At 40.8% G+C, this 59678-nt stretch overlaps 1 protein-coding gene across 1 annotated transcript; it reads left to right on the top strand.

The window, feature by feature from the left end:
- Nucleotides 1-26954: 26954 nt before the first annotated feature.
- CGA (glycoprotein hormones, alpha polypeptide) lies at nucleotides 26955-40382 on the top strand. The gene is made up of 4 exons (XM_070496795.1): nucleotides 26955-27151; nucleotides 37959-38065; nucleotides 39105-39289; nucleotides 40036-40382. The coding sequence occupies exons 2-4, from the start codon at nucleotides 37966-37968 to the stop codon at nucleotides 40111-40113; spliced, it is 363 nt and encodes a 120-aa protein (XP_070352896.1). The 5' UTR covers nucleotides 26955-27151; nucleotides 37959-37965; the 3' UTR covers nucleotides 40114-40382.
- The last annotated feature ends 19296 nt before the right edge of the window (nucleotides 40383-59678 follow it).

Here is a 59678-nt window from a genome sequence, read left to right as displayed (position 1 = left end):
AATAAAACAAGCCCAAAACACAGAAACCAGGCAAGGAAGGAACAGGTCTTCAAAACGATAATCTTTTGTTTCTGGAATCCCCACCAGACTAAACCCAATCGCTGCAGCATGGAATGTATAGCAACTGAAAAGAATTAAGAACTAATAATCAATGGCAACACCTCCTTTCCCCCTTAACTGGTTCCATCCAGTAATGAGCTAAAAACACTCTTTGGGAAGGCTCAGTTGTGAACGTAGATACATGATGAGGTGACTTCACTTCAGCAGGTAAGAGGGGCCAGGGGAAAATTACTTCTTATTTTTGTTTCTCTGGCTGGTCTTCAGGTGGAATTGTCAAAAAACACCAAAATTTATTCTGAAGTGTAAATTTCCCTAGTAGAATCAGCAAATTGGAAAGAGCATTCCTGCTTATGTTAAGGACCAAGCACTGCAGTTTGGGGGGATTTCTTGGATGCCATGTTGTGAAATCATGAATATGTGTGTGTGTGTGTGTGTGTGTGTGTGTGTGTGTGTGTGTGTGTGTTTAGTTCACCACGAAGCCCGTGCACCTGTATTTCTATTGCTACAGAGAGCACTCCCACCAGGTGCTTTTCCCACAAACCTTAGCCTCTGCATAACTATTTCATTGCTTACTCAGAAAAGGTATTACGAAGAAAAGGTGGACTGAATTGTGTCCACTCAAATAATATGTTTAAACCCTAACCCCCAATGTCATGGTATTTGCAGTTGGGTCTTTTGGGAGGTAATTAGGGTTAGATGAGGTCGTCAGGGTCAGGCTCTCATGATGGGATAGTGCCCCTTTAAGAAGAGATGCTAGAGCTCGCCCTCTCTCTCTCTCTCTCTGCTGTGTGAGGCTGCATAAGGCCATGTGAGGACATAGCGAGAAGGTGGCTATCTGCAAGCCAGGAAGAGGATCCTCATCAGAACCCAAACATTCTGGCATCCTGATCTCAGACTTCCAGTCTCCAGAACTGTGAGAAAATAAATTTCTCCTGTTTAAGGCCCACAGTCTATGGTATTTTGTCATGGTAAGCCTGAGCAGACTAAGACAGAAGCATTGGACTTGCCAGCATGAGGATGTTTTCTGAATGTCAAGTGGTTATTGACTTTTCATCCAGAGGAATGCATTATGATGAAAATAAACTACTGCTTCTCACCACTTATCTATCATCCTGTCAGTGCTGGAGCTGGCTCTAGTCGTAAAATGCCAGCGGCAAGGAGACACCAGTTGTTACTTACTTCAGAGAGGATCACTTAGAGAGCAGAACTATGCACAAATGAGAGAGAGCCCCGGAAGTTATCTCAGGGATTAGGAAGGCTTGCATCTCCCTCGGCTAGGGCCATGCTTTTACAGTTTGTACAGGTCACAAACTTTCTCAGAGAGTCTGGTAGAAAAATAATCCTGTACCCCTAGTTATTGTCACATGCACATGGGTCAAGATATTTTGCTTGATGTGTATATCTAATTGAACAAGTGTAAACCTATAAAAGGGGAGAGATGATCTGAACCAGCTACCATAGTCAATGCCAGACTCTGTAGCTATGCTATCTCAGAAAGAGTGGTGTCAAGAACCCTCAGGATGATCAGACTGAATGATTACACTAATTCCAGATGATCAATGGCTTGAATTGGATGTGCAGGAGAGAAACTGCTCGAGGTATTTAAGCCATTCGTAAGCCAGGAAGACAAATTATCAGTCTCACTTTTTGGAGAAAGTCACCTTATCCCATAAATTATTGTGACTGTGCTGCATATACAGAATCAGGGGCTGTCTGCATGACAGTAATGGCTAGAAATTATATTTAAAGACTTGTAAGGCCAGCAACCCCTCCCTAAGTGCAAGTTCCCTCTATATAAACTTCTAGTATACTTAATTGTATTTCTGTATGCATTTCTGTATGCAAGCATGAAAATTTTATTTCCAAAATAGGTGAGTGATTATTTTGGGGGCAATTAAGGAATGAGAGAAAACTGGAAGTAGAACAGAGGAACATGAAAAAAGTATCGACGGCAGATTTAGGAGGATGGGATTCCAGAAACCTTGAGTTGCAGAAACAAAGATAAAAAAAAAATCCAAATGTTGGAACCAGCCTGCTACGTCTGTGAGAACAAAGGACAGCGAGATGCTTCCCAAGGGGCAGTGCATTGAGGACCCCCTTCAGGCCTACAGTGGGATCTGGGGGCAACAGTCCTGGGTAAAGAAAAGCAGAAAGCAGGTACGTAGGAAGCAGGCACATAAAAAGGGCAACTTGTAGGATATGTATTATCTCCAGAAAAGCCAAACAAGTTTACCAGCATTTCCTTGAGACTGTAAGTGAAGGAGATTCTGAAACATTTCTAGTAAGCAGGAAATGGTAAAGGGAAATTGATTCTATGGTGTCATTATTGCTCATTTAAAATGTTTCTAGACCCAGCCTCAACCCCAGTCCCTACCTAATAGGTCAAATGCGTGGTGAAAGGAGGACTGTATCTGACAGATGTTCTTATATATCTGTTCAGGTTCATAATCCCATATCTTTAATCCTTGCGGACCGATGTGTTTCAGAATTCAAAAAAAAAATTTTTTTAAACATTAATTTTAGAAAATTATATGTACACACACACATATGTTTTGCTGAGAAATATTGGAGTGCTTGATTATGAGTCACTTTCCCAAACTCTACCAGAGGCCATGTAGATACATATCTATACATATATCTATATACATATCTATGCATATATATGTATTATATTCTCTCTCTATATATGTATATACTTAATTTTATAAACATATTTTATGTATAGCCTCTGGTAGAGTTTGGGAAAGTAACTCATAATCAAGCACACCAATATTTCTCAGCAAAACATGAATAGTCATACAAAGTAGAAAAAGATTATAAATGATCTCCTCAGTTCTGGTTGGGACTTGTGCCAAGTGAGTCCAAGTTGGGTCAGATTTTGCTGCTAACCAAGTTATGAAAAAATTTTCAATTTTAAGAGATTTTTAGATTTCAGATACAGGGCTGTGGAATTATGAATGTACATTACTTTTTTTTTAAGCCGAAACTCAATTTTGGCTAAGAACTATGGAGTTGTGCCAAGTTATCCTTTTTCCATAATAACTGAGGTCATAGAATCTGAGTTGTACCAAGTATAGGGGCAGAGCGACTGACACGGCACTCTCCATGGGAGGTGACTGTGAAGACATTTTCTCACAGTGACCAGGCGGGCACAGAACCATCGGGACAATCTTGTCTTGTGATGCTGGTCCAAAGGACATGCTCAAATTTTCCACAATCTTATCAAATGTCCCTGTCTTGGATGAGGTTGAGGAGGTAAGCAATCTTATTAGCACACATGCTTGGGCCTCACAGATGGTGGGGGTCTATGGCGTTTCAATTCTGGGCTACTTAGCCTATTTCTCCTACGGTACTGACTCAGTCCATCAAACTCCAGTTTGCCCCAAAGAGTTAGGAGCACATTCTGCCCAGCTTTTGTGATGGAGTGTGCATTTTGTGGCCCACCAGTAGCATTCTCTCCCTCTCTTTTTCTTCAACAAGATCGCAGTTATGCTGCTGGAAAAGACGTTGCATTGGCTATTACTAAAAGCCAGGCTAGGAACGAGTGTGTCTTCAACTAGACTGCCTTTTATCACTTCAAAAACTGCAACTGAGCCTGCAAGTATTTTAGCCTGCACCTCTAACAAAGCAAAAGAAATCTAAACACCAACACAAACCACGGTAAACCCAGACATACAAGCAGGAGCATCTCAGGAAAAATGAATAGACTGAACAAAATAGAGAAGCTGAAAATAAGGAATACAGGGAATACGAGGAAAAGAAGAAAGGAGCCTCCCAGAGTAACTCCACATTGGAACATAACAGAAAATAAAGCGGGAAAAGCAGTGTGGGACCACGCAGGAACCAATAAGCATGTGCTAAAGTGTCCCCATTATTAATCTTTATGACCTCTGTGCCAAGTGGAGGGGGAATAATAATCATAACAGTAATAGCTAATATGCATAGAATGGTTTTTATGTGCCAGATATTGTCTAAGTGCTTTATGTGAATTGGCTTATTTACTTCTCACAGCAACCCTATGAAGAGGGTCCTGTTAACACGCAGACTTTATTAGATGGGGAGACTAGGCAAAGAGTAGTAAACTTGCCCAAATTTATACAGCTAGGAAAGAGCAGAGGTGGGATTTACCCACCTGAAGTCGCCACTCATTTACTCTGAAGTCGCCACTCAGACTTCACTCACCCACGACCATATACAGGTGACCAAATAAGTATGGGGATCAAACAAGAGAAAAAGTCAAAAGTAATCCCAAAAAAGTGGTGATAGTGTTAGTAAGATGGAGAACCAGCCTGGAGGAGAAGTGAGGCTGTAGAGTGGACAACCGAGTTGTGGCCTGGCATCTGAACTCCCCTGTTGTAGACACAGCCCTGCCACTTTGTTTTGGCGTCGTTCCTGGTCAGAATCCTCAGTCCACATAGCTCTCGCGCAGTGGGTTCCCTCGGGCCCTGGAACGTGGAGTCAGGTGATTCCGTCCTGGCCAAGCCTTCCATTCCCTTGGCTGTCGTGGTTGGTTTATGGATGGGTGACCGACCCCAAAGGAGCCCATGAGACACTAGGAGTGTTTTGCTGAAGTTTCTAAGAGTGACAGACGCTCTTGACTGGGCCCAAGTTAGAATTCAGAGATTAAGTTCCGAGTTGCTGCCACCGTCTGCTGTCGCGTGGAGCCTGCAACTGATAAAGCGAAGTAGGAGGGAGAGTTAGGCTGCGGAGGGATGCCGAGCCCCAGGGGCCGGAAAGAGCCCGAAAGCCAGTCACGTCCCAACTATCCCTGTTACTGAAAGCTCCAGTTGTACCAGCCAATAAATTTCCTTTTAAAATTAACCCTACTGGTATTAGGTTCTTCGGAACTTAAAAAAATGTACTAACAAATATACAATAAGAATTTGTAAGAGAAATAAAGTTTGGTTTGAACAAGTTGTGTTTGAGGTTATTAGTACAACAGCAACTAGAGATGTTCCGTAGACAATGGAAGTAGAAACTAAAATGCAAGGTCACGTGTGGAGACGCCCCCTCAGAGGCTCCTCCTTTCACGGTTGAAGTTGACGATAGTGAGGTTAACTGAACCACGGGGGTGAGTAAGCTCTGCAAACAAGGTGGTGCAGAGTGAGTGGAAAACCCAAGACGGCGCTCGGCGCAGTGCTTCACCGTGTTTTCATGATATAGGAGCTCACTCAATACGTGTTTTAGGTTATCAAAAATTTTCATGGTAAGTTTAAGTCGTTGCAAAGTATGTAATTTCCTGCATATTCTAGGTCTAACATTTTAAAATAAAAGTTACATCACTCTTTTATTTATTTATTTTTTAAAGATTTTATTTTTTTCCTTTTTATCCCCAAAGTCCCCCCGGTACACAGTTGTATATTCTTCGTTGTGGGTCCTTCTAGTTGTGGCATGTGGGACGCCACCTCAGCGTGGTTTGATGAGCAGTGCGATGTCCGCGCCCAGGATTCGAACCAACGAAACACTGGGCCGCCTGGAGCGGAGCGCATGAACTTAACCACTCGGCCACGGGGCCAGCCCCTTACATCACTCTTTTAAATGTATCACACGGAATCCAAATGCTATACCAATTTACCACCGATCATAAGCCATTAAAAAAATACATGAACAAACCGTTATCGCGGGAATTTTGCATTGTCACCTTTTCTTCTCAAGCTCGTTTCTCCTGTGCGTCCCCACCTAATTTTGTCCTAACGTAATGTATTTCAATGCTTGAAAACCTTCAAAAGCTAATCCTAATATACTTCTCTGCCACAAAAATACGTATAAAAAATTGAACTTAAAGTATTTTTATTTTTTGTGATTGTAGTGCTCTACACTAAAAATATTCTTCTGGGCTAGGTCTCGTTACAATTATTTTCAGTACCAATTCACCAAAACAACGTACACATATGATGATTTGATTAGTAATTATTAACATAAAACACTTTGGAGATGCACGTAGAGAGAGCTGTGATTCATGTGATTGTCACCTCTATACTAAGTATAGGGGTGATAATAATAATGACAATAATAATAGTACATGTGTATTGGCATTCATTTTGTGCCAGATATTGTCTGAGTCGTTTTTGTGTTAGTTTGTTTATTATTCATGGCAGTCTTATGATGTGGTGACTCTTACCACTCACATTTATGTGCATCTATGGATAGCTATTACTTATCATGACTTATCACTAGAAAGAGATGGGATTTCAGCATCAATTCTATTCTATTTTTTTGTTTTAATGATGTAAGCACTGAGAAATCTTTATTCTCATAAGTAATGGGAATGTGAGAAGTTTTATTGTGGCAATATTACTCAATTTTTAAAACTTCTCTCAAGCTATGTGCTAAAAATATTGCAACTGACAACTCTGTTAGGTGCTCTTTCAATTTTGTTGAGAGTACAGAATTAGAAACCACCTAACTTGCAAAGTATTTGTTACTCAGTCGTTAGTGTTCTTTCATGTCTGGGAAGTCCCCAAAGAGGCTTTACTAGGAGTTGTCAAATGAGTAGTGGTTACTCTCACCTGTTCACATAGGGGCCTCTTCATATACTCAGAAAGGACTGGGAAAATTGAGAAACTATTAATGTCAATTTTACCCTTGCAAATGTATTATTTTATCTTATACTTTTTTGGGGAGTTTAAATCCTTAGAGCTTTACATTTAGTTCATTCAATCTATGGAAAACGTCAAACATGTAAAATAGTTGGCCAAACCAGCTCTTTTGTCAAACTAATGAGCCAATCACACTTACTTTCCGTTAGAAGAAATATGGTTTCATTTTCAAATCTGATGTGTGAGTTAACATGCATCCTACCAATTACCATCTTCCTTCCTAGTTCTAATGCTAAGGTAGGTATTTAGATAAATCATGGAGCTTTGCCAGGAGTTTGCTACTGGATGAAGTAAGAGACTGCTGCTTTGTCTTACTGAGGCTCTTTTGTTTTGCTCTCAGAAGGACCTATCTTCAGGGCCAATGCATTTTGTGATAATATGTAAAGAATGGAAGAGATGAGATTGTTGAGCAAATGATTGCCATGACCTCTGCTGCCCTCCTCAACCATACATCTCAAACTGAAACATCCCCACAGAGGTTGCTAACACTTTGCTTCACTCTTAACAGATGTAGATTTAAGACAGGGGAGATGTTAAAGTCTACTGTGGGTTTATGATATCTTGATTAAAGATGGCTTTATGAAAACAGATATTTCAAATTCTCCCTACATTTTCACTCTGTGGTTTTACTCTCAGGGTAATACAGTATGGTAAGTTTGAGGATATATAAGAGACATGTCTTTATTTTGTAATGTGAGAAAATGCAATTATGAAAGGTAGGAAAAGGAGAATAGGCATGATGTCTTGACTATGGCATGTTCTCAGGCAGATCAAGTTTAGAAAAGAATGCCTGTGGAATTTGAGGATTTGGAGATGGATGGTCCTAAAACTATTCATGCCACTTTATCCCTTGAAAAGTCTTAGAGTACCCCAGGGGTGTACAGGCACCATTTGAAGACTATGCTTTAGTTATGGAAAGTTTAGGGCAGATGAATCCTCTGAATTAAATATCGGGAAACCTCCCACAAAGAATCACTTTCAACCAGGGGCTGTGGACGGGCTCCAATGTGGCATGGAAGCCCCCTAAAGCTGTGCTAAAATGTTGTGTGTTTATGCATGTTTGTATATGTGTGTGTGTGTTTGGGGGGATTTTCATAGTCTTCATCAGTAAGTGGCTATCACTAAAACATGTTTGACTCCATGTTATGGAGAGAATGTGCTAGGTCAAACTTCCTGTAACTAATGTCTTCTCTCTTACCAGTGAACTTTGGAAGATTGTTTTATATCTTGTATGCTTCCAAAAAGGTTTTAACGGCTTACAAAACTACATGTAAAAACAAAATAACATAGATTAGATATGTGAGGGAACCAGAGTAGATGGAACACAGGGTAGGAAAGTAACTTAAAGCTAAGAGCAAGATTAGGTCACAAATGCTTGCTGGGAGGGTCTGCGGCCCCTTGTTACGGTCAGACCCTGAATGTGGTCATGCACTTTCTAGATATAATCATCCAACTCACAATACCCGTGAGATGGATCATCCATTCCTTTCACGGAGACCAAATAGAAATCGTCCACTAGCTTGTTGTGAAGAGATTACTGTGGAGCATACTGGAAAACAGCCTCAATGATGCCTTTCCAGTTTATCTAACAGAGATCTTCACAGGACTGCTCCTCATCGGAGCCTTCCATGCCACAGTTACACTTGCTGAGTACTTACCATGTGGGAAGTACTCAACTAGGGTGTTTGTTTCCATGTCTTATGTCATATAATCATCACAAAAACAAGAACAGAATAAGGCTGAGGTGATGGGGTGTGATTCTGAGGCAGGCAGTGTGGCTTCTTGCCTCGCTCTGTCTCTCTCTTGGCTCGCTTACTCTGGGGGACGTTGAGGAGGTTGAGAGGACACTCAGGCAGGTTATGGAGAGACCCATTTAAGTGAGGGACTGAGGTATCCAGCCAACAGCCAGTAAGGAACTAAGTCTCCTGCCAACAACTGTGCGAGGGAGCTTGAAGTGGACTCTCCAGGCCCACTCGAGCCTTCAGGTGACTGCGGCCATGGCTGACTACGTTCTCATGAGAGACCCTGAGCCAAAGCACACTAGCCAAGCCATTCCCAGATTCCTTACCCACAGAAACTATGAGACCGGCGCCAGCTTGGTGGCATAGTGGGTAAGTTCACACACTCTGCTTTGGCGGCCCAGGGTTTGCAAGTTCAGATACCAGGTGCAGACCTAATACCACTTGTCAAGCCACGCTGTGGTGGCATCCTACATAAAATAGAGGAAGATTGGCACAGATGTTAGCTCAGTGGCAATCTTCCTCAAGCAAAAAGAGGAAGATTGGCAACAGATATTAGCTCAGGGCCAATCTCCCTCACCAAAAAAAAAGAAAAGAAACTGTGAGATAATAAATGCCTGTTATTTTAAACCACTAAATTTGGGAGTAATTTGTCATGCAGCAATAGAGAGCTAATAGAGGTGGTAAAGTTACCAACCTCTCTGATGCTTTGGTCAAGACCAAAGAAATATTTTAGAAAATCTATAGCTAGGGATCTTAACATTATGTGCACATGTTTGAAGCAATCTCTTTTGAAAATCTGATGATGGCCATGCATTTGCCTTCCCGAAAATGTGCACATGCACAACACTTAAATACAATTGCAAGGGATTTATAATCTTCCTGAGGCCCATCCAAGGATCCATGGACCCAAGGAATGCAGTTTAGAGTACTGCATCTCAAACTTTACTGTGCTTATGAATCTTGTTAAAATGCAGACTCTGATTTACTAAGTCTGAGTTAGGGCCCAGTTTCTGCAAATCTAACAAGTTCTCAGGTGATGCAGGCACTTCTGGTATACAGATCACACTGTGAGTAGCAAGAGAGAAGAAGGGATAGCCTGCACGTTATTTGAACCATCATTCATAAATATTGCTTTTCTCTCTGGAAGTTTTGATAGGGGCGGACCAGCAGTAAATGTGGGGTTATCCTCCGTGACATGTGTCTGGAAAGCAGCAATTATTTAATGTGTAGAGCCACGGGCCTTAGCATTTAACCATAAACTGGCTGGGATCACAATTTAGGGGTCTAATGGGACAGTCACCTCACCTCTGCACAGAGATGGCTGTGGAAGCATCTTTAGTCAGGGCAAGATTCCTCTCAAAAAGTAATATTTGGTGAGCTCTAGAACACCGACAAATGAGCTCTCAGAAGGTCGATCACTTCCACGATCATTTCATTCCGGGAGAACGTTAGAGCTGCTATAACTGAACATTGGCCGTCCTTGGCTGTAAAACTATTTCAGTAAAGGACCTAGAGGACATATAACTTTAAGAAATATAGTTTCCTGGTGAGCATATTAAGTTAAACTGTTTGCAAAATATTGATAAATGGATTTATGGAGTTTCTAATTATGAACCAATTCATGTAGTGTGATATGGAACAAAAATAATGATTTCAATTCTAGAATACTTGGTCTCTAGCCCTTTTGGAGGAAGTATTGTGACAGAAAGGTTGAGTCTCTCTTAAACAGCATCTTCCAATTTGTGTCAGATGTCTTATTATTAATTGTAGCTTTTTTGACTCCTGCAATCTTTATCAGACTGCTCGCTGGCAGAGTCCGTCTGTGGAGAGGCACGTGGGTGGTCAGCAATCCATTGATAGGAGGTAAGAAGAGCAACCTCGCCTTTGAGGCAGCAGGCTGAATTTTAGAAGACATCATGGAGCAAGAGGCCGCCACAAAGTCAAGAAGATTCCCGATGCCTTCACCCTTCCCAGGGCCTTAATTTTTACCATCTGACCCCAAGTGTAAACGGCTTCTGAGCAAACTACTTAAAGGAATGAAAAAACGGGAAAGCCATCACTTTATCCTAGTCCAAATACTCAATTTGAGAGACAGCAGGGAGAAATAAATAAGATATCATCTGTAATTATATCCAAGGTAGAAACACAGTCGAGGCTTTTTCTAGGCTTATTTTACTTGCTCCCTTTCAGCACACCCAGATTCTGTGTTTAAACACATTTGGAGCGATTTTTCCCTTTTAGATAAATATGGCCATATCTTAAAGACTGGCTCACTGGAAAGTTTAAGAAAAGCCTCCACAGGAAATCATCACCAATCCCTCAGGGGCTATTTAAAAATAAGTAAAAGGTAGAAAAATGTAAAAGAGAAGTTATATGTCCAAAACTCGGAGTGGGCCTTTATTAGGGAAATGTATGTGTTAAATTACTTAAGGGTGCAAGTGGTAAGTGTGGTTAATTCATCTTTCTTTCCATTTTTTTTGATCGGCCCTGAGCTAACATCTGTTGCCAAATCTCTTTTTTTTTTCCTTCTTCTCCCCAAAGCCCCTCAGTACTAGTTGTATATTCTAGTTGCATGTCCTTCTAGTTCTGCTATGTGGAACACCGCCTCATGAGCCTGACGAGCGGTGCTAGGTCTGTGCCCAGGATCTGAACCAGTGAAACCCTGGGCGGCCAAAGCAGAGCACGTGACCTTAACCACTTGGCCACGGGGCCGGCCTCCTATCTTTATTTCTGATGGATTTTTTTTTCCTTTGAAATCTGAAGAGATAGAAACTCTAAAATTTCTCTGACAGATTTCCCAACTAAATTTTGTTGTCTCTAGATTTTTTCACAGTTTGTCTCCTCTTTTCCTTCAGAACATTATTACAATCTGTAATTAGATATTTATTTATATTTGTTTAGTGTTTATCTCATTTATTCAGCCATAGGCACTGGGAAAGCAGAAACCATTATATATTTTGTTCACATATAAATTTTTGTTTACCTGTCACCACTGCCTGGGTGAACAGTGTCTGGTACATGGGAGACCTTCAATAAAGTGATTGAATAGAGAGGGTTACATCTTATATTGTTATATTATTATGTAATATATGTCATAAGATTTAATTTTTCTTAGCGTATATATATTAAAATTATCCAGGGGGCCAGCTCCGTGGCCGAGTGGCTAAGTTCCCATGCCCCACCTCCGCAGCCTGGGGTTCATAAGTTTGGATCCTGGGCGTGCACCTATGTACCACTCATCAAGCCATGCTGTGGTGGCATCCCACACAGAGGAACTAGATGACCCACAACTAGGATATACAACTATCTACTGGGGCTTTGGGGAGAAAAAAAGAGGAAGATTAGCAACAGATGTTAGCTCAGGGCCAATCTCCTGAGAGAAAGAGAAAGAAAGAAAGAGACAGAGAGAGAGAGGAAAAAAAAGAAAGAAAGAAAGAAAGAAAAAGAAAGGAGGGAGGGAGGGAAGGAAGGAAGGAAGGAAGGAAGAAAGAAAGAAACTGCAGCACTGTGTCTTTAAAAAAATAAATAAAATAGGGACCAGCCTGGTGGCACAGCGGTGCAGCAGTTAAGTGTGCCCGTTCTGCCTCAGTGGCCCGGGGTTCGCCTGTTCGGATCCCCGTGTGGACATGGCACCGCTTGGCACACCATGCTGTGGCAGGCATCCCACATACAAAGTAGAGGAAGATGGGCACGGATGTTAGCTCAGGGCCAGTCTTCCTCAACAAAAAGAGGAAGATTGGCGGCAGATGTTAGCTCAGGGTTAATCTTCCTCAAAAAGTAAATAAATAAATAAACAAAATAGAATAATCCAGAAAGTCAACATATTAGAATCCTTTAATTTACCAGCTAGTCATATTACTGTGAAGAATTCTTAGATGTTGAGGATACTCAAGGGAGTTTAATGGCCTAAACAAACGAAAATAACAACTCCACGACTGTTGACCCTCTAACGTAGCCTTGAACAGGAACATTATTTACGCGTGGTATTGGTCATAGGAAATCAATGTGAGGCAGAATCCGACTCAAGCTGGATAGATCTTAGCCAGCTCCCTGGCCATATTTGATTAGCGTATTAAGTTCCTATTGCTGCTGTAACAGTGCCACAAACTGACTGGCTTAAAACAACACAAATTTATTATCTCACAGTTCTGGAGGTCTGGAGACCAAAATCAGTTTCACTGGGATAAAACTGGTGCTGGCAAGCCTGCATTCCCTCTGGAGGCTCTAAGGGGAAACGCATTTCTTGCCTTTTCTAGCTTCTAGAGGCTGCCTACGTGTTTTGGTTTATGGCGCCTTCCTCTGTCTTCAAAGCCAGCAGCATAGAATCTTCTCGCCTCTCTGACCTCTGCTTCTATCCTTAGATTTCTCTCTTTCTTTCTGAACCTCTTGCCTCCCTATTATAAGAACTCTTGCAATTACATTGGGCTCACCCACATAATCCAGGTAATGTCTCTATCTCAAAATTTTTGACCCACAACTAGAATATACAACTATGTACTGGGGGGATTTAGGGAGAAAAGGCAAGGGAAAAAAAATTCTTAATGAAATCTGCAAAGTCCCTTTTACCATGTAAGGTAACAAATTCACAGGGTCTGGGGATTGAGAGGTAGACATCTTTGGGGGGTTGTTATTCAGTCTATCACAATTGATCCAGGAGTAAGAATCTGACCTAAGTCAGGCCAAAGTCCTTCTGGATTGTTTGCCCTAGAACTTGAGAAAAGTCCCCAGTAGTGATGGAAGCTCTGACATAAGAGCTTTAGGATCCATCAGCAGTCATATTTCTTGAGGTACGGAAGAGGCTGGTATAACAGAAAAAGAATGGAGTTAGGTAGGGGACGGCCTGTGGCCAAGTGCTTAAGTTCATGCGCTCTGCTTTGGTTTCTCAGGGTTTCGCTGGTTCAGATCCTGAGCACGGACAGGGCACTGCTCATCAAGCCGAACTGAGACGGCATCCCAATAGCACAACCAGAGGGACCTACAGCTAGAATATACAACTATGTACTGGGAGGCTTTGGGGAGAAGGAAAGAGAAAAAAAGAGGAAGATTGGCAATAGATGTTAGCTCAGGGACACTCTTAAAAAAAAAAAAAAAGACTGGAGTCCCCTAGAAGAGAGATACTAAAATGGAAAATAGAGGAGCTGAGGCCCAGGTATGCTTTTACCTCATGAGTCACTGTAGTCTCCAAAAATTTCTACCTTTTGCCTAAACTAGTTTAAAAGATGGTTTTCTAACATTGAGAACTAAAGAAGACCTAACTAATACCCTTAGCATTCAGTTAAGCTCTTCCTACGGGGGGACAACTCACTCTGGTTCTTCCAAGTCAAGGTCGTGGTGATCAAATTTACACACGTCCAACAAGTTCGTAGACAAGACAGTCCTCCTGAGGCACATTCCTGGGCCAGCGTGGTTGGTGATTCAGATAATCCAGGAAGATATCCAAGATCAGGACCTGGGGAGAGTGGAGCTGACAAAGGAGTAAGGTGACCGAGAACCACTCTCTTGGCCAGGAAAGCCTAGAAAAAATCTGAGGCTTCTGCCAGTCAGGTTATATAATAACAAGGTAGAGCTCTTCCCCTAAATGGGGTCCCAGTGGGAGAACGTGGACAAATCTTTCCTCATTGTCTCTGGCAAATTCTAAGACAATTCTCAAGGCCCAGCTCACAAGTCCCTTCTCCAGTGAAACCTTCCCTGGATGTCTCCTTCCCTCCCTCTCTTCTTCTCTATCACTTTCCACTCTTCTAGAACTAATTGTTCCAACCTGTGTGTTCCCACAGTATTTTGAGCATTCTTCTACTAGTGTCTGTAAAGCGTGGTATGTCATATTTGGTTGTTTTTCTTCATGCATCCCTAACTCCCTACCCTGAAGGTGAGTTCCTTGAGAACATGGCAGGCTTCAACGTGTGTCAGATACTCTGCTATGTAAAGAATATGCATTAAAAGACAGACTTTCCCCTAAAGGAGCTAACAGTCCAATGGGAGGCAGAGCAGTAATCCTCTCTGTGTGTGGTGAGGACCATGGCAGGGGCATGGAAAATACCGTGGGGGCACTCTTGGGGACGCCTCACTCAGAAGGAGTGTACAGGCCGGGGATGACTACCAGAAAGGTGATGCTTGGGCTGAATCTTAGAGGATAATAAGAGTTTTTGGATAGTCAAGGGAAAGGACATTCCAGGCAGAGTCACATGAAATGAAAGACTGTGGTAGATTCAGTGCACCATGAGCAGTGTGATACTGTCAGAATAAAAGTTTATGTAGGGGAGTGATGAGAAATGAGGTTAGGGAGCTTGACAAGGGCAAACTGAAAAGGTTTCAAGGGTCATGCTAGGGAGTTAAGGTTCTGTTTCCAAACGCGATTGCACATTGCCTGGTGTAGGATACTGATCATCACATCGACGATGGTTCTGACGCAGAGACTGCTCACAATCGATACAGAAGTCAAAAGGCGTGGTTACAGAAATGATGTTTGGCATTGGGATTGTTATGCTGACATCTTTGCTTCGGGAGAGAAAAATCAATATTGAAGAAGTAAATTTTCTGCATTTTTTAAATTCGAAGATCAAAGACATGAATATGACTGGGCAGCCATATATGAAAGGGATGATGAGTAAAATTGGAAAGCTCAGAAATGATCTACACTTAATACTTACTCAGGGCTCCTGTACATTCCTAATACACTTACTACTAATAGCAGGGATCTTAGCCTGGTGTCTACTGATGAGCTTTTCGGGGTTCTAAAAACATCTTGAAATTTTAGGCAAAATTTTGAGCATATGTGCATTTGTTTATTTTCCTCAGGATAAGGGTTTTGAATTTTTATTGGATTAAAAAAAGTCTTTGGCTTCAAAAAGGTTAAGATCCACTGGCTTCTAACACAGGCAACTAGGACAAAAGGACATAAAGCAACATTGTTTTAGACATGGCATTGTGGATAATAGTTGCAAAAATTTCTTTTGGGGAGAATGTAGAGTCAGCAGGTAGGCCAACGCCTAATCATCTAATAAACAATCTCCCAAACCCCAGAGCTTATCATAGTAACAATTTATTGCTTGCTCACCTTGAACATCAATGCAGTCAGTGGTGGGAGGTGGGGCTGAGCATTTCATTGTGTGGGAAAGGTCTTCTGTGCACAGTCCTTTAAAGATCAGCTCCTTCCATGCTGTGGCTCTGCTCTCTCCAGTGTGTCACCTCAAAGGTACCCTGGCATCATCCAGGTAGCAGACAGGGGGAAAGAGAGAGCACGTGGGGAAGGTGCAGCCCTCCTAACTGCCTTGGTGGGGCAGTGGCACATCCCTTCTCACATATCATTCACAAGAACTGGTCATATGGCCCCACTTCTAAGGGCAAGTGAGTGGGGAAATATAGTTTATCTGGGTGCATAGGAAGAGGAAATGTATCTGGTGAATATCTAGCCAGTTTCTGCCATGGGGAGTTTTAAAAACTGTTTGGATTCTTACTGCTGGTCATGGTTTTGGTCTAGTTCTAAATGGAAAAGATGTAATGAACTGGATATCCTTTCTCAAAGACCTTCCTATGATCGCGTGTAACGGCTTTTAAAAAATGTGTCCTTTGTTTAAAAAATGTTTTCGGTCAGGAGCACAACCTCAAGAATTCTCTGATTCATCAATGCCCTCTAACGTAGTCACCCACCCAATGACTCAGACTGTACGATAGGGGCCTCCCTAAAAAGATTTCTCCCTACGCTCCTTTCTACGCTGAAGATAGCTGATAGTCTTGCAAGGCTTAGTGTATTTTATTGTCAAATCAGATTCACTTCCTGCTTTTGCTCTGACAAGCTTCTTTCTAAAGAATTAGTCCAGGAGCTCCTTAACTCAAACTGCAGTCCCAGAGGGTGACACAAAGACCAAGTGAGGTAGATCGCCTAAGAACTGGAGCGTACGAGAATGGTTTACTTTGAAAGACATTTTCAAGTGACTACTTTAATCATATAGAATTTTTCTAATTAAAGAGCCAATTTAAATGCCAACTTTACGAACTGGATTTTGAGCTACATTTAATTTTAATTGTTTCTCTTCTCTAAAAATATGCATCAGAGCTTGTAATTTTAATTTCGCATTTTACACAGCAGTTAACTCTGCCACACAGTCAGCTCCAGTGGTTGCAAAAGTAGAAATAAGGCTTGCTGAAGGTACAGTTTCCCAGTTCTAAGCTTTTGAAAAATTTATCTGTTGAACTGTCTAGATTGAATTCTGCCCTTTACTGTATTTTACCAGTCTCACAAAAGCCAAGCAGACAGTGTGTCTATATGAATGTAACCATGGTCAAATTCTGACTTTGCGTAGTCTGTTTCTGGCTTCAAATAGTTTCTTCTCCATTAAAAACAGTCCTGCCTCTTTCTCTTGATTGCTAAGTTAATATTCTGACTTTGTCTTCATTTGTTTATCTTAAAAATGTATTGGAGATCTTCTCCTTAGCGGTGTGACCTTAGGAAAGTCACTGTGCATAATAGAGCCTCAGCCTTTCTGTCTTTGAAATAGGAATAGTCTCACAGGTTTGTTGAGAAGACTTCAAATCAGCTGATGAATAGGAAGGTGCTTTGAAATCTTTCAAGGGCTGTAGAAATACAAGCTACCGTTATCAAAATAACCACCAACCCCCCAAATGGGTGGAACACTAGGTGCTGCAGAAATTGGAGAAGGAAGAAAGTACAACTTGAGAGTGAGAGGTGAGAGTGGGGAGGTAGGACTTGTGCTGGGTCATGGTAGAAGAGGAGGATTTAAATATGTGTAGAGGAAAGGAGAGGATACTTCAGACAGAACTGTAAGATCTGTCTTGAAGAAAATGCACGCGGCTGGAAATGAACAACACGAGCTGGCTGGCTCTGAAGCAGGTTGTTGACCTGGCGTATTGAGGAATAAATTTAAAAGTAGATTAGGACTGAGTGGAGAGGGTCTTTTCATTGACAAGGACTTTGGAGCAATTTTTGATTAGGACATCAAAACTTTGGTGGGATGAGGTTGGTGTTTTCAGAAGACTCATCCGGCAAGAAGGGAGAGTGCCCAGATGCACAAAGATCAGTGAGAGGGCTGCCATGCCACTGCTGATGAGAAGAAATAAAAGTCTGAACTATAGAGCAGTGGGGTAAGAAAGAATGGTATATGAGAAAAATAGAAAACCATTACCGTCATCATGTGCCATGGCTGCCACTGCCAAACCCACAAAACCCATGGCATTACAAGAGACTAGCAGCGATTTGGCAGGACAGGTAAGGGGAACAGTCAAGAATGACTCTAGCTTTAGAGTTTCAGTGACTAGGAAAGTGACATCACCAACAAGCAAGATGGTACTTTTCCGGAGAGAGAAGTGCAGGCTTTCGTGTTGGATGTATTGAGTTTGAGGTGAAAGCTGGAGATCCAGGTGAAAAGCTCAGGACTCCATCACTGCCACTCCTTGCTTTGAATGTCATGCTCTTATAATATTGAACTGTTGTAGTCTCTTTCATGTACCATACTGTCAGACTTCCTTACCTTTTCTCTTGCTGTTACCTCTGAATGGAATGCCCTTCCCATTTATATTTTTATTATTTTTTAAAAGTCAGGTTTAGTGATGCATGATCTACATACAGTAAAAATGCATCCTTTCCATATGTGTGGTTTGAGTATTGATGAAAATATGCAGTCATGTAACCACCACTATACTCAAAATATAAAAAATTTCCAGGGCCGGCCTGGTGGTGTAGTGGTTAAGTGCTTTGTGCTCGAGGCCAGAGCTTCCAACCCTATTTCTGGGGTTGCATCTAGAATGTCTCTATGTCAATGGACATAAATAATTCTCAAAAGAAAACTAGTTTTTAAAAATACAGTATTTGGCTGGTAGGGAGAGATGGGTAGGGAGTAGGAGGAGCCACATACTCAAATAGTGACTGGATTGTCTCAATTCTCTAAACTCTAGGAGTCAGTTTCCATGCTGGTTTCTCTCCATCTCTTGATCAACAACTCTCGTGCTATATTTTATGATGTTCTTTTCCTTTGACAATTTTCAGGTATATTCATATTCTTTACATCTCACTCTTCTACTTCTTTCTTGTTCTTCTTTTTTTTCCTGGAACCCAGCTTTAATGTTTCACAGAGTGACTCACATTAAAACAACTCCTATGGAATCTGATCAGGTATAGAGATAAATGAAGTGGGGGGACCTTTAGTCCTGACTCCCATGGCGTCCCCAAATCCCAGAAAGTACATTTATTCTGGAGATGTGAGCGTTGGAAATGTATGGGTGTGGACAGGGGCTGGCGGGTGATGGCTGATTCATACTGCCTCCAAAATGCTGGAGAAACATGGAGGCACCTTTGTAAGAAGCAGAGTCTCGCACTGTCTGGACAATGACTGGGGCTTGATCAGCCCAAATGAGGCTTGGGCAGCATTTAGAGGCTGAGGTTAGACAGAATCCTTCAAAAACTCTCCAATTCAGCTAGAGCTCAGGGGGTATGGGTGGTTGGGTATGTAGGGAGAGGGTGTCAGGATAATGTTTGCGACAAGGTCTCCTACTTTCCCCTTAAACATATTTTTCATTGAATAGCAGCCAAGATTTTAGGCCAGGACAACTGGCAATGCCGCCCCCTGCTTCTTGTAGGAACCATGGGATCCCTGTGACCCGCACCAAAATCATCATCCAAAGGAAATCTCCTTTACTTAAAGTGGCTCGGATTCCCTCCCACCAAGTTCTTCACTGTCTCTAAAGCTGCCCATGGCCATTTGTACAGGCACAGAGGGAAAATGCACAGTTTTCGGAATGTAGCTCCCTTATCTCTCACAGCAAAATAGCTAAGCCCTCTAGGACAGAGATGCTTTAGACCAAAAAAAAAAAAAAAATTAGATCTAAAAAAAATGTGGATCTAATGTCTCCTAAGACTTCCCCTGCAAAATTAGGGTAGAGAATTCCTTTGGGCTTCATCTTCTCCCCTCTCCTACTGCACTATAAGCACAACTGAACCACTCTATCACTACAATTGCTTTTTTTTTGGTTCTTGCACAAAACCCATTTCTCCTGTGAAGCTTTTCATTGATAGCCTATAACCAAAAGCTTTCTGAAATGGAAGTGGGAGGAGATATGTGCAAAGCAAAAAGAAATGGGAAAATGTTAAACAAATGACTTTTCACCTGTGAGATTGGCCTCCCTCTCTTCGCAGCCTTGCTTGCCTGGTCTATTAACATTTCAGACTAGAAGAAGATTACGCATTATTGTACCAGCAATTTCTTTATCTCTCTGAGGGTTCAAGTGACAGAGATTGTTAGCCTGAGAAACAGGATGTTTGCATTACTGATTAGGCCATGCCATTTTGACTGAAATAGTAGAGAATATTCCTGACTGATTTGCGTGTGTCAAATTGGCCTGCGTCTGTCCATCAGTTCGGAGGAGATTTTGTTCCTGCCGCATGTGTTAGACATCACGTCGCAGGTTGTTCTTTCAGACTGTCAGTCACATACTTGCTGCTGCTGATTAAAAACCTTATCTCAACCAAGAAACTGTCTGCGGCCGGTTCTGTGTCTGTGACCGCTGTGGAGTTGTTTGGTGCTTTGGGCCGTCTTTCTCGTAGATTCCCGTGGCTGGGTGTTTCAGCCATTTGTGTGGAGTGGAGGCTCACAGAGCTGAACAAATGACTTCACCATTTTCAACTTAGTTGTGCTACAGGGGCAACTGAAGATGAAAACAAACCATATTGCTCCTTAATGAGATTTCTGGCTTACTAAACAATGCTGTCCAGTCATGGCTCTCAAGCTTTGGAATATAAAATACGAATTTCTCAGCTCAACTGACAGAGATTTTGATCCAGTTGAAACAGGCAGAAAGTTAGCCATTGATGATTAAATAGCTAGGAACTAAAGTTTTTTTTCCTTTTTGCCATTACTGATTATAGCCTTTAGCTGTTTAACCCACCCATTGTTATCTGTGCTGCTTAGGCGCTATGCTATGCTGACTCCCACAAGGCTCCTGTAGACAACATCTCCCTGGAGCCTGGGTCACCATGGTCATGGGTATGTGAGTTGTTTTTCAGGAATTAGAACTCCTTGTCCACTTCAGGCCAGTTGAGATCGCCAACTCATCAACTGAGCCCGCGGAGAAGTTCGATAGGCGACCTTTTGACGTCAATAGGCTAAAAACTCCACTCTCAGATCATGCTAATGCCACCATTTTGTGAACATGGGTCTTATGAAGAGGAATGAAGTCTGACTACGCTTGCGCAGATCATCAGTCATCTCACCTCTCCTCACCTCCAATCTCCTCTCTCCACATTTCAGACCACCTTGCCCTCATCCTATAAATATCCCTGAGTCTCTATTTTTGGGGAAGAGAATTCGAGGCTCAGGGTCTTGTTTCCTCACATGGCTGCCTTGTGATTAAACCCTCTCTCTGCTGCAATCTCATCATCTTGGTATTTGGCTTTCTGGGCTGCAGGCAAAAACGAACCTGGTTGGGTAACACAGTAGGCCTCAGTTTGGACCTAGCCAATCTGTTTTTGCTATGTTAAACAGCCTGGTGATTTCGATTTAGATGAAACATGGGACATACTGCAAAAACACAGCTATGCAGCATTAAAGAGTCAAGTGGAGGTTAGGAAATCAGGGTTCTGTCTCAGCAGCCTTGTGCCAAGTCCAAGAGAATGTTGAGGGAAAATCCTAATACTTCTAATTTATAATGAACAGATTGCTAGCACCTAAAGGATATGACTTATGTCTAATTTCTCTTTGGTAATGCACTTTGGATGGTACACTTAGTAGGTAGGCACTAAACAATTAAATCTAATACTTAATGATCTTAACAAATTTAAAACATTTACTGAACATTTTTTATTAATATGAATCAAAATACAGAAACCACACTAGACCCCAAAATGTTTGGAAACTTAATAGCATTTCAAATTAGTCAAGAAAAAAACGAGTGATTATTCCTTACATGGTATTATAATGTAGGGGATCAGAATTTGCCACCCCAAAATGTATCTCTTTGGCTTGATTATTTTTAAGAACAAAAGATTCAGAAAGAAAGTTTGATCTTCCCCCTAATTGCCTAAAAGAATTTAAGATAGAAGGCCTATCCCAGGAAGGAGATAATATCATAAGGAACTATAGTGTAGTATAAACTAGGTGTGGCAGACAGAGAGGAGCCTAGCTAGGCCCATCTAATCGAAGTCCCCTCATGTGCCATTGTCTTTGCAAGGTATGGCAGACACCCATTTACCAAACATTTGCTTTTCCAGCTCCACATGAATTGCCTTCCTCCTCTTTGAAGTCCCAAATCACTACCGCCAACATCTTCCTTTGTCTTTGACTGAAGATGATATTTACGGTGATGCTTCAGCCATTTTGGCAAGTTACTCCACTTTCCTGGGTTTCTCTCATGTATACATGTTTTAAATTTTGTTTGATTTTCTCCTGTTATTCTTTCTCATGTCAATTTAATTCTTAGACCAGCCAGAAGAGCCCAGAGGGTAACGGAATAGTTCTTCCTCCTGCCAGCCTCATGACAAGTCAAAGAGAATGTTGAGGGAAAATCTCAGTACTTCTAACTTATAGGAATCAGATGGTTAGCACCTAAGGATCTGATTTAGGTCTTATTTCTCTTTATTCATGCACTTTGGTTGATACAGTTGATAGATAGACACTAAATAATTAAATCTAATACTTAATGATTTTAGCAAATTTAAAACATTTATCATTTATTGAATATTTTTTATTAATAAGAACCAGAATATAGAAACCAAACTAGACCTCAAAATATTTGGGAGTTTAGTAGCATTTCAGATTAGTCAAGAAAAAAAAAGATTGATTATTCCCTACATGGTGTTATAACCAATGGGCTTTCCATTTAGATTTAAAAAGAAGCTGAATTTCTACTTCACTCCTCACCTCCAAATGAATTACAGATGAATTAAAGATCTAAGCTAAAAATAAATAAAGCTGTATACATGCTAGAATAAAATACAAATACTTCTTTTTAGTATCTTGGCCATGCATAAAACCAACAAGCCTAAAGTTAGTGATAGACATATTTGACTAAATAAAAACTATAGTATAACAAAAATATATGAGTCAAAAGTCAAGCTTAAAATTAAAAATAAAATAACTTGAGAAAGATTTTTAAATAGGCAGCTCACAGAAAAATAATTCATAAATGACCTATAATTTATGAGATGATATTCAATTCTGAGCAAAATTATATTAATGCAAATGAAAATAAGATACTATTTTTGATCTATTTCACAAAAATTAACATATTTCATCACATTGTCTTTGAGGGGTAGAGAAGAGCACTTGAGCAAACCCTATACAAGTTTAAAATACACATAGTCTTTGATCCTGCATGTATCCTAGAGCTATAATTGTACATGTAACCAGAACTGGGATGATAATTACAGCATTGTTTGTAATAGTAAAAAAAAAAACTGGAAATGATCATTAATAGAGGACTGGTTAAAGAATTAATGATCCATTATACTTTGTACTGTTTAAAAACCATGGGGGGCCCGCCCCGTGGCCAAGCAGTTAAGTTTGCACACTCTGCTTCAGTGGCTCAGGGTTTCACCGGTTTGGATTCTGGGCGCAGACATAGCACCGCTCATCAATACATGCTGAGGCATTGTCCCACATAGCACAGCCAGAAGGACCTACAACTACAATATACTGGGGGCTTTGGAGATAGGAAGAAAAAAGCAAAAGAAGATTGGCAACAGATGTTAGCTCAGGTGCCAATCTTTAAACAAAAGAAAATTAAAAAATATGATTAGACCTGCATATTTGGATATGGAAAAACCCACCAAGATACATTGTTACACTTAAAAAGAGGAAAGAAGGCAAGATATTAAACAATGTGTATATTATGTTTCTATTCATTTTCAGCAAAACCCCAGAAAATGTGTGCATATACTAGACAATTTCTGGAAACATTAAGAAATTGTTAAAAATGGATACCTTTGGGAATGGAAGTGAAGATTTTGGGGTAGGAGGAAGGCTTATTTTTCAGTATGTATACTCTTGTTTTGCTTGAAAATTTAAAATCATGTACTGTGTCACTGAAATTACTGAAGAAAAAGCTACTTGAAAAAACAAGGGTTTTACATACCTCAGCTGTTCTTCTGATTACAGCAAAATGTTTGTGATAATCAGACTTTGCTATTAGAAAGATCGAATTATGTTTAATAAAACAAATCAACTGAGCATATGAAACATTTACAAAGATGGTTATTTTAAAAAATTCAGTGTGTAAGTGACAAAACTTCATTGGGGGGGCTGGCCCAGTGGTGTAGTGGTTAAGTGAGCATGTTCCACTTTGGCGGCCTGGGGTTCGCTAGTTCGGATCCCGGGTGTGGACATGGCACTGCTTGGTAAGCCATGCTGTGGTAGGCGTCCCACATATAAAGTAGAGGAAGATGGGCATGGATGTTAGCTCAGGGCCAGTCTTCCTCAGCAAAAAGAGGAGGATTGGCAGCAGATGTTAGCTCAGGGCTAATCTTCCACAAAAAGAAAAAACAACGAAACTTCATTAGGAAAAGTTCATTCATTTGACATAGTCTACGTGTACTTCACTGTGTCATACTGCCAGGCAAAGGCGTTCCTGCACACCCTCTGTGGCATGACGTGCTCTGAGGACTTCATCTGTGAAGCTGGCTGGTTGGTTGCCGTCATCCCAGTGTCTTCAGCCAGTCTACCTTCTTGGTAATGGGCACTCCAAACTTTAGCACCTGGGAGGGAACTGTAATGAGTGAGGAGTGTTTTAGTTCTCTCACCTACCAGCCCCACCAGTTACCTAAGATGGAGGAAAACAGGGCTATCAGGTATGGGATAGAAGGGTCAGGAATACACGAAAGCAGCTATATAAAAACATCTTTTTGTTAACAGTACTGTTAAAAAAAAAAAAAACAGAATTCAATCGACTGAATTTGAAGATCTAATTGTCTTTATTCAACGATTCGATCACATGGCATCTCCCCCGGCAAGCAGAGAGATACTCTGAGTAGATGTACAAGTGGAAAGTTTTTATTGGAAGGACGGTGGGGCAAGGAATTTATTAGCAAAGGAAAAGAAAGGATTGCTTCAGGTGAGGTCATCTTATTTCGAGGGGAAGGAAACAGCAGAGATTTTATAGTTCAGATTATCAGGAAATTTCAGATTGACTGTTTTAAAGGTCACATTTCTGGGAGGGATTGAAACTGCAATTAAGTTTTGGTTTATTGCTGTGGGGGGCAAATGACTCCATTTTGGGCCTGTTGCTTCTTTTTTAACAGTACTTTAGCCAATTACAATTAAAAATTATATTTCTCAAATTAACTAAAAATTAATTTCCTCAATTATAATGAAAAGTAATATAGACTCATTTTAGAAAGTATAAAGAAGTATAATTTGTACTATATTAATAAAGACAATTTCTCTAAACTACGAACACAAATGCAGAGTTTCCTCCAATTTTTTGTACAGTAGTCCCCCCTTCTCCACAGTTTCAAGTTTTGAGGTTTCAGTTACCCATGGGTAATTGCAGTCCAAAAATATTAAATGGAAAATTTCAGAAATAAACAATTCATAAGTTTTAAATTGTATGTCATTCTGAGTAGCGTGATGAAATCTTACACCATCTCATACCATCCCACCCAGGATGTGAATCATCCCTTTGTCCAGCATACTGTGCGTCAGTCACTAAGTAGCTGTTCAGTTATCAGATTGACGGGCAGGGTATCGCAGTGTTTGTGTTCAAGTAACCCTTATTTTACTAAATAATGGCCCCAAAGTGTAAGAGTAGTGATGCTGGCAATTCAAACATGCCAAAGAGAAGTTATTGTTATTAATCTCTTATTGTGCCTAATTATAAATTAAACTTTATCACTGGTATGTATAGGAGAAAACATAGTATACATAGGGTTCAGTACTATCCATGGTTTCAGGCATCCACTGGGGGTCTTGCAATGTATCCCTCATGGATAATGGGGGACTACTGTATCCTGTTGATCATTTTAAGGAGAATACGTGGACAAGGATGGGGAGTCACTTATAATTTACTTATGCATGTGCACAGACAAAAGTCAGCAGGCAATTCTTAACACATGTATTTTCTGTTATATATAAGAAGTTGGAAGTGTTACCCCTGAGTGGGGAAGTTGGGAGTCTGGAGACGGGGAGAGGTCACACATGTGTGGAGGGGACTGTTTTGACTACTCTTTTGTATAATTTATTTTGTCGTATCATGTATAAAAAAATACAAAAATACTGTAAATTTTAAAAACACTCTAAAAACATTCATTTGAATCCCCTAATATTTTTAATTCTTACATAGGAACATATGAAATAAAAATAAAACCTCTTACTAAATCATAAACCAAATAAGAATAGTAAGAGCACACAAGAAAGATCATTTCTACTTAATCAACCAGATAAAAAAAGAAAGAAGGATTGAGAGAAGGGCCAGGAGAGGGAAGAGAAAAGAATAAAGGAGAGTGAAATGCCTGACTGGGAGGGAGGGGGGAGGAAAAGGAATTTTTCCATAAGACCTCAAAGTTTCCTTCCCCTGAAACTTCGAAGGCTCCAGATTTCCAAAATAAGTCTGCTACTTTGAAGATATACTGCCAATCCTTTGAGATTTGAGTGATAGAAACTCATGAATAATGGTGACATCAATTGTCACCAGGAAAAGGTGACTGGAAAGAGTAGATATTGAGAGAAACCATTGGAAGGAGATAATGGAAATCTGAAAAGGTGTAAAAATGGAAGCAAATCAACTTAGTACAGCTAATAAATGACAGACAACTTGGCTTTCTTTGGTCAGTTTCTTCCGTTGTTACACAAGAGTTACTTTTTGTATCACAGGGGCCTTCTCAGCTCTCCTCTTGGGAGGTTGTTGGTAGTTTCTAAGCCAGTTCCTACAGAAATGCACTGAGCAGAGTAGATGGAGACAGGAGCCTTTTTAGGATCACAATCTCTGTGTGGATAAAAGCAGCCACAGTCGTAATCTGAGGAGCTGGGTGGGTTTTAGGGAGATACTGTGTTGGCAATCTTAAAATTAAGTGTCCCACAGCAGGCAATTCTTAACACATGTATTTTCTGTTTAGGAAGAAACTGAGCTTACTAAAGTGAAATGAGAAAAAAACCCCAAAAGTCACAAATATTGAGAACCAATCAGTCCTCAGAACCACCTCATACCTTTTCCGTGCATCCTTATTAAATCCAAATGCTCATTTAATTTTAGAAAAGTCTAAATGGGCATGTGTCTTATTTTCCTGCTTCCTGCTGGAACAATGTTGTAAGCCTGGAAATGTTCTATATCTATTATCTGAAATTTACAGCTCTTCCCCTGAATAAGTAAATATCAGGTACTTAGCTAATTAAATGTGATACTCAAAGGGTCTTGTTTATAGGAAAGAGTCAACTTTCAGGATGTTGTGTGTAAATCTCGATAAAATTACGTAGAAAATGACAGCGTGCTCTTGTTTCATAGGCTGACCTTGTGGTCACCACCGCCTGAAAATGGCTCAAAACAAAAAATGATCTAAGAGTTGAAACAAGATAAGATCAAATTGATGTCATATAATTACATGAAGTACCATTCAATCACTGGATGGAATTTACTGTTGATCCCTGGGCTTAGACGCAGGTGGGAACATGCAGTTCTTATCACTCTGCTGGTATAAAAGATAGGTGAGGACAGTGTTAACCTCAGTTACTGAGAAATCACAAGACGAAGCTAGAATCCCTCTTCAGAGCCACAGTCAACTGCTCTGAACACATCCTACAAAAAGTCCAGAGGAAGGTAATATGAATGAGACAACTTTTGGGATTTTAACTGAGTGATGAGTGAAATATTTGAGAATATAGGGGAGCTGTGCATAAACCTTAGTAAGAAGAAAGACAGGCATTTACACATTCTCTTTTCAGCACTCACGATTGAATTGGGAGGAAGTCTGCAGAATTGTGGTCTGTGATCACAGGCTAAGATGTTATCTAACAGAAGCCAGAAACCAAATGTCTCCTGCTGAGATGCGTGAGTGCCTGTCAGTATCTAAAAACTTTCCTTAGGAAATATTGGATGTCATTTGAAAGGCATTCTTTTGAGTGACTTCCGAGAGTCAGACAGAGGGCGAGTAGACATTATGTATGTTGCTGATATTGTTCTATTTACAGTTTTTACATGATTCGTAGCTATACCTTCAAGCTGGCCGGTGACAAAGCAGCTCAGCTGTCCAGCTGAACGACCATAGCTTCTGATATTTTTGAATAGATGTCCTTGAGTGGACTTGAATAGCAACACTGAAGTCTCTTGAACAACATCATTTCCATTTTTACTTTCATAAAATGCTACAAAAGTAAGAGTTAATAGTACTTCTCCAACTATTCCTGGTGACCTTGCAATTCTAAATCGCTTCCTTAAGTCCGGTTGGTTTGTTCCAACTGGAATTTCTGGAAACCCTTGCTAACCTTAGTTATATTTGCATCAGCACTAGTTGAAATGGCAGCTGGTTGGGAAATTAAGAGCAGAAAATAAAAGTGCTCTTTTTGTCCCTCCTTCTTAGTGTTGAACAGGCTTCGGGCTCATGGTAGAATTATGGGCTGACATTATGTGAGTCCCTTGGGAATACAGAAACTCCATAGGAACTTTTCTTTCCTAAGTTCTACATTCCTTTTCTACTCAAAAGTAAGATATTTTACATTAGAACAGAGGAATATTTTTAAGTTTCTGAAGATGCTTTCTAAATAATTACTTAACACCAATTCAATTATTCAAAATATTGGTCACTGAAATTTCATTGAAATACTTTGCTATAGTCTTGAACTATTTTAGAAAGATAAGAACAATCATTTGTGAAAAATTTATGTTTTTTCATTTCAACTTTAACTTTGGTCTTGGTTTAAGTTTCTTATTTCCTTTTACAGTAATAGAGTTGTTTAAGTTTTGAGTCATATTTCTTACCATTTCCTGCTGAAAAGTGCAGCATATGACCAATGCTAGAAAAGCAATTGATTACATTCCAGAACGGATTTTCAGTTTCATTGTACATTTCTTTTTCATGTGGGACTCAAATTTACGTGAAAACTCAAAGTAAGACTGGCAAATAGAAACAGTAAAATTAGAAAGTAACATGCATCTTATTCAAAAGTAGATCCAGATAATTTGCTTTCACAGAGAGGAAATGTACAGGAATAATTGATATTTCCATTGAGAACAGCATGACCTACAGCACCAAGCTTCTATTTTTTTTTTTCTTTTTAAAGATTGGCACCTGACCTAACACCTGTTGCCAATCTTCTTTTTTTTTTTTTCTTCTGCTTTTTCTCCCCAAATCCCCCCAGTACATAGTTGCATATTTTAGCTGTGGGTCCTTCTAATTGTGGTATGTGGGATGCCACCTCAGCATGGCTTGATGATCCGTGCTATGTCCTCACCCAGAATCCAAATCGGGGAAACCCTGGGCCGCTGAAGCAGAGAGCACGAACGTAACCACTCTGCCATGGGACCGGCTCCCAAACTTCCATTTTTACAGATTGTAAATCCGATAGCAGTTTGCTATCGGATTTATAATCCTTGCAAATTCTAGTGTTGGTCTGTAACGTTTCAGCATTACCCTTGTAATGTTGCACAAAGTAATCCAGTAATTCTTTGGTTCTTCAGATTCAGAGATAACATTGTAGAAGTGCTCTAGCATCCTTAATCTGAGGTCTAATTGAGAGAGATGGTGAGAGAGAGAGAGAAAGGGAGAGAGAAGGGATTTAGGCTGGACCGGGAGTGGAATCAAGGGCAATATTAGGAATGAGATTAGAAAAGACAGAGGTAACAGCATGATCCAAGTGTGGATCAGTGTCCTAAAGGAGGAAATGGATTAACTGTGTGCCTCTAGGCTGCAGGGGTGGTAAAGATGGAAGGGCACTATTTTAGGATCAGACCACTGTTCAGGTGCCCTTGGCAAACCCTTTTACTTCTCTGAGTGTAGTTTGGTAGTCTATGAAATAGGTGCCATAATAATGCTTTCCTCACAGAAACGTAAAGAGAATTATGCAAGGGCGTGTGTGGGAAAGCAAATGCTTCTCCTCTTTTCCCCACTCCCCACCAACCAGACTCCAGTCCTCCCAACTTGATCAGCTATAAATGCCTCTGTATCCAAATGAAATGACTTCCTTAAGGCTGTTCTGAAGAAAGCGAAGTTAGATAAATACGTAAGATAAAAAATTACATGGCAAGTTACATTTAAGCTGGTACAACACAAAGTTGCTCTAAAAAAAGATGTCAGCATCCTATTTAGGGATATACCATCTGAAAAATTATTTAAGAAGTTCATTGTAAAATATAGAGATTTGAAGGCAGTATAGTGAAGTGTGGTTCAGAGCTTGGAGTTTGGAATTGTGAAGAGACATTCTAAAATCGTGGCTCTCCCAGTGGCAAATTTTGTGACTGAATAGGTTACTTCACCTCTAGAATATCTTTACCTGCCAAAATGAGAATAATACCTCACTGGGATGTCATGGGTATTGAATTTCTTTGCGTGTTCAAGGTGCCTAAAAGAATATCTGGCACATACAACTGCTCCATTAATGGTAAGTATAATTTTTAAAGTGTAAGTTATTATTATTACCAAATCCAGTATTGCAGATATTGTGTAGAACGCTAAGTCCAAAATTTTTCACACTTTGTTTCATTGTCCCTGGTAGAGTAACTGAATATGTGTTATGTAACTTACTCCCCACGGAGGAAAAGTACCAACCAGGAGAAAGTAGAGAGGCAAGATTGTGGTCCCATATCTCAAACCCTGGAGGAGAAATTTTGTTATAAGAGAGAGCAGTTATATCATTTATCTATCGCTGGGCTTCAAACTACCCAAAAACTTAGTGGGTAAAACAGCAAGTTATTATTCTCTCTCAAGGTTCTGTGGCTGCACTGCACTCAGCTGGGCAGTTCTTTACTTGGGTTTCTCATGCCTTTGCCTTCAGGTACTGGCTGGGGCTGGAGTCATCTTAAGGCTCAACTGGACTGGCCATCCAGGATGGCTCCTTCACTCATTATTTCTTGGCCTCTTTCTCTCTCTCTATGTGGCATCTCATTCTCCAGGGCCTCTCCTTGTGGCTTGGACTTCTTATCCTACAGTGGTCTCAGAGGAGAAGCACTTCTCACATGGCAACTGGCTTCTAAGAGAAAGGAAGCAGGAACTGCCAGGTCACTGTAGGGTCACAGCCCCAACTGGCCCAGTGTTACTCCTGCCATTTTCTATTTGTCCAACTAGTCATAGGGCCCGCCTAGATCAAATGGGGTACAAAGATAGACCCATTACTTTTTGATGCAAGACTGGCAAGGTCATACTGCAGAGGAAATGTAGGCTGAGAGAGAATTTTGTGGCCATCTTTGGGGCATATAACCTGCCATCGCAGTGAAAACCTGGGGGCAATGAACAACGAGGGGGCTTCTCTTTGCAGCTCCCCTGCTTTGTTTTGATCACAGAAAAAGATGCTTATAAAGTAAAAAGTGCTGGGATTGAAAAATCTGTAATCCCAGCCTGTCTATCCTATTATTGAAAGACTTCAAGGCAAATTAAACATGTTTTTATACTATAGTGTTTTTAAATGGGAGTGATACTTGGTGCGCCAAAAGATTGCATGAGAAGAGCTGAAACATAAAATATAATGTACAAATTTTAAAAGTTACAAGAAAGATTCTTACATTACTAGAATAATGCTCCATAAAAAACTTCTCTGGCCTTTGGTGTTTAATTTTTCTGAGTGATAAATTGACACTATCCGATGTTTTATTCCCGATAGCATTTATTGCTGCAATAGTGTTAGAAATTGACTATTTTTAAAAAACATTTGAATTTCTCATTTAAGACAATATTTTATGGTGCATAGAGTTTGTCTTATCAAAATTTCTTTTCCATTTAGTATGTAAACAATTAAAAAATGCTGATGTACTGGAAAAACCAGAAGGGTAATGGAAAAACCAAGATTTTAATTACATAATTATGTTAACATTGTAAAGTGTCTTTAAATAACAATTAAAGTAGAAAGTGTACATATTGTTATAAGCCCCTTAAATTTAGTCAATTAAGCATAGAAATATCTCAAAATATAATTGTTACAAGAATGGCCATAAAGGAATTGAAATCATTCTTATAATTCTATGAAACCTTCAGTTTTCTTCTAAATACTCCCTGCTCTTTTGCTTTATTTTTAAAATAAATATTTTAAGGCCATCTTTTGTTCTATTCTTTATGGAAACCCCCATGTTTTGCAAAGCATGGCTGTACAAGCTGTGTGGTTTATTTCTCTTGTCTCTGAGACCTCTTTTTTCACTTCTTTTCTCTCCATTGCATCTGGAAAACAAGTTTGTTCCCTTTTAAAATTTTGTGAAGGCACAAAACACTGTTAAGTGACTGATAAGTAGAATCTCATCCCACATACTGCCGCTGAACCGTGTGACTTCACTTGGCCTTGTTTCCTCTGGGGCGCTTCGGGGCTACGCTATTCACACCTTGACTTTCTGGGGAATCGTGAGAACTACAGAATACATGAAGCTCCTGTACAAATGTCAAAACAATGAGATATATATTTCTTGCTGTAAATGCACATGCTCTTTGTTCTCATTAGTTTTGCATCTCTCCGTTTTCACGTCTCCAGCTTACCAAAGCAAATGCTTTTGTTAGAGCCTTGATCACCTTAACTTCTAGTAGTTTGCCTTTGTGTCTGGATCAGATGGCAGGAAACATTCATATTTGTGTCACCCATACTTGGCATAGTGCCTGGCATGTAGCAGGTACTTATTCAGTCTTTAAATCTTCCAAGCATTCAATTTGGACCTTAAATTTGGCACCTAACAAATGTTGAACCCCTGTCAAATTATCCAAAAGTCATCTTTTTATAAGATAGAGGAAACATGAATTATCTATATCAAAGAATGGCTAAGAGGATTTGAGGCACATTGTGGGAGTATTAAACAGTCTCTACTCGTTTATACCTCCCATTTCTCAGCCATCCTTTGTCACTCTCTTTGGAGACAACTATTAGTGAAGGTGTTAATCGGTTTCCAGGTCAGTCTAGTGCCTGGGAACAATATTTGAGCATCTACTTGGAAGAAGTGGGAACCTGGAGGATTATTTAGGTTGGGGACAGAGCATAGGATCATGAAAGACTCTCACTGCTGGACCCAGGCTTCAGCACATGTTACAAGAGCAAGGTAAAAACCCACTTACTGCAACGAGAGCACACGAGGAAAGAAAACTAGTAGCCAAGCCCACTCCAAGCTCAGTTTCCTGACCACTGACCCCAGACTCTTTAAATTCATCCACCTGGAGACAGAGGTGGTTGCTAGGCAGGAGGTAGAAGAGAGCCAGCTCAAGGGCCTGCTCTGTGGGAGTGGGTGGGATGCAGGATTCTGAACATCCTACTTTCCCTTGTGACTCTCCACCTTCAAATCTTTCACCAAGGCTGAGCTATTGCTATCTTCTCTGGACCAGGCAGGATGTTAAAACTTACAGGCCTGTTCTCTGTTAACAAACAATTACTGAATACCTATCTCATGCCAGGTGGTGTGCTGGGGCTTAAAGGCTTTACTTTCAAGGTTCCCTTTCATTAGCTACTGTTCACTGAAGGCAACTTACTTTTCCTGTCCTTGGTAGTTAGCTGGGTTAGATGGGGCTAATGAGGTGAAGCCTTAGGTTAACCCTCTAGAAGTCAGTTAGATTTAATCTATTTTGTTAACAAAGAATCATGCCTCTAATCCTAGCCAGTCATCTCAAAAATGTGCTATGAGTCAGTTGGGCTTCCTGGTGTGGAGAGTAGGGTTGAGTCACCCCATCTATCACAAGCATCAGAAAAACCGAAAACCTCGCTCTCTGGCAGTGGGGGAGCAGTGGCAGCGTCTTTGCAAGCGAAGGTCAGGATGTCACATTGTACCAAGCACTTGCAGTCTTTTGGGAACAATCTTTTACATATAAGTATAGAATATGCATATGTATATATACATGCAAACATGCGCATCAGACCATGATATATAAGAGATAAAAAAAATCTACTTTGCCTTGAAGTCTTGCAATAATAGAATAGACAGGCTGAGATTACAGATTTCTCAATCCTGGTAATTTACTTTATAAGCATCTTTTTCTGTGATCAAAACAGAGCAGGGGAGCTGCAAAGAGAAGTCCCCTTGTTGTTCATTGCCCCCAGATTTTCACTGCAATGGCAGGTTGTACACCCCAAAGGTGGCTGCAAAAATCTCTCTCAGCCTACGTTCCCTCTGCAGTATGACTTTGTCACTCCCACATCAAAAAGCAGCATGTCTGTCTTTGTACCCCATTTAATATATGGGTGGATGTGTATGATACTTGGTGAGTCATATTTATGTATATATATACAAAATATGCTGTATATATATTTATATATGGCTTGCATGGTACCCTGGAAGAGTGTTTACCTATTTTACAAATCATTTAAATGTTAATTATAAATAATCACAATAATAATATTATGTCTGACTTAGAACAATATTTATTCAGTGATAATCATGGATGAAGGAAAATAATGCCCATAATTACTTGTGTATAAGTATGTATATCAGGTAGAAATAATGACATATATATGTTTTAGCTTTACCTATATTTAGGCAGTCGGTTTTTCTATATTATAAACTGTTAGTTCTACGTCTGACAAATTATTCTTAAAAGACGTAGGAGTTGATATAAACATCTAACAAAAACATGGTCTTATTATGTCAGTCTACATGAAAAATAACCACAAGTCTGACTCACGTACAATTTTAAATCTCATCCTGAGATGTCTTTTTTCCCCCCCCAAAAAAAAAAAACCGTTTTTCCTTTTGAATAATTATAGATTCAGAGAAAGTTGTGAAAAAATGTTCAAGGAAGACCTAGGTACCCGTTAGCCAGTTCCCCCAGTGATGATTCCTTGCATAACCATAGCACAACGTGAAAACCAGGAGATTGACATTGGTACAACCCTCAGAGCTTATTCAGATTTCACTAGTATTGTGTGTGTTTGTCCGTGTGTAGTTCCATGCCGTTTTATCCTGTGTGTACACTAGTGTGATAACTATCACAATCAAGATGCAGAACTGTTCCATCACTATAAAGCTTCCTTGTACTATCTTTTTATAGCCACAATTACCCCTCTCAGCTCCCTAACACTAACTCCTTGAAACTGCTAGTGTATTCTCCATCTCCATGATTTTATTTCAAGAGTGTTATACAAATGGAATCATACAGTATGCAACCTTCACTCAGCACAATGCCCTTGAGATACATTCAAGTTGCATGTGTATCAATAATATATTCCTTTTGTTGCTACATAGTATTCTCTAGTATGGAAGTACCATTGTTTGTATAACCCTTCATCTGCCAAGGGCATTTGGATTGTTTCCAGTTTTGGACTCATAAATAAAGCTGCTATGAACCTTCCTATACAAGTTTTGTAGGAACACAGTTTTCATTTCTCTGAGATAAATGCCTAAAAGTGCAACTGCTGGGTTATATAGCAGTGCATGTTTAGTTTTACAGGAAAATCCCAAACTGTTTTCCAGAGTGGCTCTACCATTTTATATGCCCACCAGCAATGTGTGAATTTTCCTGTTTCTCTGCATCCATGCCAGCATTTGGTGTTATTATTTTTTATTTTCGCTATTCTGTTAGGTGTGTAATATCTCATTGTGGTTTTAATTTGCATGTGCCTAATGACTGATGTTGAATACTTTTCATGTGCTTATTTGCCATCTATATATCCTCTTCAGTGCAATGCCCATTTTCCAGTTGGATTTTTTTTTCTGTTGAGTTTTGAGAGTTCTTTATATATTCTAGCTACCAGTCCTTTGTTGGATGTGTGGCTTGAAAATATTTTCTCCAAGTCTGTATCTTGTATTTTGATCCTCTTAACAGAGGACTAACCCATAATTTGGATGAGGTCCCATTTATAAATTTTTCCTTTTATGGATCACACTTTTGTCATCAACTCTAAAAACTCTTAATGTAGCCCTTGGTCTCCCCAATTTTTTCCTAAAAATTTTATGGTTTCACATTTTACAGTTCAGGCTATGATCCATTTTGAGTTGATTTTCATATAAGGTATGAGATTTACATTGAGGAATTTTTGTTTGTTGTTGTCTTTGTTTTGCCTATCAATGTCTAATTTATCCAGCAGCCATTGTTGAAAAGGGTAAATTCCTGTGTTAAATTGCTTTGCATTCTTGTCAAAAGCCAGCTGGGCATATTTGTGTAGGTCTAGTTGGGGTTCTCCATTCTGTTCCATTGATCTTTGTGTCTACCCCTCTGCCAGCATCACACTGTTTTGATTACTGTAGATATACAATAAGCATTCACACTGGGAAGAGTGATTCCTCCCGTTCTGTTTCTAAATTTGTTTGATCTGTTCTAGATCCTTTGCTTTTCAATAATAATAATCTTGTCTATGTCTACAAAAGTTATGCTTGGATTTTGATAGGAATTTCATTAGATGTTGAGGTCACTTTGGAAAGAATTGACATTTTTACTATATTGAGTCTTCCAAAGCATGAATATGATGTTTCTCCATTTATTTAAATCTTCTTTGATTTACTGCATCAGTATTTTGTAATTTTCAGCATGCAGCTTTTGTACATATTTTGTTAGATTTATGCTTAAGTATTTTCTTTGGAGTGATTGTAAATGGTTTAATTTTCTTTCACGACATTGTTTTTAGTATATAGAAATGCAGTTGATCATTGTGTCATGCAATCTTGCTGAAATCACTAATTAGTTCCAGGACCTTCTTTGTAGGTTCCTTTTTTTTTTTTTTTTTTACCAGATGATCATGTCATCTACAAATAGGGATAGTTCCATTTCTTCCCTTTCAATTTGTATGCCTTTAATTTCTTTTTCTTGCCATATTGTGCTGGCTAAAACTTCCAGTAAGATATTGAATAAGAGTGGTGAGAGTGGACATCCTTGCCACACTCCTGATCTTAAGGGGAAAACACTCAGTTTTCCACCATTAAGTATGATGTTAACTGTAGGTTTTTGTAAACGCTCCTTATCAAATTGAGAAAACTCTTTTGATTCTTGTTTGCTAAGAGTTTTTACCATGAAAGAGTATTGGATATTGTCAAATGCTTTTCTGTGTCAACTGACGTAATCATATGGCTTTTTTCTTCTTTATCCTATTGATGTGATGGATGACATTAAGTGATTTTCAAATATTGAACCAGCCTTGCATGCTGTGAATTATTCCCAATTGGTTGCATTGTATAATATATGTTACTGGGTTCAACTTGTTATTATTTTGTTTAGGATCTTGACATCTAACTTCATAAGATATACTGGACTCTAGTTTTCTTTTGTTCTGTATGTGTCTGGTCTTGATGTCAGGGTAATCCTGGCCTCATAAAATGACTTGGTCATGGTTTCTTCCTCTTCTATTTTCTAAGAGAGATTCTGTAAAATTGATGTTAATTCTTCTTTAAATGTTCTTAATTGTCTTTTTATTAGTAAATGATGCTCTGACTCTCTTATCTCATGGTTTGAGCAAAAGGAATCCATAACACTTTCACTTTAAAAGTAGGGATAAAGGGGCCTGCCTGGTGGCATAGTGGTTGAGTTTGTGCACTCTGCTTTGGTGCCTGGGGTTTACGGGTTCATATCCTGGGCATGGACCTACACATGGCTCATCAAGCCATGCTGTGTCAGTGTCCCATATGCAAAATAGAGGAGGATCAGCACAGATATTAGCTCAGGGACAATCTTCTTCAAGAAAAAAGAAGAAGATTGGCAACAGATGCTAGTTCAGGGCCAATCTTCCTCACCAAAAGAATAAAAGTAAAATAAAAAAGAGGATAAAACCTTGCCTCTTTTATCTTACATGAGATTTTTCTGGGGCATGTAGGGATACAATCCAATTTCCTGTCTCCCCATTCTCAGATGTAGTTAGGTCAATGCCTGGATATGGTAAGTCACTCAGCTGACCTTGGATAGCCCATCTCATGCACTCAAAATGCTAGATAAAGCTGTATCTACAGGTATAAATAAGTCAAGAAGTGCATTTAGGCAAACTTGGATTAACATTCTCTGCTGTCTACTCCTGCCACGTTGCTGGGTCAGCACTTACTGCTGCGCATTGACAGTTAGCCTTAAAGCTCACCCACCACCAGTGAATAAAAAGCCACATGGTAACGTGGGAATCGGAAGGATGGGCTCAAAGGCTTGTATATTTTATATACCATACAAAAGCTCATCTATCTATCCATCCATCTGTCCACCCAGCCTTGTACATATTCTTAGACATTGTCAAGTTGAAGTTTTATGTTTTTCAAATAAGGACATGGAGGCTTCTTAACAGAATGACATATTGAAAAAACAGAATTTATTGTTGATAAGCCTGATTCTACTGGTTGATGTGAGAAATAGGGAGATTCAATTCCCTACCTCTTTCCCAAAGAGAAATTGTGTTTTTATATATGGCTTTACAGTGTGTTGGGGGCTGCCAACAGAGGGGTCAAGACACCGAAGACTATTATTAGTAGTAATGTTAAAACTACTGGCTGTTGTTATGCCTGGGAAGCCAATTTTAGAGTAACTTTTTTTCCCATGTCTGTTTTGCAGAAGAGCCATGGATTACTACAGAAAACATGCAGCTGTCATCCTGGCCACATTGTCCGTGTTTCTGCATATTCTCCATTCCTTTCCTGATGGAGAGTTTACAACGCAGGGTGTGTGACCGAACTTGGATTTGCAGTAATAAGAAAAGCACATTTCTAGATGAACATCAATACTACATTAATTACATTTCCACCTTCTTTTCAGATGTGTAATAAATCTTGGCTGCCGGGTACATATCTAGGCACTTGAAGATTGTGAACATAAAATTAAATTAGTTTCCAAAAATGTACAGTGAAAACGATATCTTACATGTCCATTTAAATAGCAGCTGGTACATTTTCATCTGAAATAGATTCCTGATTATTCTTTAACTAAGTTTTACCATCAGAAAATTCTCCTTATTCTGTTAAGCTCATTATTTTTATTTTTATTTTTTTGACATTTTTCCCAGAAGGTTTGAGAGGATTTTAAAGTTGCCTTTGTAGATGAATTTTCACATCAGCTCACAAGTGAGAAAAACAAAACCACTTTACACAGTAAATTTGTTTTGTTATATTGTTTGAAAAATCTCATATAGTGGCTGATATAATTCCATCTGCTATGAAATTGTGAGCTACTATTGGTTATGGTTTTTCTCTAGACAAGTGGTAATATTTTCATCTCAGTTTGTAAATATGAATGCCTGATCTAACATCAGGTTCTCTACAGTCGACAAGCTTTCTTAATTCTGACATACTTTTCTCTGTCAATATTTGGAGTTTCTATGAGGAAAAAACAATAGCAGATTCGAAAGAGGAAAATATTTTGCTTCTGGGCAAAATTCTCCTTTCAGGTGAGCATGGAGCTTTCAGTTGTCAAGTTTTGTGTTCCCTGTCGGCACACCATAGGCTCACTATTAGCACTGGGGTAGAGAGAGACCTGCTGCTATTGAGATTTCCTGTGCATATCTGCAAAAATTGTTTTCCTATGAAAATAACTGTAATCAGTACAAGTAAATATTATGTATGAAGATTACCATATAGCCAAAAGTATTTATTTATTTTATTTCCAATAAAAAAAGAATATTTACCATCCCATTAAAAGCAAAAATTCATAGTTTCCTTTTGAATCATTTTTGGATTATTTCAGTCTTTGCCTTTTTTGTGATAGATTGCCCAGAATGCAAGCTAAAGAAAAACAAGTACTTCTCCAAACTGGGCGTCCCGATTTACCAGTGCATGGGCTGCTGCTTCTCCAGAGCGTACCCCACTCCAGCAAGGTCCAAGAAGACAATGTTGGTCCCAAAGAACATCACCTCAGAAGCCACATGCTGTGTGGCCAAAGCATTTATCAGGGTAAGAACTTAAAGGGCCCCAGAAGCTTTCTAACAGTTTAACCAGAGGAATGTCCCAGAGCACATCTGTGGGGTTTAACGCCAGAGGTGTGTGATGACCTATCCTTTGTGGGCATTTGTGCAAGGAGGGGCTGCATTTGTCCCCTTTAATCAAAAGAGCCTGTAAGTGTGCCGGTACGGGCTGGATTTATTCAGAATGATGAGAATAGGGGTAGAGGTGATGAGGGGCATGTTGGGAGAGAGTATATACCACACTTAGACAACGCAAATCTAACATTTTAGAGTGAAAATATCAACTGAAAGGGAGAATACGCAAATATAGCAAGCATTTATTTAGTTCAGGTGGCTATGGACAATTTTATTTTACTGTTTTCAATTTTGCTTATCTATCATCTATCTATCTATTGTCTATCTATCTATCATGTACTCACCTATCTACTATCTATCTACCTATTATCTATCTATCATTTATCTGTCATCTATCTATCTTTTATCTATCTACCATCTATGTATCTATTATCTATCTATTATCATCTATCTACCTATTATCTACCTACCGATCTATCATCTATTATTGATCTATTTATCATCTACCTACCTACCTATTATCTACCTACCTATCTATGATTATCTACCTATTATCTATCTATCCATCTATCATCTATCTACCTATTATCTATTATCTGTCTATTAGCAATCTATCTGTCTATCTAATTCCTCTCTCTCTTTTTGTTCCTTCCCCCTCAGGTCACATTGATGGGAAACATCAGGTTGGAGAACCACACCCAGTGCTATTGCAGCACTTGCTATCACCACAAGATTTAAATGTTTCACCAAGTGCCTTGTGGATGACTGCTGATTTCCTGGAGTGGAAAATTAATTTGTTCAATGTGTATGGCCTTGTGAGATACCCCCCACCTTTCTCTTACCATTCCCCTTTGGCATGCTTCGAGGATATACTGCAGCTTTGTTGTCTTTCTCTTTATCTGACAGTCTGATCGGCAGTCTAGCTCTTTTGATTTGGAATGAAATACAGCATTTAGCATGATCACAAAAAGCTGGTTCCACAGGAAATAAAGTCTTTTAAATCATCAGTTTATCATTGAATTCTATTTTTTTCTTAAAAGTTTAAAGGCAGTTGTTTTTGATAGGGTTAATTGAAAGGAGTGAGCCCATGAGTAAGCGGGGGCCTCATGTACTCAGTGACCTGACACTGGAGAGTCTCATTCCCGCGGAGCCTTCCAGAACAAGTGTGGCTCCTCCAGCCAGGGGCCAGTTACCAGACAATCCCCTGGGGGGAGGGAAGAAAACATAACCTCTATTTTGATTCCTTTTTGTATCACCTCTTTAAATGCCCCCTCCCATTTGTTTTGGTGAGGAAGATTGGCCCTGAGCTAACATCTGTGCCTATCTTCCTCTATTTTGTATGTGGGATGCTGCCACAGCATGGCTTTATGAGCAGTGTGTAGGTCCACACCTGGGATCCAAACTGGTGAACTCCAGGCCGCCACAGTGGAGTATGTGAACCCAACTTCTATGCCACTGGGCTGGCCCCTAAATGCCCATTTTGATGAGTTTTATAAAAGTAGATACATTAGTATGGTAATACATGCATAAAGTTTATGAATAAATAAGTATGCATTTATTGGGAATGTTTGGTCAGAAACTTTTTACTGGTAGAAGTTTTCAATCAGAAAAAAAATTGGAGAACATTGCTTTGGGGTTTGGGAAAGACAAAATCCTTCCCAGCCTGAAGTTTCTATCTGCTTATCTATGCCTAGTCAAAAAAAAAAGAAAAAGAAAAAGAAAAAGAAAGTAAAGTACATCTTATGAGTCTCTGGCAGCTGGGTTGTAACTGAATGATGGCTAAGGAAGGAATATCCTTGTCCTCAACTAAAATTGGACATTGCTTCGAAATTCCAGAGGCATCAGCTCTTACATTCCACATTCAGGTCTGGATGGGAACGGATAAATGATGAGCAAAGTACTCAGTGAGCACTCACTGTGGGCTAGGTGGAGTAACAAGCACGTTCACTGAGTTCTATCCAAATGCTTAAGAGCAGTGATATGCTTCAAAGTCACATTTATTGAGTAGTTATACTTAAAAACAGAGTACTTACTTTGAGGACCATGGTTTTTACCCATTAAATTTTATTAGCTATGGTAGAGATCAAAGCCACCTAAAAGTTCTGCTCCTAAGGGAGCCTGAAGTTTAAAAAAATCTCACTGGTCACAGATATGGTTTTCCAAAAAAATTTCAGTCATCATCAATTTGTCAAGATTCCATTTCTGAGTGAAATGCCAATTCCCAACAGTTGGTAAACACACCAGGTGTCAGGGTGAAAACTTAAAGTGTTTTCAAGAAACACTGAAATATATATGAATGCATTACTTCACTCGTTCATTCGTTTATTTATTACACATTTATTGAATGTGTAGTAAGTGCTGGCACATTGTTAGATCATGGGGATTCAGAGACATGAGGATTCTTTAGGAGATATAATGCAGCTTAATTCAAGAGAACAATGGTGCTGACCACCGGGTCATTCAATATTGAACAGATGCTCCTTGGGAATCTACTATGTGTCAGGTCTTGAGGGCGTGTTTGGAGGATTCAGCAGGAGAGGAAAGCTACTGACTGCCCTCCATCTGGGACCAGTCTGTCTGACAGAGGGGATTTAAGGAGTAATGAGAGAGGAAGGGGACATCCCCGTGGTCACTCAGATCAGTCAAGTCAACCCTGGTGAGCACTAGGGTGAAATGTCTTGGCCATGTTGACCTTCCATCTGACCATGTGCCCGCCATGGTGCTGGTCCTAGGAAGGCCCAGATGAGTAAGACACAGACCCTACCCTGAGGCAACCCACAGTCCAGTGGGGAAGAGACACATAAATGAAGAATTACAATCTAGCGAGATACATGCTATGGGAGAGGTGTGGACTTTGGTGGCCTAACAGGAGGGCTGGTTAACTCACTGTGGTGCAGTTCGTCACGGAGAGCGTTACAGGGCAGGTGATACTTGAGTTGGGTCTAGCAGATAAATAGATAGATGTGGGAAAGGTTTAGTGTAGTTTGAGGAAACGGCATAGATAGATGTCCTGAGATGGGAGCCTGATGGTCACAGATTGCAAGAGGTTCAGTGTGCCTGGATCGCAGGGAGCTGGTTGGAGGGCCGAAGCTGCAGAGACAAATAGATACCTGTCAAGAAGGTCCTTGTATAACATGCAAAGAAATGTGCATTCTGTCTAGGACCCTAGCTTCTCAAACTAGAGGACCTGAGGTTTCCTGGAGCCCCAGGATAAACATTCACCTTTCTGCAGGATCAATTTTGTTTTAAGATTTGGAGAAATGTCATTTTAGTTTCAAAGCAAAAACTGATATATTATGGCACAGAATGCAAAATCGCAAAAATGAGATTAAAAATGGAGACTTAAAAAGAAACCTCGTGTTGTGAGTGGGGCCTTCTGGATCCTGTTCTTCTGGCCCCTCCCAAACCTCCCGGGAGCTCATTCACTCTTCTTGCATTAGGAGTACTTAAGTGAAGAAGTTTGAGAAGTTATATTAAAAGAATAACATACTCAGCTTTGCACTTTAGAAAAAGAATTCTGGCTTCAAGTACATGGAAATTGGAGAAGATGAGAGACTGGACACAGGATCATGAGTTGGGGCATTTGCTATTGTCTTGGCAAGAGATGGTGATGACCTACTGGCAGTGAGAGTGAGGGAAGGAGGAGGGGACAGATTTGGGAGGAATTAGGAGGAAATGAAGAGATGATTGTGGGTGTGACTCTTGGTGTTTTGGGTGGCTGGTGGATGACTGTGACAATAACTGGGAAATGGAAAAGGGGAGGGGGGAGGTGACGAATTCAGTTTGGGACCTGCTGAGTTGAGGTATCTAAGGAGTACCAGATGAGCATGTCTAGTGGACAGTGATAGAGAGCTTAGGAAAGGACTCCTGCCTGGAGGGGCTTGAGGGTCCTCACTGGTTGGTGGTACCAAAACCACAAGGATGGCGAGGATTGCTCAGGAGGGTGTGAGGAAGAGAAGATGCTGGACCACCAAGGATGGATTCTGGACTGGCCTGGTTAAGAAAGTGGATGTCATATCTTTTTGGACAGTCAATTAGAAAGCGCTGACATAGCCCTCTAGAGAAACGATTAAAATCTCAGATACATAAGCAGTGAGGGGGAAGAGAGGCAGGAACAAAGGCTGGAAATTTTGATTCAGATCTATCATTTAGGTGAAAGATGTCTAAAAAAAGGTACTAGGGGTAGAGTAAGCACCTGTTTGCGGGGCGCTTCTTTCAAAAAATTCTCCATCATTCACCTCAGCCGAGAGCTGCCCCAAATTCTCCCATTTGAGATTCCTTCCTTATGACTAAAACACGGAATCCCAGGCCCATTCCTTTTAAATGACAACACATCTCACTGAGGCATCACAGTGGGTCATTAATGTCACCAGATAAGTTAAGCAGGCCACCAGGTCCATAGGCACTGTGGGTCCTAGATTCTGGTTACCAGGGAGAGAGGGGTGTCAGGCAGGGCAATAAAAGGATGAAACAAAAAAGCAAGACTTCTACTTTGTAGTTGTGTCAAGAATTGACCAGGAGCAGAGACTGCTAAATGATTACAGGATGTCACTGATGACTAGGGCTCAAGGAGGATGTTGACAAAACGGGGATGGCTCCTGTGCATCAGTCTGTCTCCTGGGAGTGAGATGAAAGGGCAGGAAAAGATGAGAGGGAAGGAGAGATGGAGGGGAAAGAGAAAGGAAAATGAGGAGGGTATAAAAAGTTGGGGCAGGAAAATGTGTGACAGGGAAGAAAGAGATGCAAGAAGGGCTGCTAGACGAGTCTGTTGCCTCAGAAGTGGCTGAACTGGATTAAAGCAGAAAGGAAAAGCCATGACTCTACTCATTTCTACCTCTTCCCCGACCCCTGTTGAATCTAAGTAATCACCCATAAGTCAAAATCTCTGGCCCATATGGAGCCTTTGTGCAAACAGAGAAAGATGCCCTCTCAGGGCAGGCAGAGCACCTGGAGTAAACAGCTTCATAATTAAATGACACAGAAAAGTGGATGTCAGTCAGTCCTTAGCCCCTGACTCGGCACCTTTGTGCAGTACACACACTGTGCAATCCTACATGGCAGCCCTGCCCATAATATCATCATCCTAATATGACCATTGTTGCATTTTGGGGGAGATAATGTCTTAAATTGGTGAGAATCTTAGCTGACATCTAAGATTCCAAAGGATCATGTCTTAATTATCCTTATACTGCTGACAGGCTGCTGGAGAAAATATTGCCCCAAATAGTTTTGCTTTGTTTTTGCCATCTATGGGAAAACCAGAAGAGCTGCTCAGAATCTGGTCCAATCGGAAGGTAAAACCAAAGAATCCACGTGTAAATGGCTGTGAAGCTGATATGAATAAGTTGGTTAGGATCACAAACCTCAAGAGATCCAGACAGCTCTGCTGAATCGACAAAAAGATAATCAACGTCAAACCACCTGATGTTAGCATAGCACTTTTACTTTTCAGAGCTTTCTGTGCCTAATGTGTCAGTGAGTCCCACTCAGCCCCCATGGCCTCCAAGTCAGGGTAGGCAGCACCATCTCCATTTGACAACTGGATAAATGGAGGCACAAAAAGCTTCGGTTGTACAGGCACTGAGAATGTGTGGAACCCTGCTCTCTCCACCTCCCGTTTTGTGCTGCTTCTTTCAAATTCCAATTTCTTCTCAAGGGATGAAGTTTTTGCCTTACCTGCAGAGGACCTATTTCTCCCAGGATACTGAATAGAAGCCCTCTCTTGGAGGTCTACCCAGGGTGAGAAGCCATCATATTCAAAGAAATGAAGTCTGAACTGTGAATTGTCCACTGATGTTTTGCCTAGAACCTGGGCTTCAGCTTCACTTTACAGCTCCTCTTGATTCACCCGACCCCTCCTTCAGACACTTCCTTTTCGAGCTTAATTAGGAGAAACACAAAAAGATTTTTCTGTTCTGAAAGCCAAGTTGGATTTCTATATTCTCCTATTCAAAACTGTGTAGCATATGGAATTGTAAATATTAAACACTGTTTTTACAAAGAACTGACGCCGCCTCTGAGTTTCCTTGGAGCAAAGAGAGAAGTTAATTATTGCATCGAACTTCAAAACAAGAGACATAAAAAAGGAATAACTGTTGGATGTTTTTTAATGAACTCCCCTTCTGAACTCCCAGAAAACACATGTTCTGAAAATACTTTCGTATTGAATCTGACTCGCAGGGCTTACTCGTCCGAAGGACTTGAAAGCTGAGGCTTTGGGAAGACGGAGGGAAATGGGGGTCGGGTAGGAACCTCTGAAGAAGCAGCCAAAAGCTTGGCTCATAACTGAAAATTTGTAAGAATGCTTCCAATGAAGATATTCTGTTGTTTTAAAGCCCTTTCCGTTAATGGAATGTTTGCAGAAAGTAGGATAATAAAGTGGGAAGCACGAAGAACTGGACCAATTTTCTCCAAATGCTCTTGATCAGAAAGTGTCTGAATTATAGTCACTTATTCCGTCGTAAATTGTCTGTGAACAGTAATTGATTCTCAACTGAGTTGACAGTAAGAATTTCTGCATGTGCAAATTTCCTTCTACACACCTTTTTCTCAATTGCAACTCATGTTGGGGATAATTAGAAAAAGCTGGCATTAGGGCTGGGCCTAGGAAACAGAGGGGAACTGGGAGGCAGAGCAGAAGTGATGGTTTGCCCAAGACGGCTTCAGAAAAGACAAAGAGGAAGAAAGGAAACCTAGAAATGCACCGCCTCTGTGTGAAGATCGAGGAGCTGGTGGGCGAGGGTATAAAGGATTGCCGGCAGATGCTTGGGTTGAAGTTATGGTGGGAAGAACTAAAGCCTTAACCTTGGGTATTAGGGAGGGAATTTATTAACTATCTCTATGAAGTTATGGTTACCACCGCAGTTATTGTAGTGACTGTGCGTCGCCGGTACCCCCCTCTGACGTGGAAGAGTCACAACATCAGGGATGTATTCGCCATTTGCAGGGGCAGAGTGGTGCGCGCAGGGATCTGAGGGTGCGCCGTGTGGCTCCGGAAGCTGAAGACACCAGCGGTCACCACAGCGCTGTGAAGCTGAATGTGGCCAAAAAGAGGCTCTCCTGGACTGCCAACTCCTCTGTTGCATCAGTCAGCTACAGAGGCACTGCTGCCCCTAGTGGACGAGTGGTGTATGGAGCTTTTGGAAGAGTGAGTGAGTGAGGCTGGTGAGCTTGTGTGCTTTTCTGGGGATGCCCGACGAGATGGGTCTAGCTGACGGCGCACATTTGTCTCCATACTGATGGGATCCTTCTGTTCATTTGCCTCTGATGTGCCCTTTTAGTGGCATCCAACCAGCTGTAGAGTGACAGCTCTGATGCATGGGCACTAGGTAAATTACAGCTTCAATATTATTTAGAAATATTAAATAAGCTAAAATTAAAGCCCCAAATCATTCACATTATTACGTGAATTTCAGCATGGCATTTGTCAATGAAAGAAAAGGAAAAGTCACGAGGTCCTTTACATATAGTTTAAACTATTATGAAGTTTTGAATGGTTGTGGAATAATGGTTTAAAATTTTTTTACTACCTAAATGCACAAAGTTTTTGGCTGGTAGTGATTATCAAAAATTTGAAGAGATTGCCATTGTCCTTTTATTTTTTTAAAGATTGGCACCTGAGCTAACATCTGTTACCATCTTCTTTTTTTCTTCTTCTCCCCAAAGCCCCCAAGTACACAGTTGTGTATTCTAGTTGTGAGTACCTCTGGTTGTGCTATGTGGGACACCGCCTCTGCATGGCCTGACCAGAGGTGCCATGTCCGTGCCCAGGATCCCAACCAGCGAAACCCCTGGCACCAGAAGCAGAGTGTGTGAACTTAACCACTCGGCCACCGGGCTGGCCTGAGATTGTCATTGTTTTGATGATGAATTTCATGTAGCCATTTCAATCATAAAACCTGACAAAAATTATAAGGAAATATGCTCAAATTTCTCATTGAAATATCTGAAAATATTTTGTTTAAAAGTTTTACATACGGGCTGCCCAGTGGTGCAGCGGTTAAGTTTGCATGTTCCACTTTGGGCCCGGGTCCGCCATTCTGATCCCTGGTGTGGGCATGGCACCGTTCATCAAACCATGCTGTGGCAGGCATACCCACGTATAAAGTAGAGGAAGATGGACACGGATGTTAGCTCAGGACCAGTCTTCCTCAGTAAAAAGTGGAGGATAGGCAGCAGATGTTAGCTAAGGGCTGATCTGCCTCAAAAAAAAAAAAAAAAAGCTTTACACAAATTTGATACTTTGTATTTTTTTCATAACTATAAATCTTTTTTTTTGTTTGTTTAATCAAGTCCCATATGGACATTCCCAAATACCCTCCAGTCCACCCTACTATTTTCTATATGTCATGACGTGAAATGTTGGGAACAGTGAGATAGAGGACAAGATATACAAAAAAAAAATTGGCTATGTTTGGTTGCCATCTACAACAAAACAAAGCATATACTAAAGCATCTACTGAACATTCGAGAAAGGGAAATCCTGAAAAATGTTTAACAAGCCAAGGATGGACAATAGAATCAATTATATAGTAACCTGTTATTACTAATTTAAGATGTGTGAAATGCCATTAACATGATCTTCATTTAGTTTGCTGTCTTTATTGTTTCACATTAGTGAACATAAAAATATTAATAAGTGCTTTTATTGGTTTGTTCTGCCAAGTCCGTTTTCTCTCCTGTGGTTGGGAGAAGGGCCACTAAACGTTTTCTTCATATACATGGGCTCACTTGCTCATGTGTCTCTTGAATTTGAGAGCTGAATTTGGATAGAATGGTGAGAATGACTTGCTATTAAGGTTTCAGAGAGTTTTGGGCCCAGTTTACTATAGAGATAAATTAGGACAAGACCAGTGATCTTGACTTTTTTTAAAAACATGAAGTTATATTTTAAATTAGTTTATTCAATTGGGGCCAGCCCCATAGCTGAGTGGTTAAGTTCATGTGCTTCCCTTCAGCAGCCCGGGGTTTTGCCGGTTCCGATCCAGGGCGCGGACCTAGCACTGCTCATCAGGCCATGCTGAGGCGGCATCCCCCATAGCAGAACTAGAAGGACCTGCAATTAGAATATACAACTATGTACTGGGGGGCTTTGGGGAGAAAAAGGAAAAAAAGAAGATTGGCAACAGATGTTATCTCAGGGCCAATCTTTAAAAAGAAATTAATGTATTCAAGAGATATTGTTGAAAATCACTATGCTCTTAATTTAACTTGTATTGAAATATAACTGAAATAACATTGCATTAGTTTAAGGTGTACAACATAATGATTTGATATATGTATATATTGTGAAAAGATAGTTAACATCCATCACTTCACATAGTTACACATTTTTTTTCTTGTAATGAGGATTTTTAAGATCTTCTGTCTTAGCACCTTTCAAATATGTAATACGGTATTGTTAACTAGAGTCATCATGCTGTACGTGACATCCCCTGACTTATTTAACTCCTGACCTTTGAAGGAAATTGTTTCCCTCCACCTATCTATTCACTGTTGCTGGAGATTTACAGGAGGGGGTTTGCAGGTGGCCCTACTTGGCTCTCCGTACTCCCTCAGGAGCATGAAGGGAAGAGGAAGAAAGCGAGGCCTGGGCTGGGAGAGAGAGAGAGAAGTCGGGCAGGTATGGGCTCTTACTGGGCACTTCACAAACTTCCTTCTCGAAGAATTGACTCCATGTCTTTGAAGAGATTCAGTTATCAATTCCACAATTTTCCTAAGGGCACCAGCCAGTTGCATCAACCTTTGAAGTTTTTTGGCTCTTTTATTCCAGATATCAGACCTCAGTAAATCTTTGATTTTATTTTAGAATAGAAATAATATACTTTTACCCTTTAGCATGACGAATTTCAAAATAAAAATGGGAAGTGGCAATTTGTGGTGAAAGTTGGGGGCGGGGGAGAGCTTCCTGCTGCTTACCCCACACCAGGAATATTAAGATCTCAAACTTTCCTCTCTCCCCAGACACACCCAGCTCAGCCCCAGAGAGCCCCCTGGCCTCCTCTCACACCTGCCCTCCTACCCACCCATCAGACGGCAGCGGATGATTTAAAATCATACTGTCCGCTTTACCGCAGGCTTTGACATCATCCAAGACCCCATCAGTCTGTTCACAGGTTCGAGAAGGAAACAGGTGGAGAATTTTATCAGAGTATGGCATCGCAATGTAATCTTTCCACAAGGTTCAGTTTATTTTAAAAGCTGAAATTAAATCTCTAAATTAGAAAGTTGCCCTGATAGAGCCATGTTGAAAAGCACAGGAACCAACCTAAAAGAACTCCCAATGGCCAAAGTTGGAACAATTTGAGGAACAAAATAAATAATAATAATGGATTATAGCCCATAAGGTAAGTATCTATGAATCCATACTGATATAAATGCTTAACTATACATGTAAATGAGAAGACACCTCTCTTCCTTACAGAAGAATTCCAATTAGTGAATATGGAAGGAATGAGGGAAATAGAAAGTCACCATCAGAGTAATCATTGTTGTAGGCAGGTCCACTGGTGAGTGCTAAAATTACTGGGCAGAAATTTGAGGAGAAACGGGATATTTGCAGAGTCAGAAAGTATCTTTTCCAAGATACTTATTCATTACAAAGAGAAACATTATAACTTTACAGTGGAGTAAGCTGGCAGATATTGCCTTAAGCAAGTGGTCAAGGGTAACATCACTAGTATGAAGGCGTTATCAACATCAAAGGCCCCCAAAATGATGTGCTGAGAAGGACCAAAGATGCGTAACTTCAACCTAATCACGAGAAAGCATCAGACAAATCCAGATGGAGGGACCATGTACAAAGCAACTGTCCAGTTCTCTCTAAAGATGTCAAAGTCATGAAAGACAAGGGACAATGAGGAGCTGTCACGGGGGGAGGGGACTAAGGAGACACAACTACTAACTGCAAAGTGGAGTCCTTGGATCGGATCCCAGAACAGAAGAGGACCATTAGTGGAAAGACTGGTGAACTCCAAGTAAAATCTGTACTTCAGTTAACAATATTGTAGGAATGGTAATTTCTTGGTTTCAATAGCTGTACTATGGTTATGCAAGACGTTAACATTAGCAGGAGCTGAGTGAAGGGTATATGGAAACTCTCTGGTCTATTTTTGCTACTTTTCTGCAAGTCTGAAATAATTTCAAAATAAAAAGTTAACACAAATTCTCCTTATATTCTGGTTTCTGTATCCCCTCGTCTACCATATTGAGTCTCTCTATGTTCATTACTGTCTGTTTATTTGCTGAATTCTATTGTTTTTGTCTCTTTGCAGCGTCTGACACTCTTGGCTCTTAAAACTCTTTTTTCTTGTCTCATATTATGCTTCCCTCTCTTGGTTTTCCCTCTCTCGGTTTTCCCTCTCTCTCACTGCTCTCTTTGAGCCCATTTTCCCTCCACTTCTTTCAGGAAAGTATTTCCTCGAGTTTTGCCCTTTGCTCTCCTTTTCTTCTGTCTCTATGCTCTAGGGTTCCCTTGTAAATTAAAATCCCTGCTCCTTACGGGGCTCTGTACAAGGGGCTCCAACACGTCCCTCCAGCCTCGTTTCCTCACGTAACTCTGCCTATCTTCTGGCCACATCCAACCTTGGATTCATAGAGACGTGTAATATGCCTCTGTACCCTTGCCCTGGATATTCCCACTGCCAGAAAAGCTTTCCTTCTTCACAGCCCAGGAAAATATTGTTAATTGTTCCAGACTCAGTTCATGTGTCTCCTTCTCAGTGATGCCTTCTTGGATCTTCTCTAAGAATATTCATCGTCTTCCTTTTTCCCCAAGGTATGTTGGTCTCCCTCCTATTATATTACATATTCATTCATCCACCCACTCTTCATGATTTTTGAGTAGCTGCTCTGTGCTGGGCACTGAGCTCGGTTTTGAGTGTACGTGGTGAGTAAAATAACATGGTCCTTCCCTTGAGGAGTTTATAGTTAAGAGGCAAAGACATAAAATGAAACAAACAAACAAATGAATAAATAAGTACATAATTACAAATTGTGGTGAGGGCTATATAGAAAACCAATCGCATGCAGCAACAGAGAATAATGGAGTGGGGGGTGGTGGGCATTTTTAGATAAGCCAGAGAGGCCTCTTTCAAATGACTATTAATTTTATAAAAGTATCCTTATTAAAAACATGCTGTCAATATGGAAAACAACAAAAATCAGGGCAAAAAGTTACTCGTAATCCCACCACTCAGAAACAATAATCATATTCAGATATTTTAATATATATTCATAGAGAAGGACAAATATGCAGACCAACATGATCATACTGTATATGCCATTTTAATAAAAAACATTACATTTAGTTTCACTTGGATTCAATCTAAGCGGAAAAGATGGAATTGTCGCATCTCAGATAAATGTGTAATACAGATACTGGTTCTAAGACAACGATTCTCACCTAGGCTGCCCCTGAGAAGGCCCTGAGGTGTACTGGCATTGGGTGCAGAGGTGGGGTCATCAGCTCAGAGTCAGGTAGGAGGTTGGGGCAGGGACCACTTTTGATGAGTGGCAACATCTAAGCTGGGATCTGACTCATAAACAAGGCTTCGCAAGGCAGAAAAGGAAGCCCAAGGATATTCCAGTCAGAAGCAACAGCTAGTTCACGTGCTCTGAGATGTGACAGAGCATGGTGCGAGCGAGGAGGTGGTCCGGTGCTCTGGCAAGGTGGTGTGGCGCTGCGGGCTGGAAAAGCTGGAGCCCTGGCTAAGTCTGTGGGTGAGGCCCATGTGACAAAGGGTTGTTCCGCCACTCTACGGAGTTTTCTCTTGATCTGTGTAAGGAGGTCAATAAAGGAAACACCCATGTTTTCAAGAAAAAACATCAGTATTAAGAAAGTCAGTTAAGCTAGTGAAATGTTCCTTAAAGTCTCCTGTGACAAATTCTTCTGACTTTTGGTTTCATTAAACATTTATCTAAGATAATTTTCTGTTTATTAGAGGAGAAAATGAATCTTATGAAAGTCAGCCATTGACCCCTTTGCCTTATTTTTGAGGAAACTCAGAACCAGGCATGGGACCTAATTCAATGCTTTTCTAGACTCTGAAAGTCTGGCTGCTAGTGGGGCTCCAGATTTCAATGGCCTCTGAATTCTCGGTGGCCATGTTCCCCCACGTGCTCCTTGCTCTGTGTTGGCCCTCCCTGATGCTGACTGGCCACCCCTCAGTAGAGCACCCCTTCTTCCAGCCAGACGGGACTGCTCCAAGCCCACAGCTGGCTCGCTGCCCTAGGACCTACTCCATGTTGGGGCCCTCTCATCCATGTTCCTGCTCATTCAGGCCTGTCCCATCTAAAGGCCACTTGGCACGTTGAGAGAGAAACAGCTAGCTGATGTGGCTGGAATGAGTGAAGGTAGGCAGGGGCCACATCTCACAGGATTTGCTTTTGTCCTAAGTACGAAGAAGATAGACGCTAATTGCTTTGCTGTCGCACACTGACAGTCTGCTCACACCTAGACAAAGGCCACACACGATCCAGAGAGTAACTTTGATGAGCAGGATTTAATTATCACTTATATGGCTGCAAATAATTGGGAGTGATTATTGGTTAAGAAAATTCTAGACATAATGTCAGCTCCAATAATGACTCTTTCTGTGGTGGTGGGGCCTTTGTGGCCTGACTCTCTTTCCCTATTTGAATAAAGGGAGGATGCATTAGCGACTGTAAATTCCACTGGAGAATGAAAGACAGAATGCCATTTTTCTTTTAGGTAATAGAGGTTTTATCTTTAGATTTGTGCTTCCTAATGAAAGAAAAATCATAATCTCACGTAGGAATTTAAAAATTACAGACGCTTGTGCCCAACCCTGGGGCGGGTGGCTCAGCATCCCTGGTGCCTGAGCCAGAGCAGACACACGCTTTCAAACTCCACAGGTGTTCCTGATGCGCATCCTTGATTGAGAAATGCTGCTGCTCATGATTAGAGTTCCATTTAATTTGGTATGAGAACTCACATAAGCATGTGGACTGGTGTCATCTATTTTTGCTTTTGAAATTCCTTTCCCTGGGCATGTTAGGTCTTAATTTTGAAGCACTGCTGGAAAATCCTATGTTTTGCATTTCGTCCCCCTTAACTCTCTTGAATAAACATCTTGAACTAAGCACTAGAGAGAGCGCGGCAATGATTACTGTCTTCAGTCCCTGGAGTTCTGGCTTCGCTTAAATGAGGGGAATTTCCTGATAGATTCATTTGTCATGTCACTTCACGTTTTTATGTGAAGAAATCCGGCTATGGAGTTCTTATTAATACAAGTTCTTTCTCTTAAGACAGAGGTAATAAAAAAATTACCACCACCACCACCAACAGCTCCATGAAGTCGCAACACAAATGAAAAGATTGTCTGTAACTTTGCTCTTGACCAGACAAATCAAGTGTTTATTGTCTGACCGTTCTCTACTCAGAAGGTAAAGAGAAAATGTTGCATTTAATCATATTTTGTAATTGTTCCATTAATCAAAATATCAAAGAAGGCCTAGATGATTGTTTTCATTCAAGGAAGCAGATGTCGATGGGGCTCAGAAGGAGTTTAATTTCCTGATCCAGGAATTAAACACACTGAGGTCATCTGCTTGGACTCTCTATTCTCCCCATATGTGACTGATTGAAGTACATGATTGAGTTTCCTATACCTTTTCCAGAAGCAACAGACACTGATATCCATTAGAGGAGAAATGCAGGGCTGTGTGTCTAAGACATTTTGGATAAATACAGGAATGCTCACCAAGAGGTCCCAGATAGGGAGAGCCATGTGACCCCTTCTGGCCAATGAGCTGTGAGTGAAAGTGGCTTGTCACTTCTGGGCTGGTATGACTTCTCTTTGCCTCCCACAGGTACTGTTCCGGGGTGATACTTCAGATGATGGAGCCTCTGTGAGCCTGGGGCCTTGAGTACTATGTGCAGCATGTCTCCCCACCTGCAATGGATGGGTCGCATGAGTGAAACATTCACCTTTGTTCTACTGAGCCTCTGAGATTTTGGGATTGGTCACTGCAGTATTGTCTACCCAGCCTTGATCAATGCAGACGTTACAAGGTATCAAAAAACACCCCAAGCCACGGGTTCTTTTGCTGTGTTTTCTCAGAGTGATCAGTGTTGGGAAGATCAGCATCAAACCTCTGGGGAGACGGGCAAATTAAAGCCAGAGCACATTTTATTTTGCAGACTTTTTGGCCGGAGGACTCTGATACTTAATTAGAGAATAGCTCCTTATTCAAGAATGTTAAAACCATTAAACATATATTGTATGTCTTTCTTGGTCACTCCTAACACTTCTTGGTAAGAGCAGTCCCCGTTACATCCTCAGGGCTTGCTGGAGTGTGTTGTTGGCTGGAGCCTGCAGGAAAAATTGATCTGCTCAGAGCTTGGTGCCAGTGAGGCTGCCATTCTTTCCCTTTGGCAAACACAGCCATACTTTACTACCCCAGGAAATCCAGAAGGACTGAGCACCTCACACCCACCTTCTTAGAAGCTTCCACTAAGGATTTCAGGTCTCAGGGCCACAAACACAGACTCTGGTTAGGAGGGGGGAGGAGTTCTCTCCATTCTTTCTTCTAGTGAAAAGTTCCTTCAGAGCTTCCCCCACACCAGCTCAGGACTTTTAGCTACAGAAGCTGTATGTGATTTCAACAGTCCTGCCGTCAATCTGCTTATAATCGACCTGAGGAAAAAGCCATAAAACAAGAGAAGAATAACAATAAAACACGTGAATAAGCACAGAGAAATAAATGAGTGGCCCAAAAGAGAGCTGTAGGAATTCCAACTAGAAAAAAATTACTTCAGGCTGGGGGAAAGTAGAATTTAATCCATGTCTTGAGTGATAAGTCAACTTTTGACAGACGGGGGTGGGCGTGTGGCATGGCGTGTACAAAGGCATGTATAAAGGCATGACTGGAATAAAGTGAGAACCGGGGAGAAAAGCTAGGAAAGAAGTTGGGAGTAGACCATGAAAAGCATTGGATTTTGGGCTAAGGATATAGAACTTTAGTTTCTAGATAATGAATGGTCACGATTAAAAAAAAAAAGGACAGTGTCATAAACCTGGTGGCATTTTAGTGACACTAGTCTGTCAGCCAGATGCAAGATTTTTTGGAGAGGGAAGGGCCTGGAAGTCAGGATGCCTTCATGGTGGACCAGGAGTCATGTGTGGAGAGAGGAGGCTGTGATTAGAAAAGGGGGAGCAAATCTGGAGATGCTGACTCCACGATGATGATAATGGTCCACATTTACTAGGTCCGACAGTTTGCCAGACACTGTTAGAAGCATTATATACATGAACTCATTTAATTCTCATAGCAACTTGTGATGTAGGTATTGTTATTATTTACGTTTCAAAGATTTAAAGACATAAATGAGGTTAAGTAAGCTGCCCAAGGTCTTACAGCTGGTAAGATTCAGGGTGCTCTCCAGTGACTGCCATGGGATGGAAATGGAGGTCAGTCGAATCCAGACTGCCTGATGAGCCTCTGCACTGGATGCAGAGGGATGCTCAGCTTATTTTTGGTGACACAACCCTTTGGACGTGGTCTCTCTTCATCCTCAGATCACAGTGCTGCTCTGTGGGACCTAGGGGCTGATGGCGCAGGGCCAGCAAGGTAGCTCATAACCAGGACACCGTCCTTCAGGGTGAGTGCTTTAACTAGGACATCCTGAAATCCCAGTGAAATGTGCTTATAGAAAAGGAAGGACATGCGCTTTGGTGCAGAGATGCGTCTGTGCCAGCGGCTGCCATTTTCTAGCTGTGTGTCCTTGCACAAGTTACTGAACCTTGCTGAAGCTGCATTTCCATACTTGCAAAGTGGCGATGATAACAATTCTCTCCTCTTAGGGTTGCTGTGAGTTTTAAAGGGAGGGAGGCAGTAAATTGCTCAGCATCTGGCATGTAATAAAAGCTCAGTAAGTGTCAGCTATTATTTTTTTATTACCTAACACCACCAGCTATTTTGTTTCTATCCAACTATATTTTATTATCCATGTATTAGGTAAATTAGTAGAATAAAGGGAAACTGAAAATTGGAAAAATGCTATTAGAGCTACAAAAGAAAATGCTAGAGCCAGTCAGGACACACCCAGTTTCCATCTTCTCTTTGTCAAAGGACTTTTCAGCACATGCTCTTTAGATAATGAAAAGCTCATTATTCTTTTCTCCTCTGGTTTGCAACCCTTCCTTTCAGGAGTTGGACAAAGGGGGAAAGTGCAAGTTGCCTTATCTAAAACACTGCAATAATTGGTGGTCTGAGCGGCGTTTTGTATTTGATTTTCCCAAGGGAATAGTCGCTGGAGCCAGACAGACCGTCTGGGCCTCCAGGGCAGCCCCTGCCTGGCCTTTGCAGGAACGTATTTAACACGTACTCATAAGATGCACACATCCACACAGTGCACACACGCAAAAGAGAGCTGCAGAGGAGGCCAGCGCCTCTGTGCAGCTGACAAAAGCTGATAAAAAAAGAAAACAAACCTCTGTGCAAGGACCTCAATTCTGTCATTATTATAAACTGCCAATCACAGCCTCAGCTAAAGGAGATTGCACATTATTGATCTCTGAAAACTGCCCCTGCAGCCTCTTCCTCAGCTGCTGGTTTTTTTTTCCCAGCTGCAGCGATGTCTTCCTTCTCCCTAAAGATGGCCACTTCCTTTCCTTCGGTGTTTGTGCTTCTTGACGTGTCAATACAAGAAAGAAAATATTTTAAATGTTTTGTGCAAGTGTCAGAAAACCAGTCAGGGGCCGCCTGCTTTCTGCTCACTCTCTGCAGTTCCAAGATGCTTCTGTGGACTTTGAGCACCACCCAGTGGCAATGTGGAGCCAAAAACCTAAAAACAAAAAGAGTTGGAGATAGAAGAAAATACCAGTAGCAGTTGATTGGTTTTCTTTGAGATGAATTGGGGAAATGCGTGCTTCGAAAGCAGGACGATGACCAAGTCATTGTGGTCACTTGACTGTCCTCCTGACCTTTTCTGTCTTCTTGCTTTTGTTCCTGTGGTTATTTTATGTCACTTTATTATATTGTTGCTGTCAAGCGTTAAAACAAAAAAACAACAACACTTTTTGTGATGGTGTGTATTTCCTATTCCCTGAGACTGTTATTGAAATAGACATTTTGGTAGTTTAAAAATTGGCTTGAGGGGCCACCCTGTGGTGTAGTGGTTAAGTTCGGTGTGCTCCGCTTTGGAGCCCTGGGTTCATGGGTTCAGATTCTGTGTGTGGACCTGCACCATTTGTCAGCCATGCTGTGGTGGCAACCCACATATAAAGTGGAGAAAGATTGGCACAGATATTATTAGCTTGGGGCAAATCTTCCTCAAGCAAAAAAAGGAGTAATATTGGCACAGGTGTTAGCTCAGGGTGAATCTTTCTCAAGCTGAAAAAGAGGAAGATTGGCAATAGATGTTAGCTCAGGGCTGGTCTTCCTTAGCAGAAAAAAAAAAAAAAAAGGCTTGATATCAATGTCATCCAAGTCTGTGTGTTCCCACCACCACTTCATGAGGGTCTCTGAGAAGGTAATGGGACTCTGACGAGGAGCAAGCTCTCTTCTCTGCCCATTGCATCTGGGGCCTGCCATGTCATTCCTCTCTGTTGCTTTCTTCAGAACACTGTCTTGTTGAGTAACCTAAATTTGCATGTTATAGGCTCTCATACACTGTTAGCTCAAAGCCATGTGTCACATCAAACTCAGAGTCTTTCTTAGACATGACTTTCTGTCAGTCTGGCGTGAGGCGCACACGTCAGGAAGCCCAAGCACAGGGCCTTGTTCTTGCTCGCATAGAATTTCATCTTATTGGTTTTGGTCGCAGTGTAGTTGGGGACCACTGAAGCATCTCAGTCACCTGGTCAAGTTTTACATCATCTAGAAATTTCATCCACGTCTCACGCTATTGATAAACGTGTTGAATAGGACAGGGCCAGCAAGTGATGTGGCAGCTCGGCAGAGTTCTGTCCAGGACCCTTAACCAGCATTTGGAGGGCTGATTTCAGGAATTTAGCTGGCTATAGAGAAATTGAGAAAATAATCACAACTTCACTGTTTTGGCTCATCTTTTATATCTGGACATTGAGCTAGGCCTTTGATATGCATTATTTTGAAAGTTTGTGACATTTCTGCCAAGTCAGCCTTGTTGTCCTCATTTTTTTTTTTTTCAAGATTGACTCCTGAGCTAACAACTGTTGCCAATCTTCCTTTTTTTTTTTTTCCTGCTTTTTCTCCCCAAATGCCCTGAGTACATAGGTGTACATTTTAGTTGCAGGTCCTTCTAGTTGTGGAATATGGGACGCCACCTCAGTGTGGCCCAATGCGTGGTGCCATGTCCGCACCCAGGATCCGAACTAGCGAAACCCCAGGCCATCGAAGTGGAGCGTGTGAACTTAACCACTTGGCCACCAGGCCGATCCCAGTCCTCATTTTTTTAAGACATCAAACAGAAGAATGGAGAGATTAAGCTGTATGCCTGAGTTCATACACAACACATTTTTCACCCTTCTACCAAATTGCCTCATTTTTTCATCTTCTGAAGACATGGATCTCTAAAAGGTGATTGATGATCAAAAGAAGCAGAGAAATAGAATTACAAGTCTACAAAAGTCCACTTCAAAACAATTGGTACTGTTGGCACAATTAATTCATATTAAAGGACGTTGGGACTGTATATTCATAGCCATTCCTGGGAATAGGACAGAGTCACCCTGTGACGAGAATGTCAGTCTAGCCTTTGTCAATATGACAAACGGAGTGAGTACCAACTGTATTAGTGAGTTAAATGTTTTCAAATTCATAAAAAGGAAGTTTGCTTCTCATACAGGAAGAAAACTCACAACAACAGTGCATCCTTGTACCTCTCCTGGCCCTAACAGGGATACTTTTAATGTTCTGCTCTTACTTGTGATGCTTAGTGCATGTTTCTGTTTCATAGTTTTCATTAGGATGAAGTTTTTTTCTATATCTAGTTTGCTGAAAGGATTTTTTTTTTTTTTTTGGTGAGGAAGATTAGCCCTGAGTTAACATCTGTGCCAATCCTTCTTTCCTTTGCAAGTGGGATGCCTCCACAGCATGGCTGATAAGTGGAGTAGGTCCACGCCCAGGATCTGAACCCAAGAACCTGGGCCACTGATGGGGAGTGCATGGAACTTTAACCACTTGGCCACAGGGATGGCCCCACTGCAAGGATTTTGTAAAAAGCAAACATTTTTGCTTAGGGGCTGGCCCCATAGCTGAGTGGTTAAGTTCAGTGTGCTCTGCTTCAGTAGCTCTGGGTTCACAGATTCAGATCCTGTGTGCAGATCTACACCTCTCGTCAGCCATGCTGTGGAGGT

This window comes from Equus asinus, chromosome 24, assembly GCF_041296235.1.
Source record: "Equus asinus isolate D_3611 breed Donkey chromosome 24, EquAss-T2T_v2, whole genome shotgun sequence".
Taxonomy (NCBI): domain Eukaryota; kingdom Metazoa; phylum Chordata; class Mammalia; order Perissodactyla; family Equidae; genus Equus; species Equus asinus.
Note: the sequence above shows the minus strand (reverse complement) of the source record. Positions and strands in the feature narration are given on the sequence as shown.

Coding starts and splice junctions, on each gene's coding strand:
- CGA (XM_070496795.1), top strand. CDS start 37,966: ATGGATTACTACAGAAAACATGCAGCTGTCATCCTGGCCACATTGTCC. Junction 38,066..39,104: donor TGGAGAGTTTACAACGCAGG/GTGTGTGACCGA, acceptor TTTTTGTGATAG/ATTGCCCAGAATGCAAGCTA. Junction 39,290..40,035: donor TGGCCAAAGCATTTATCAGG/GTAAGAACTTAA, acceptor CTTCCCCCTCAG/GTCACATTGATGGGAAACAT.